The sequence below is a fragment of the Hyla sarda genome, chromosome 5, assembly GCF_029499605.1.
Source record: "Hyla sarda isolate aHylSar1 chromosome 5, aHylSar1.hap1, whole genome shotgun sequence".
Lineage (NCBI taxonomy): Eukaryota > Metazoa > Chordata > Amphibia > Anura > Hylidae > Hyla > Hyla sarda.
Genome location: NC_079193.1, coordinates 360,411,676 through 360,483,764, shown reverse-complemented (window position 1 = coordinate 360,483,764; position 72,089 = coordinate 360,411,676). Strand labels below are relative to the sequence as shown.

The following is a 72,089-nucleotide window of genomic DNA, read 5'->3' as shown; positions in this document are numbered from 1 at the left end:
CCGGTATTTTCGTTCAGATTCCGGGCTGTGCCGGTAAGTTTGGATGAAAAATACCGGCCATGCAATGGCCGGTATTTTTCATTCACTGTCATCACACACTAACCTTAAAAAGCGGCGCCGCTGAGCGGGGGTGCGGGCCGCACGCCCGCACCATGCCGCTCAGCACAGTACCCTGTCTGACTCTCTCTGAGGCTGTCCCAGTCTAAAACCTTACCTGGCACTGTGCAATGCTGTGCGGCCAGATCTGCGGAGGGACGTTGCGGAAGTGACGTCACGCCGCAGACCCGCGCAGGACGTCACGTCACTCGCCGGCCCAAGACTGAGAGGAGACTGGAGAGGTGCTGCGGTAGGTAAGTGTGTCTGTGTGTGTCTGTTACTATGTGTGTGTCAGTAAGTCAGTGTTTGTATGTCTGTCGGCCAGTGTGTGTGTATCTCTGAATTACACCCCACCCACCCCAATTCCCCTGTGGCAATCCCCCCCCCCCCCCCCAATTCCATGGGGAAGAGGGGGGGAGGGGGGTAACTTACTATACCTTTGGGGAAGAGAGAGGGGGGGGGGGGGTAACTGCCTATACCTATGGGGAAGAGAGGGGGGGGGTAACTGCCTATACCTATGGGGAAGAGAGAAGGGGGGTAACTGCCTATACCTATGGGAAAGAGAGGGAGGGGGGTAACCGACAATACCTATGGGGAAGAGAGGGTAGGTAACTGCCTATACCTATGGGAAAGAGAGGGAGGGGGGTAACCGACAATACCTATGGGGAAGAGAGGGTAGGTAACTGCCTATACCTATGGGAAAGAGAGGGAGGGGGGTAACCGACAATACCTATGGGGAAGAGAGGGGAGGTAACTGCCTATACCTATGGGGAAGAGAGGGGGGGGGTAACTGCCTATACCTATGGGGAAGAGGGGGGGGGGGTAACTGCCTATATCTATGGGGAAGAGAGGGGGGGGGTAACTGCCTATATCTATGGGGAAGAGAGGGGGGGGTAACTGTCTATATCTATGGGGAAGAGAGAGGGGGGGGTAACTGCCTATATCTATGGGGAAGAGAGAGGGGGGGTAACTGCCTATACCTATGGGGAAGAGAGAGGGGGGGGGGTAACTGCCTATACCTATGGGGAAGAGAGAGGGGGGGTAACTGCCTATATCTATGGGGAAGAGAGGGGGGGGGTAACTGCCTATATCTATGGGGAAGAGAGAGGGGGGGGTAACTGCCTATACCTATGGGGAAGAGGGGGGGGGGGTAACTGCCTATACCTATGTGGAAGAGAGGGGAGGTAACTGCCTATACCTATGGGGAAGAGGGGGGGGGGGGGTAACTGCCTATACCTATGGGGAAGAGGGGGGGGGTAACTGCCTATACCTATGGGGAAGAGAGAGGGGGGGTAATTGCCTATACCTATGGGGAAGAGAGGGGGTGACTCTGCCTATACCTATGGGGAAGAGAGGGGGTGACTCTGCCTATAGGGAACGGGGGGGGGTGTAACTACCTATACTTATTGGGGGGGCTACCTAACTAATACCAGGATGCCGAACTACTTACCTACATACCAGGCTATCTAACTATGTAACTGGCCTTCATACATGGCTGCCTAACTACCTAGCTAGCCCCCTACCTACCTGGCTTGTCATCTACCTACATATCCGGCTTCCTGATCTACCTACCTGGTTACCTATTTACCTGGCTACCTACCTACCTTCCCTTTTACTGTGCAGGACACCAAGGAGGGCTTTATTACAGTTTTTGGGCCTATAGATGGGAAGATTGTGTAGAGGAGGGCACTGAATATATGCAGAGTCTGACATGTTTTTCCTGCAGATGTGAAGAGATCCACATGGCGGTCTTATCCGAACGGAGAAGAAAAGGGAAGAGGACGCCGCTGATCAGAAAAGACGTAATTGTGAGTCCCAAAATGTAACTGCAATCACTTATATGGTATATACATCCTGTGTACAGCTGATATCTACCACCATATGGTCCTGTATATAATCACTTATATGGTATACAGATCCTGTGTACAGCTGTTATCTACCGCCATATGGTCCTGTATATAATCACTTATATGGTATACAGATCCTGTGTACAGCTGTTATCTACCGCCATATGGTCCTGTATATAATCACTTATATGGTATATACATCCTGTGTACAGCTGATATCTACTGCCATATGGTCCTGTATATAATCACTTATATGGTATATACATCCTGTGTACAGCTGATATCTACCGCCATATGGTCCTGTATATAATCACTTATATTGTGTACAGATCCTTTATAGTATACTGGTCTGTGTATAGTGGTATTATTCAGAACAACATTTTCAGTTTACCCCTTAAATTCATTGCCTGTTAAATAAATGTTATTTACAATTGTAAGTTTTATTCTCTAAATGTAATTTTTTTGTGCGATATAGGAAAGTTCCCCCCGCATAAATATTGTTTCCATCCCATCCCCCATGCCATTTTTTTACCCCCCTCCCATCCCCCATGCCATTTCTCTACCCCCCTCCCATCCCCCATGCCATTTCTTTACCCCCTCCCATCCCCCATGCCATTTCTTAAACCCCTGATCCCTCGTCCTCTGTGCAATCGGGCCCCTCCCCTTTTTAAGCTCCACCCCCACATAGCCACACCCACGACCGGTATTTTTCTGAGGGAAAGGTGGCAACCGTAGCTCCCGCAATATAACACGGGGTCACGCGGTGACCCCGAGTCATATCGGGTCGGTCCCGGCATGTATCTGATGCCGGGACCCGGGGCTAATAGCGCGCGTCAGCGATCGCGGTGCCGCGCGCTATTAACCCTTTAGACGCGGCGTTCAAAGTTTAACGCTGCGTCTAAACCGAAAGTGAAAGCTGCCCGGCTGCTCAGCGGGGCTGATTGGGACCACCGCAGTGAAAATGCGGTGTCCCGATCAGCTGGGACACGAGCGGAGGTTCTCTTAGCTGCCTCCGGCGTGTCCCCTCGGCGATTGATTGCTCCAAGCCTGAGATTCAGACTTGAGCAATCGACCGCCGATAACGCTGATCATTGCAAAGCTATGGCTTTGCAGTGAACAGTGCTGGCAATCAGTGTGTGCAGTGTTATAGGTCCCTATGGGAGCTATAACACTGCAAAAAAAAGTGTAAAAAAAAAGTTAACAAATGTGATTTAACCCTTTCCTTAATAAAAGTTCAAATCACCCCCCTTTTCCCCCCCAAAAAAACACCATGTAAATAAAAATAAATATAAACATATGTGGTATCGCCGCGTGCGTAAATGTCCGAACAATAAAAATATATCATTATTTAAACCACACGGTCAATGGCATACGCGCAAAAAAATTCCAAAGTCCAAAATAACGTATTTTTGGTCGCTTTTTATATCATGAAAAAATGAATGAAAAGCGATCAAAAAGTCCGATCAATACAAAAATGGTACCGCTAAAAACTTCAGATCATGGCGCAAAAAATGAGCCCTCATACCACCCCATACGCGGAAAAAAAAGTTATAGGGGTCAGAAGATGACAATTTTAAATGTATAAATTTTCCTGCATGTAGTTATGATTTTTTCCAGAAGTCCGACAAAATCAAACCTATATAAGTAGGGGATCATTTTAACCGTATGGACCTACAGAATAAAGATCAGGTGTCATTTTTACCGATAAATGTACTGCGTAGAAACGGAAGCCCTCAAAAGTTACAAAATGGCATTTTTTCTTCAATTTCGTTGCAAAATTATTATTTTTTCCGTTTTGCCGTAGATTTTTGGGTAAAATGACTGATGTCATTGCAAAGTAGAATTGGTGGTGCAAAAAATAAGCCATAATATGGATTTTTAGGTGCAAAATTGAAAGGGTCATGATTTTTTAAAGGTGAGGAGGAAAAAACGAAAGTGGAAAAACCTGTGGTCCTTAAGGGGTTAAAGACCAGGCGTTTTTCGTTTTTTGCACTTTCGTATTTTCCTCCGTTCCTTTAAAAAATCATAAATACATGCAGGAAAATTTATACGTTTAAAATTGTAATTTTCTGAGCCCTATAACTTTTTTATTTTTCCATGTTTAGGGCGCTTTGAGGGCTCATTTTTTGCGCCGTGATCTGAAGTTTTTGTCGGTACCATTTTTGCACTGATCGGACTTTTGATCGCTTTTTATTCATCTTTTCATTATATAAAAAGTGACCAAAAATACGCAATTTTGGAATCTTTTTGCGCGTACGCCATTGAACGTGCGGTTTACAACGCGGTATATTTTTATAAATTGGACATTTCCACACACAGCGATACCACATATGTTTATTTTAATTTACACAGTTTTTTTTTATTGTTGGAAATGCCGGGTGATTCAAACTTTTATTAGGGGAAGGGATCATTGAAAGGCTTAATGATTTTTTTACACTTTTCTTATGCAATATTATAGTCCCTAGGGGGGCTATAACATTGCATTTACTGATCTTTACCACTGATTGATGCATCTCCATAGGAATGCATCAATCAGTGTTTTCGGCGATTGAATGTTCAAGCCTGGATGTCAGGCTTAAAGCATTCATTTGGCGATCGGACTGCAGGAAGGAAGGTAAGAAAAACTCCTACTGTGCTACAGCTGTTCGGGATGACGCGATTATACCGCGGCGATCCCGAACAGCTCCTTGAGCTAACCGGCACATTTTACTTTAACTTTTAGCCGCGCGGCTCAGCTTTGAGCGCTCTGCTAAAGGGTTAATAGGAGCGGCACCGCGATCAGTGCCGTGCGCTATTAGCGGCGGGTCCCGGCTTCACTATGACGCCGTGCCCGCCGTGATATGATGCGGGATTACCGTGTAACCCCGCGTTATATCACGGGAGCGAGACTAGGGGCATAAGTTCACGCCCTTGGTCCTTAACAGGTTAAAGGGGTATTCCAGAAAAAACTTTTTTTTTTTTTTTTTTTTATATCAACTTGCTCCAGAAAACTAAACAGATTTGTAAATTACTTCTATTAAAAAAATCTTAATCCTTTCAATAATTATCAGCTGCTGAAGTTGAGTTGTTCTTTTCTGTCTGGCAACAGTGCTCTCTGCTGACATCTCTGCTTGTCTCGGGAACTGCACAGAGTAGAAGAGGTTTGCTATGGGGATTTGCTTCTACTCTGGACAGTTCCCGAGACACGTGTCATCAGAGAGCATTTAGACAGAAAAGAACAACTCAACTTCAGCAGCTCATAAGTACTGAAAGGATTAAGATTTTTTATTAGAAGTAATTTACAAATCTGTTTAACTTTCTGAAGCCAGTTGAAATATAAAAAAAAAAAATTTTTTCCTGAATAACCCCTTTAAGGAATGACTGATCTGCTGTCATAAGAAGTGTCTTCATTCTGTGTTCTGAGGATTAGGGGTACCCCAGCTTTTATAAACATATTCCTTATCTACAGGATAGGGGATCAGTGTTTCATAGTGGAGGGAACGACTTCTGGGACCCCCCCTCCTGATCTCCAGAATAAGGCCCGACTCTTCCTGCCGGGAGCTGGGACCCACCGCAAACTCCGGAATGGGAACCCAACTCTGGATTCCTTTCAATGCGAGCGCCAATGATGCCCGAGTGCTGTTCTTTTCGACACTCCCGCAGAAATGACGGGGGTCCCGCAATCAGCTACTTATCACCTATCCTGTGGACAGGGGATAAGTTAGTATCAGTATTTGCTGAAGTTCTTCTTTACTGTGTTGAGATCTAATAGTTTGAGTTAAAGGGGTTCTCTGCCAACAGACATCTTATCCCCTCTCCAAAGGATTGGGGATAAGATATCTGATCGTTAGGGTCCCACCACGTGTCAGGAACTGTCCAGAGCAGGAGAGGTTTGCTATGGGGACTTGCTCCTACTCTGGACAGTTCCTGACATGGACAGAGGTGTCAGCAGAGAGCGCCCTCGCACCACGCCTATCCGACCGTCAGTGGTAAAAATATTGCTATACACACCACCTGCACATAGTACAAAGGCCGTGTGCAGGTTATTGCACCCAGATTTCATGACAGTTGCGCTTTAAATCTTAATCAAATCCGACTTTACATTCTATACCAGTGATGGTGAACATTTTTTCCCCTCAAAGCGCCAGCACAGCAATTAAATCAGAATACTGAGGTTTAAGTTTAGAAAAAACAACTCATACAGTCGCCAGAACTAATTAACATCTTTTGTTTTAAAAGAAGAACACAACAACAGAGTTCAATGATCCAAACTTGTTTTTTTTTTTTTTTTAATTGATAGTTTAGAGTTCCCCCACATTAGGTTGTAGTTCCCCCACATTAGGTTGTAGTTCCCCCCACATTAGGCGCAGTATAGTTCCCCCACATTAGGTGCAGTATAGTTCCCCACATTAGGTGCAGTATAGTTCCCCCACATTAGGTGCAGTATAGTTTCCCCACATTATGTGCAGTACAGTTCCCCCACATTAGGCACAGTATACCTCCCCACATTAGGTGCAGTACAGTTCCCCCACATTAGGTGCAGTACAGTTCCCCCACATTAGGTTGTAGTTCCCCCACATTAGGTGCAGTATAGCTCCCCACATTAGGTGCAGTATAGCTCCCCACATAAGGTGCAGTATAGTTCCCCCACATTAGGTGCAGTATAGTTCCCCCACATTAGGTGCAGTATAGTTCCTCCACATTAGGTGCAGTATAGTTCCCCCACATTAGGTGCAGTATAGTTCCCCACATTAAGCGCAGTATAGTTCCCCCACATTAGGCTGGCAGTATAAGTTCACCCCACATTAGGTTGTAATTCCCCCCACATTAGGTGCAGTATAGTTCCCCCACATTAGGCGCAGTATAGCTCCCCCACATTAGGTGCAGTACAGTTCCCCCACATTAGGTTATAGTTCCCCCACATTAGGTGCAGTATAGCTCCCCACATTAGGTGCAGTATAGTTCCCCCACATTAGGTTCAGTATAGTTCCCCCACATTAGGTGCAGTATAGTTCCCCCACATCAGGTGCAGTATAGTTCCCCACATTAGGTGCAGTATAGTTCCCCACATTAAGCGCAGTATAGTTCCCCACATTAGGTGCAGTATAGTTCCCCCACATTAGGTGCAGTATAGTTCCCCCACATTAGGTGCAGTATAGTTCCCCCACATCAGGTGCAGTATAGTTCCCCACATTAGGTGCAGTATAGTTCCCCACATTAGGTGCAGTACAGTTCCCCCACAGACATACAGCTTTCAGCCATACACAATGTATGGCTGTGGGCTGTATGTCTGTGTACTGCCCCACTTCAGTGTTCTGAACACCGGTCCGGGGTAACAATCTACTGCTATGGCCTACAGGCCATAGCACTAGGCCCCGAGACCGGAAGAGTGGTAGTCGGAACACTGAAGATGACGTACAACATACAGGTAACTTACCATGCGCGCGCGTCCTCCTCCTCGCTGCTCCGCTGTTATGGACGCACGCACATCCCTGCGTGCACTATATTTCGGCGGTCCCTGCGTTTTTAAAGTTAATGCGGGGCCGCAGAAAGGTAACCGGGGCATCCTTGTGATGGCGAACTATGGCTGTGTGCCCACAGAGGGGGCTCGGCTTGCCAAAGGTTCGCCATCAGTGTTCTATAGAATCGGACAAAAACTTATTTTAGAAAATGTTCTCATCCACACCCCCTAGGTGTGCCCCCTGACTTTGCTGTCCTTTACCTACACCACAAGCTCGGAGGTGTGCTAGACCTTCGTAGCTCGGGTTGGACCTTTAAAGGGGTATTCCATCCCAAGACAAGTTGTGGTGACCCACAGGTGTAGGTGGTGGGGCCAGATGGTATTAACCCCTGGGGCAAGATGTTGTTAACCCCTAGTGTTCGTGACGCCAGAGTGGTTTTTGGTACTGGAACCACACGAACGGTATCTCCGCTATTCCAATAGCTAGTTAAGGAAAGGAGAGTCCACAACCAGTTATTGTTTAACAGAGGCTTTACTGAGTTTAAGACATGTGACAGACTTACAGGTCCTTGAGACAACCTCTCACAGGTCCTCTGTTCTGTCTATACATTAAAGCAATATACACAACATTCTGGAAACAACAGGGGGGGACCCTGCAGGAGAGCCCCCAGGTCACTGAGGGTCTCAACCTGACAGGGATTAAGAGTAGTACAGGACCATGTCCTGTACTGGGATATTACAATCGTATCCCCTATACAGGGGGAATCCCGCAATCTCTGTGCAGCACCTGGCGTTCATTTAGGACGGCGGGGGTCGTGACATCACGTCCATGCCCCTCATGAAGTCACGCCACGCCCCCTCAATGCAAGTCTATGGGAAGGGGCGTGGCGACCGCCACGCCCCTTCCCATAGACTTGCATTGCGGGAGCGTGGCCGTGACTTCACGACCCCCCGCCGCCTGCTCCAAGTATTCGGAACAAAATGTTCCGAACACTGGGGCAGCAGAGTACCCCTTAAAGCTCCCAGCTCATAGCAGTTGTCAGGATCTGGACTGGTAAGCAGCGAGGACACTTGTGGTGGACCCTCTGTGTCAGTGAGGGATTGGCGTGGACCGTACCAGAGGACCGGTTCTAAGTTGCTACTGGTTTTCACCAGAGCCCGCCGCAAAGCAGGATGGTCTTGCTGCGGCGGTAGCAACCAAGTCGTGTCCACCGGTAGCGGCTAAACCTCACTGACTGCTGAGACTGGCGAGGTACAGGAGGACTAGACAGAGGCGAGGTCAGACGTAGCAGAAGGTCAGGGCAGGCGGCAATGGTTCGTAGTCAAGGGCAACGGCAGAAGGTCTGGAAACACTGGTAATGGCACACACAAAAACGCTTTCACTAGGCACAAGGCAACAAGATCCGGCAAGGACAGGAAAGGGAAGGTGGTTTATATTCACATGGAGGCAGGGAAAGCTAATTGACACTGATTGGGCCAGGCACCAATTAGTGGTGCACTGGCCCTTTAAATCTCAGAGAGCCGGCGCGAGCGCGCCCCCTAGAGAGCGGGGCCACGCGCGCCGGGACGAGACAGACGGGGAACGGGACAGGTGAGTAGAATGGGATGCGACCAGCGGGCGGGCGCATCCCGCTACACGGATCGCATCCCCGCCGGCAGTGACAGTGCAGCGCTCCCGGTCAGTGGGTCTGACCAGGGCACTGCAGAGAGGAGAACGCCGCGAGTGCTCCGGGGAGGAGCAGGGACCCGGAGCGCTCGGCGTAACAGTAGTGGCTACGCCTTTTACCTGGTAATTTTTCATAGTCATTTTTTACCAGTCCCCTCCTGGGGAGACTCTTCGGCTAGTCCTGGAATTGCTGAGCGTAGAAAGGGGAACAACTACAACCGTGTAACATATAACCCTGATTTGATTGGTTAGACATTAACATTAAGACTCTTTTCTGTTTTTTCACTCTTCACTGAGACACAATCGTTGCTGCATTTTATTGCCAGGTTTTTATTTTGGCCGCAGAACCCAACATGGGGGGTGGGAAGGGGCGCTGTGTAAATCTTTTAAATTAACTTCTTTGAGACTTGCGTGTCACATACTGTGCTTTTATATTTGATTTTGCAGATTAAAGTCAGATTATTTTTAGCATGTGATTCTTGCAAGGAACAATTCGTCTCTCCAGGCTTTACTAATATATAGCGGAAGATTAAGATTTTTAAATAGAAGTCATTTACAAATCTGTTTACATTTCTGGCACCAGTTCCTTTTTTTTACACCGGAGTACCTCTTTAAGGACATACAGCATCATGGGATGTTTCAGAGCTATTACACTATATAATAGTTAGGTATTATTCACACTTTCATTTTGGCTTCCATTCATAACTGAAGCAATGTAACGGTCCGGACTGTTGGCAGGTGGTGGATCCACTGGACCAGAGGAGTGATGGCGTGGGCCGTACCGGGGGAACGGAGTCTAAGGAGCTACTGGTCTTCACCAGAGCCCGCCGCAAAGCGGAATGGTCTTGCTGCGGCATGTAGCCCCCAGGTCGTTCCACCCGGTAGCAACTCAACTCCTCTGGTTGCTGAGATAGACACGGTACAGGAGGAATAGGCAGAAGCGTGGTCAGACGTAGCAATGGTCAGGGCAGGCGGCACAGGTTCAGAGGCGATAGTGACAGGCAACAGGTCAAGGCAGGCAGCACGGGTTCAGAGGCGATGGTCACAGGCAATGGGTCGGCAACAGGCAGGGAAACACTATAACAATAAGGAACGCTTTCTCTCGGCACGAGGCACAAAGATCCGGCAAGGGCAGGAAGGGGCAGGGAACATTTATAGGACACTTTGGGCCAGGCACCAATTAATGGTGCGCTGGCCCTTTAAATTTCATGAAGCCGGCGCGTGCGTGCCCTAGAGAGCGGGGACACGCGTGCCGGGGAACAAAGAAGAGACGTGGAGCCACAGGAGGTAGGGGACAGCATCGGGATGCGGCGTGTGTGAGGGGCCTCCCACCACGCTAACCGCATCCCCGCCGGGGATAACTCTGCGCTCCCGGTCAGTGTCTCTGACCGGGACACGCAGGGACACTGCGGTCCGGGACAGAGGCAGTGAGCGAGCGGAAACCGGAGCGCTCACTGTAACAAGCAATGATAATCTGTTACTATGTTAACACCTTTGCCTGACTGTCCCCATTAATTTACAATGGAGTTCAACTTTGTTCTGCAGTGTCCCACAACGTGTAACATTTTGTTATTGTTCATCGGTTGCAGGAAAACTTCCAATTCAGGAAGAGAAAGGGTCCAGCAATCCAGGATATATTAAAAAGCATTTTACTACTTTATTGATGATCCATTAAAATGTCAGGTGGATTACAAAACATATTAAAACCAGAATTGTTAAAACCAAATTGTTAAAACCAAAATGTTCATTGGTTGTCGGATGCTTTTAACTTTTAAAGGGGTACTCCGGTGGAAAACTTTTTTTATTTTTAAATGAACTGGTGCCAGAAAGTTAAACAAATTTGTAAATGACTTCTATTAAAAAAATCTTTATCCTTCCAGTACTTATTAGCAGCTGTATGCTACAGAGGAAGTTTTTTGCTTTTTGAATATTTTTCTTGTTTTCTCCACAGTGCTCTCTGCTGACACCTTTGCCTGTGTCAGGAACTGTCCAGAGCAGCATAGGTTTGCAATGAGGATTTTCTTCTGCTCTGGACAGTTCCTGATCCAGGCATCAGGTGTCAGCAGAGAGCACTGTGGACAAGATAAAAACTAAATTCAAACAGAAAATAATTTCCTCTGTAGCATACAGCTGCTAAAAACTACTGGAAGGATAAAGATTTTTTAATAGAAGTAACTTACAAATCTGTTTAACTTTCTGGCACCAGTTGATTTAAGAAAAAAAAATTCCCCTGGAGTACCCCTTTAGGATACAATCTACCATGATTGCACTGCAATGTATTCTATGTATTGAGCAAATCAGCATAATGGGACCCCAATGCTTCACAACAAATGTAAATAGGAATATGCTGCTAGCTGGCAGCAAGCAGAGATTTTACATTGGTTAGAAATTAGTGATACATTTGGTGTATCTTCCTAATGCTTCTTGATTGGCAAATTGTACAGCAATATTTTGCACCAAAATAATGGCGCACTCCATCAATAAATCTGGGGTATTTCGAGGCAGCAAGTAATGACTCTTCAAAACTATCTAGTGAGTAGTGATGAGCAGCAGGGGCCATATATTCGAATTCAAGATATTTTGTGAATATAACGACGATTATTCGCCCTATGTTCGCGAAATTCGCATATTCGATATGTTTATTCACTTTTCTTCCATGCGAAAATTTTGCATTGTAAATTTTCTTAAAATGTGCATAAAAATTAGCATGTGAAAAAAAAAAGAAAATTTGCATGGAAAATTCGCACAAAATTTGCATAAAAATTTGCATTTGAAAAAATAAACCACTACGAATATTGGTCATTATGAATATATATCACTATATTCTAAATATTTGCGAAATCGTGAATTGCCGATATTCGCGATAAAAATTTGCATGACGAATATTCGTGCTCAACACTACTAGTGAGGAGGAAGATCGGCATGACATTTGGCTGTTGTACACCACTTTTTGGTGCAATTTGAGCGGGAATCCTGGCACTTTTGACTCAGTAAATCCCCCCAGTATATAACTAATGTGACAATGACTAATACTAATCTGTAGGCATTATGGAGATCATTTGCTCATCTTCAAATTGCCCCGTGTAGCCAGTTTACAATCTGGAACCAAACCAGAAATCCTACTGAGAAATGCCAATGTGCAGCCGAAAGAGTTGAGGGGTATCATGTGTTCTCCTGGAATGAGCTTCATATTGTTCTGGGTGTATAATCCCTCAGGCCTGGTTTATATGAAGCGTCACCAAATGTAAGAATCAGAGCGGCACAGATGCACAGAACTGGAACCATCCTCTCTGCATGTACAAAGCCAAGGCTCCGGGACAGGCAATCTGCTGACCTGGGGACGACTCCAAATACTGATCTGAAACATGGCCAGAGCTTTGTCTGAGAGAAATGGCTTGTATTGTGGAATAAACACAGTTATTCCACTTTATAACAGAACAGGGGTGTGTGTATATATATATATATATATATATATAGTGAAAAGATAACTGTCGCACCCAGACACTGGTGTTTGAGTGGGCTCCAAAATGGAGTTAAAGGAGTAGTCCAGTTCTGAAAAACTTATCCTCTATCCTAAGGACAGGGGATAAGTTTCAGATTGCGGGGGGTCTGACCGCTGGGACCGCAATCTCACGTACGGGGCCTTCTGCAATCTCCGGCTCTGCCATAGAGTTGTACTGAGGGGGCGTGTCAGCTGCCACTTTATGCGGTGGTCAACATGCCCCCTTCCTGCGGGCTGCTGGGGCCCCGTACGTGAGATTGGGGGGTGTCAGCGGACCCTCTGTGATCTGAAATGTATTCTCTATCCTTAGAATAGGGGATACGTTTTTCAGGACTGGACTCCTGACCTACCGCCATCTTGCCACATCCTGCCAGTCTCCTTCTGTGCCACGTCAACTCCCAGCTACCTGTGTGGACGAGTCATGCCAGGGGTAGCGACCTGGGTGCCGCCTGCCCAGCAAGACAATCCCGCTTTGTGGCGGGCTCTGGTTAAAACCAGCGGCACCTTAGACTCTGCTCCCTGGCACGGCTCACTTCATCATCCACACAAGCCCAGAAGATCAGCAGGTAAGCCCACATCATACCTGGTGGGTCCAGGTTCCTATCGGCAACCAGGACCCATAGCTAGTGCCGAACATCGCCGATGGGGCTGATGTCCAGCATTAACCCTTTAGACTCTGTGATCAAAGTTGATTGCAGAGTCTAATAGCAGTTAATCCCGTTCCCAGCTAACTCAGGGGGCTGATCGGGACTGCCGCAATGAAACCGCGGCATCCCGATCAGCTGAGAGGATGGGGGGGCAGGTGTCTTACCTTTCTCTCTGACGTCAGATCAGTGCTCCAGGCTTGCGTTCAGTTATGCTAGGCTGTAGCAATGGAGCACCGATAACACTGATCACTGCTCTCCTATGGAGAAACATTGATCAGTGTATGCAATCTAAAGATTGCATGTTATAGTTCCCTAGTTAATATGCATTAACCCCTTCCCTAATAAAAGTTTAAATCACCCCCCTTTTCCATTTTTCTAATTAAAAATAAATAAATAAATAAAACCTAAAAATGTGTGGTATTGCCGAATGTGTAAATGTCCAATCTATTAAAATATAATGTTAATTAAACCGCACGGCCAAAGGTGCAAGTGTAAAAAAAAAAAAATCCGAAGCCCAGAAATGCTTTTTGGTCACTTCATATACTGAATAAAACGCGATCAAAAGGTGTCATCAAAATAAAAATGGTCCTGATAAACAAATGTCACATCATGGCACAAAAAATTTGCCCTCATAAATCCCTGTATATGAAAAAAATATATAGTTATAGGGGTCAGAAAAATACAATTTTAAACATACTAATTTTGGTGCATGTAGTTATAATTTTTTTAAGTAGTAAAATTAAATAAAAAAAACTATATAAATTAGGTATCCTTTTAACGGTATTGTCCTGAAAAGTGTATTGTGTAGAATTGGAAGCCTCCAAAATTTCCAAAATGGCGTTACTTTTTTCACTTTTGCCCCACAAATATTTTTCTGGTTTCGCTGTAGATTTTGTGATGAAATGATTGATGTCAGTACAAATTAAAATTGGTGGCACAAAAAAACCCTCATATGGGTCTGTAGGTGGAAAATTGAAAGTGTTGTGATTTTTAGAAGGTGAGGAGGAAAAAACAAAAGTGCAAAAATGAAATATGGCCAGAAAGGGAAGGGGTTAATTTGATTCATATTGACCTTAAAGGGGTACTCCGCTGCTATGCATCTTATCCCCTATCCAAAGGATAGGGGATAAGATGTCTGATTGCAGGGTCCCACCGCTGAGACCCCCACAATCTCCATGCAGCATCTTATCCCCTTTCCAAAGGACCGGGTTCCAACGGCAGTGGACGCGACTTCACGCCACGCCTCCTCCATTCATGTCTTTGGGAAGGGGCGTGGCGGCCATCACACCACCACCAATAGACATGAATGTTGGGGGCAATAGACATGAATGTTGGAAACACATGTGGCTGCCCAAAGATGTCTTTGGAGGGGGAAGGGAGGCGAGGAGAAGGAATAGAAAGAAATGAAGGCAAAGAGAATGCTCTAGAAAGGGTTATATCTCACCGCAGTGCTGAACTCACAGCTTACACTGCTCATTGCTGTTCTATAATGTCCCACATGCTGATGTAGCCTACATAGAAATAAGGAGGCCTCAAAGCAAATATCAATATTGGTCTGCTATTGTCCTATTGGGGAATCTGATTCCACCCCTCTCCCCACCCCCAGGCCAGAAAGGTCTTATGTTTATTTTAACTTTCTTTCCATTCGTTGACAATCGGGTTCCCTAGAGAGAAGTGTTCTACGGTGGTGACCAACCAGGACAGGGCCCCCTCTCTCCAATGGCCCCATAACTGCTGCATGATCTGTCACTATGGTACGTGTGCCCTTGCTATAGTGATATAGGGGAGCAGGATTCCTCTGTGTGGGCAATGTATAAGAAACATCATAGCAGCTAGTCTACACCCACTAGCTTACGGAGGACCGGAAATTAGAGAAGAAATCTTCAGAAGGAAAAACTGGGGAAAAATAGATCATATTATAGGATACAAAGTTAGACCACCTCAGCTTTTAGGGTAGTCCCTCCTTTCCTTAAACTGTAAATAAATACATTGGCATTCAGCAGGTGGCCAAACGCCTAGCGCCGATTACGGAATGAGGTCATGTTTGTCCATTGAACATATGCTTGTATGTGGGCCAGATAGACAGCGTTGTCTGGTGGGATGTGAAGTAATGAAGCATTGGCAGGCTCGACTATAATCAAAATCATTACGCCGTTCTAATGCCCAAAACTATTTGGCGGACATGGATGTTTCTCCGTAGTGATCATGATCGAGCTTGTTTGGAATCCATTAGTCAAATGTGTAAACTTGTGATGTGTTTAATGCGAATAGAATTAGCCTTTACTTTACGCAAGTCATAGAAACATAAACTTTATGATGGCAAAGCTGCCAGGTATCCGAAATTTTAGGGCTTGTTCACATAGTAAATCAAAGCTCCGTAAAAGCTCCAAATTCAATGCCCGGTACTGTGAGTGGCCTACACAGGTTGACTTGCTGTGGTACAGATGCTTATTCTTTTAATCACAGGTGTTTTGGCACGATACCCTATATGTGGGTACACTAAAGAATTGCTGTTACATGTTGAGCCCCACAGCACAAACTCCCACTGTAGGCCCCCAAAGAGATTAGTGTACGCAGAGGGGCCCTTGTTAAGCTTTCTCCTCCTCTGGCTATTAAATACTCCTTCTTAGAATGTATGGAATATAGGTCTTAGAATAGGTTGTGATAGCCAAGATATCTTTAGGAAAGTAAAACAAATCACAAAAAGCGAAGGCAGCGTTCATCCAAATGAAAAAATAACTTGCAGAAGAAAGAAGTGGTTCAGACGCACCTGGTGTGAGTGAAGGGTCACCTGGATTTCTCCCGGTACCACTCCACTAACACCCCAGAGCCAAAATCGCGTATCCAATATAAGGTAAATCTACTCCAAACATCTACTTCATTCAAAGATAGAAAGACCCCAGATCCTCTCCTCAGTACATCCAGCAAATAATGTACCGTATTTTTCGCCCTATAGGGGTATAAGAAGCACCCAATTTATAGGTGCAAAATCTAAAAAAATAAAGATTTTGAACCCAATAGTGGTCTTCAACCTGCGGACCTCCAGATGTTGCAAAACTACAACTCCCAGCATGCCCGGACAGCCGTTGGCTGTCCTGGCATGCTGGGAGTTGTAGTTTTGCAACATCTGGAGGTCCGCAGGTTGAAGACCACTGCATAGGAGGTAATACTCACGTGTCCCCGCCGCTCCGGACCCATCACCGCTGCCCTGGATGTCGCTCCATCGCTGTCGCCGTGTCCCCGTCGCTCCGGAACGTCTCTGCTGCCGGCCGGGTATCCTCGCTCTCCGTCGCCGCCATCACGTTGTTACGCACGCCGACGCACGTACGCGACGACGTGATGACTAGGAAGGAGAGCGCCGGCCATACAGGGGATCCCTGAACGGAGAAGACACCGAGGAGGCAGGTAAGGTCCCTCCCGGTGTCCTGTAAGCACTAACCCGGCTATTCAGTCGGGCTGTTCGGGACCACCGCGGTGAAATCGCGGCGGTCCCGAACAGCCCGACTGAACAGCCGGGTTAGTGTCACTTTCCCTTCAGACGCGGCGGTCAGCTTTGATCGCCGCGTCTGAAGGGTTAATACAGGGCATCACCTCGATCGGTGATGTCCTGTATTATCCGCGGGTCCCGGCCGTTGATGGCCGCAGGGACCGCCGCGATAGGTGTGTATTCGCTGTATAAGACGCACCGACTTTTCCCCCCCAGTTTTGGGGAAGAAAAAGTGCGTCTTATACGGTGAAAAATACGGTAATATACAAAAAAAGCAATAAAAGGACCAACGCTCAGAGAGCAATTTAGACAATAAATAAATGTGGCACATAAAAGAGAGTATAACTCCCTCTACAGTGGGGGGTCTATAGTATACACTCTAGTACCCCCCTCCAGGTAGGCGTTCACACAATCACTCCGGTGACTTCCAGCTTTTTCATATATATGAGTCCAGTTCCAGTAGGTATAGAAAAAGGATTTATTCTACTTTATAAAAATAATAAAAATGCCTATAGCAACGCGTTTCCTGGGAAATGGCACAGTCCCCCTTCCTTAGGCTCAGGTAAATATTACAAGACAGCATATAAATACAGTGATCCTTACAATGGCCTCAACATACAATAGTTTCAACATACAATGGTCTTTTCTGGACCATTGTAACTTGAAACCAGACTCAACATACAATGCTATGGAATCTGAGAAACGAGTCAATGGCCGGAAGAACTGACCAATCAGATGGACATTTCACTGATAAAACCCCTGTATTCCTAAAGTGCATGCACTGACTGGTGTCTGGTAGCGCCCCCTACAGTACAGGGAGGTATTACATGTTCTGTACTCTTTACCTGTACCAGAGTTAGCAGCCCATTTGGACACCAGGTGAAGGCGGCTCCATTTTCCATTTTTTTAGGACATTGGGGGAGATTTATCAAAACCTGTCCAGAGGAAAAGTTGCCCAGTTGCCCATAGCAACCAATAAGCTTTCTTCTTTCATTTTTAACAAGGCCTCTGCAAAATGAAAGAAGCAATTTGATTGGTTGCCATGGGCCACTGGGCAACTTTTCCTTTGCACAGGTTTTGATAAATCTCCCCCATTGGGGGAGATTTATCAAAACCTGTGCAGAGGAAGAGTGGTGCAGTTGCCCATAGCAACCAATCAGATTGCTTCTTTCAATTTCCACAGGCCTCTAAAGAGGCCTGTGGAAAATGAAAGAAGCAATCTGATTGGTTGCTATGGGCAACTGTACCACTCTTCCTCTGCACAGGTTTTGATAAATCTCCCCCATTGTGTGTACTGTACAGGGCCCTGAAGAAGCACCTTTCCTCTACATAGACCAGTGTTTCCCAAAGAGGGTGCCTCCAGCTGTTGCAAAACTACAACTCCCAGCATGCCCGGAAGTTACTATCGGAAGTTATAATCTACATGGTGCTCGATAGATGGGCGGAGCGAAGAGGTTTTGTAAGTCTAGCTATATGCTGTATTGTAATATTTACCTGAGCCTGAGGAAGGGGGACTGTGCCCTATCCCCGGGAAACATAGTTACATAGTTACATAGTTAGTACGGTCGAAAAAAGACATATGTCCATCAAGTTCAACCAGGGAATTAAGGGGTAGGGGTGTGAAACGCGTTGCTATTGACATTTTTTATTGTTTTTATCAAGTGGAATAAATCCTGTTTCTGTACTTACTGGAACTGGACTCATACACAGTGATTCCTCAACTTACAATGGCCTCAACATACAATAGTTTCAACATACAATGGTCTTTTCTGGACCATTGTAACTTGAAACCAGACTCAACATACAATACTACAGACAGTCCAGATCTGTGAAACGTGTCAATGGCCGGAAGAACCGACCAATTAGAATGGGCATTCACTGGTAAAACCCCTGTATTACTGAAGTGCATGCACTGACTGGTGTCTGGTAGCGCCCCCTACAGTACAGGGAGGTATTACATGTTCTGTACTCTTTACCTGTATTACTGAAGTGCATGCACTGACTGGTGTCTGGTAGCGCCCCCTACAGTACAGGGAGGTATTACATGTTCTATAATCTTTACCTGTACCAGGGTTAGCTGCTCCTTTGGACACCAGGTGAGGGCGACTCCATTACTTTTTTAGGACACTGTGTTCTGTACAGGACCCTGAAGAAGCTCCAGTCCTCTACATAGATCAGTGTTTCCCAACCAGGGTGCCTCCAGCTGTTGCAAAACTACAACTCCCAGCATGCCCGGACAGCCTTTGGCTGTCCGGGCATGCTGGGAGTTGTAGTTTTGCAACAGCTGGAGGCACCATAGTTGGGAAACACCGACATAGACAGTGATTACAGCTCCCAGCAGATCTTTATTACTTTTATATGTAAGGATTTGCTTTATCTATATTAGTTATCTACTTATTTTTCTTTCATCCTGACTTTTTCCTATTTTCGGATGACATTTTGGTGGCTTCAGAACCAATTACCAGGTTTCCATAGAGTTCTGGTCTCAACATACAATGGTTTTAACATACAATGGTCGTCCTGGAACCAATTAATATTGTAACTTGAGGGACCACTGTATATGAAAAAGCTGGAAGTCACCGGAGTGATTGTGTGAACGCCTACCTGGAGGGGGGTACTAGAGTGTATACTATAGACCCCCCCACTGTAGAGGGAGTTATACTCTCTTTTATGTGCCACATTTATTTTTTGTTTAAATTGCTCTTTGAGCGCTGGTCCTTTTATTGCTTTTTTTGTATATACAATATCTTTAGGTCCAGCCTGAAGCCAAAAGGTACTCAGACACCTTCCCCTCAAAGTCTCTGAAAATCCTCTTCTTCTTGGAAAGATCAACTTCAACTCATTTAATATTCCCTTAGGTTGGACTAGAAGCAATCTGGGATTTTAAGTTCTTCGCAGGAATCTTGTAATAACCTGAAATGGACCCAGGTATTCAGGCCTAGACATTGGAAGGAGAGGAGACAAGGCATTCCACTCACCTCCTCACTAACTGGTCTAGACAGGATTTTCTTCCATTTGGCAGGCGTGTCTAGGGAGGCTCTGCCAACACACCGAAATGATCAATAATGTAATGCTACTTAGTGTATCTTCGGTATAGGGACCTCACGCAAGAGTTTATAAAGATTTGCCACCTTTCACAGTATCTGCATATAAGAAATGTAATAGCAATGGCACATGGTAATAACACTACAGTTATCCAACAACCATCTAATTCCATGAAGCAGGATCTGTACTGGGATACTGCACAAAGGTTCTCTAATGGTAGTTGGCCCCCCAGGGTTGCAGACATTCCAGGAGGGATTTCCCACTCCTCTTTTCAGATCCTCTCCAAGTCATTGAGGTTTAGGGGCTGACATTTGGAAACTCGAACCTTTAGTTCCCCCAGAGGCGTTGTTAGGGGGGCTAATGGGGCTATAGCCCCGGGTCAGGGGTGGACTGACTGGCCTGTCTGATCGGACGTGGTCCGATGGCCCGGCCAGGTAAAGGGCTCGCCGATACATGCACATGCAGCAGAAAGCGTCCCCTCTGTGTGAGCTGCATCTGCGGTCCACACAGAGAGGAGACATGATCTCTGCCCCCCACGCAGCACAGGCACCAATGACGTCACTCATCGGCACCTGTACTGTGGAGGAAGGAAGACGCAGGCCCCTGCTACACTCCGGAGGACAAGATTGATGCATGGGACATCAGGTGAGCATAATTTTTTTTACAATCTGGGGAGGGGGGAAAACTCTGCTCCCTACACCTACTGGGGGGAGGGGGGGGAAACTCTGTTGCCTACACCTACTGAGGGGGGAGGGGAACTCTGCTGCCTACATCTACTGGGGGAGAGGGGGAAACTCTGCTGCCTACACCTACTGGGGGGGGGGGAGCTCTGCTGCCTCCCCCTACTGGGGAGGAGGGGAGGAAAACTCTGCTGCCTACACCTACTGTGGGGGGGGGACTCTGCTGCCTACACCTACTGGGGGAGGAGTGGGAAAACTCTGCTGCCTATACCTACTGTGGAGGACCCTGCTGCCTACACTTACTGTGGGGGAACCCTACTGCCTACACCTACTGTGGGGGAACTCTGCTGCTTACACCTACTGTGAGGGAACTCTGCTGCCTACACCTACTGTGGGGGGACTCTGCTGACTATACCTACTGTAGGGGAACCCTGCTGCCTACACCTACTGTGGGGGGACTCTGCTGCCTACACCTACTTAGGGGAGACCCTGCTGCCTACACCTACTGTGGGGGACTCTGCTGCCTACACCTACTGTGGGGGGACCCTGCTTCCTACACCTAATGTGGGGGGGGGCCCTGCTGCCTACACCCACTGGCTACCTACTTGACTAACTACCTGGCTACCTAACTTTATACCTGAAAGCCTAACTACTTACCTACATACCTGGCTATCTAAAAACCTACATACCTGGCTCACTAACTACCTACCTACATATCTTGCTACCTACCTACATACCTGACTACCTAACTATTTACATACCTGGCCTTCAAGGGGTACTCTGGCCCTAAGACATCTTATCCCCTATCCAAAGGATAGGGGATAAGATGTCTGACCGCGGGACCCCCGCAATCTAGCATTCGGCACCCACCTCTTTGAGCTGCACACCGCGCTGCCAGCTCACAAGCTGCCGGGTGCCGACCACGGGGCCGGAGTATCGTGACGTCACAACTCCGCCCCCGTGTGACATCACGCCCCGCCCCCGCTATGCAAGTCTATGGGAGGGGGGGTGACGGCCGTCACACCCCCTCCCATAGGCTTGCATAGCTGGGGAAGAGAGCGTGATGTCACACGGGGCGGAGTCGTGACCTTACAATACTCCGACCCCGCACCCGGCAGTTTGTGAGCTGGCAGTGCGGCGTGCAGCTCAAAGAGGTGGGTGCTGAATGCAAGATTGTGGGGGTCCCCAGGGGCGGGACCCCCACCGTCAGACATCTTATCCCCTATACTTTGGATAGGGGATAAGAGTTCTTAGGGCCGGAGTACCCCTTTAACGCCACTGGGTGCCAGATAAACGCACATTGACTGTATTTTGAATATACATATGGGATCCTCTTAAATTAATCTAAACTTTTCCCCAAATTCTGACCCACACCTTTCTTTTTCGTCTGCGGGAGTCCACTTTACTCTTGATTTAGCGTTTCCGTCTCTGGGCCAAGATAAATATTTTCTTGTGAATTTATCAGGATTATAAAACTTCTCGCTGACAGCCCATCACCCGATGACTGCGCCAGGAGCCATCCTTCACCTGTATAAGAAATGAGATGTATACACAGGGAGTCGGGAAGGTTTTTTTTGTTGCCCTGTGACGCTATCTGCTGCATAGTCTGATATCAGAATTGATGGCGTGCCGTGGAGAAAACCCATTACAAAGTGCTATTTGTATCAGACACTTATTATTTCGAGGGAATGAAAAATAGCTGCAAGAATCCTCTCAAGGAAAGAAGTTAATCAGATTAAATCAGAACTTTAATACAGAGTTTAAAAACCATTCTGATAAAAAAAATACATTATGCTTAGCCCTGCAAAACGTTATCGGGAACACCTGTCAAAGAGCGCCAACCGGAGATTTGTATAAAGAGCTCGCCGCTGTACCGGGGACTTAGTCATATCATTAACCCCTTACCTTGTGGTCTCAATTTATCTTGAAGGGTTTGCAGAGGGTAGAAAAACAGCGCCCCAGCTGTTCACAGATTATAAATCAATAGATAGATATGAGATAGATAGATAGATATGAGATAGATAGATAGATAATAGATAGATAGATATGAGATAGATAGATAGATAGATAATAGATAGATAGATATGAGATAGATAGATAGATAGATAGATAGATATGAGATAGATAGATCGATAATAGATAGATAGATAGATAGATATGAGATAGATAGATATATAAAGATAGATATGGAGCTTGAAAAAGACCAGGGAGCTGGTTGAAACATTGTTCTGGACACCCTCATTGTGATGGAATAAAACTTTTTTTGGATTTTACTATTCAGTGTGCTGCGGATATTTCCAATTTTTTTTTTTTTTTTTTAGATAGATAGATAGATCGATAATAGATAGATATGAGATAGATAGATAGAAAGATATGAGATAGATAGATAGATAGATAGATATGAGATAGATATGAGATAGATAAATAGATAGATATGAGATAGATAGATATGAGATAGATAGATAAATATGAGATAGATATGAGATAGATAGATATGAGATAGATAGATAGATAGATATGAGATAGATAGATAGATAGATAGATAGATATGAGATAGATAGATAGATAGATAGATAGATAGATATGAGATAGATAGATAGATAGATAGATAGATAGGAGATAGATAGATAGATATGAGATAGATAGGTAGATATGAGATAGATATGAGATAGATAGATATGAGATAGATAGATATGAGATAGATATGAGATAGATATGAGATAGATAGATAGATAGATATGAGATAGATAGATAGATAGATATGAGATAGATAGATAGATAAGAGATAGATAGATAGATAGATAGATAGATAGATAGATAAATAGATATGAGATAGATAGATAGATAGATAGATAGATATGAGATAGATATGAGATAGATAGATAGATAGATAGATAGATATGAGATAGATAGATAAGAGATAGATAGATATGAGATAGATAGATAGATATCCATTGGAAAGGATCGCAGCACACAAAGAGAATTTTCAATAAAATGAGTTTTATTCCATCCTCAGAAACACGCATGATGCTTGATAAAGGTGGTGTTAGGCTGCAGAAACGTCGCACTTGTGTTTCTGACGATGGAATAAAACTCTGCACTTTATTGAACATTCTCTTTGTGTGCTGCGATCCTTTCCAATGGATTGATTTTGGATTCCCTGACCAGGAACCATACGATGGCGTGCACCTTATCATCTTAAATTCCTGGGCGGATGTGCTGTTCTTTGGACATTTAGATAGATAGGTAGGTAGGTAGATAATAGATGATAGATAGATAGATAGATAGATAGATAGAGAGATGACAGGGCTATGGCATCACGAGCTCCCAGCACTGGCTATAAGCATTCGTAACATTTTGTTCCAAACGCTGAGCAGCGGAGTACTCCTTTAATGTTAATATTAGTGGCGTGGAAACATCACTCACCAGGACCGATATCTTTGAATCCCCCCGATTACATTATACATATTCATAATAGACTCCGGGGGCCTCAACAGTAATTAATTTTAGCAAATATTACAAAGCGGCCGAAATTCTCTAAATCAGCATTTCCCAACCGGGTTGCAAAACTATAACTCCCAGCATGCCCGGACAGCCGTTGGCTGTCCGGGCATGCTGAGAGTTGTAGTTTTGCCACAGCCGGAGGCACACTGGTTGGAAACACTAGCCTACAGCATAATAGTATGGCGTGATGCAGCAAGTACCTGTTACCCATATTGAACTATTATTATGCTGTGGTTACTATTGATCATTACTTCTAATGGGATTACATTTCCCGGATCTCATCTGTATGTTATTGCTGGAGGCACGGGCACAGCTCCTAAACCTACAGCCTTATAGTACAGCAGGAAGTAGTCATTCCTAATATGATGCTATTATGGTGCAGTGCAGGAATGGGTTAATACCTGGTGACATCCAGAGGCATTATGCCACATCTTGTACAATAAAGTGACAGCACCAATTTAGTCATCAGAATGTGTCACGGAAACTCAGTTTGCTCTGTCAGAAATTTCTATCCTTTTCTGTGGTTTCGGGGCCGTAGAGCCGATGATGTCTGTAAGAAATGGCTCCTGACTGGTGCATTATAACATTCTGTGATATTCACAAATGCACGGAAATTGATCCATGAATGTTCTGTCATCCTGAGTGATGCCTTTTATTGGGTATTAATCATGCAGATCTGCGGGCGAATGGAACGTCTCTGGATTACAATGTTACATTATTTATCACTGTTATGACTTCTGGAGAGACTCACAGATTGTACTTGAAGGGCTGTTCCAGGAGGTCGGCAAAGACTGCGGCTATCGATGCGGCATTTATCTGTGATGATCAAGATGTTTTATTCTAAAGGTTTCACTTTACCATTGATACCCGCTTCTCCTGTGCTGTGCCACAATTCTATGCAAATGTTCATAGAGTAATGCACACGTCATGATCACACCAGAGCTGATTAATTAAACATTTAATCTGATAAAAGGTATCACAGTGCTATGCATAAAAATAAACAAATGACATACAGTTACAAAAATGTATAAAAGAGTTTAGCAAGGCAAGTTCAGAAAAACAAAAGATGAAGTTCTTACAGCATGATGATAAAGCAGTCCATGAGAGAGAGTGGGTCCCAGCTGTTCTTAGGATGGTCTTGTCAGCTTCTTCCACAGCATTGAACACACACTTTTAGTCTAGCATTGTTTATATATGTATCTGCTTTCTTGGGAGGGAGACTCCATTCCCCCCTCCCTTCTGATCCTGATTTCCTCCAGACATGATGCTGCCCCCCCATGATCACTGTAGGGATGGTATTGGGCAGGTGATGGGCAGTGCCTGGTTTCCTCCAGACATGATGCTGCCCCCACCATGATCACTGTAGGGATGGTATTGGGCAGGTGATGGGCAGTGCTTGGTTTCCTCCAGACATGATGCTGCCCCCACCATGATCACTGTAGGGATGGTATTGGGCAGGTGATGGGCAGTGCCTGGTTTCCCCCAGACATGATGCTGTCCCCACAATGATCACTGTAGGGATGGTATTGGGCAGGTGATGGGCAGTGCCTGGTTTCCTCCAGACATGATGCCACCCCCACCATGATCACTGTAGGGATGGTATTGGGCAGGTGATAGGCAGTGCCTGGTTTCCTCCAGACATGATGCTGCCCCCCCCCCCCATGATCACTGTAGGGATGGTATTGGGCAGAAGATGGGCAGTGCCTGGTTTCCTCCAGACATGATGCTGCCCCCACCATGATCACTGTAGGGATGGTATTGGGCAGGTGATGGGCACTGCCAGGTTTCCTCCAGACATGATGCTGCCCCCACAATGATCACTGTAGGGATGGTATTGGGCAGGTGATGGGCAGTGCCTGGATTCCCCCAGACATGATGCTGCCCCCACCAGGATCACTGTTGGGATGGCATTGGGCAGGTGATGGGCATTGTCTGGTTTCCTGCAGACATGATGCTGCCCCCACCATGATCACTGTAGGGATGGTATTGGGAAGATGATGAGCAGTGCCTGGTTTCCTCCAGACATGATGCTGCCCCCACCTTAATCACTGTAGGGATGGTATTGGGCAGGTGATGGGCAGTACCTGGTTTCCCCCAGACAGGATGCCCCCACCATGATCACTGTAGGGATGGTATTGGGCAGGTGACGGGCAGTGTCTGGTTTCCTCAATACATGATGCTTCCCCCACCATGTTGCACTGTAGGGATGGTATTGGGCAGGAGATGGGCAGTGCCTGGTTTCCTACAGACATGATGCTGCCCCCACCATGATCACTGTAGTGATGGTATTGGGCAGGAGATGGGCATTGCCTGGTTTCCTACAGACATGATGCTGCCCCCACCATGATCACTGTAGGGATGGTATTGGGCAGAAGATGGGCAGTGCCTGGTTTCCTCCAGACATGATGCTGGCCCCACCATGATCACTGTAGGGATGGTATTGGGCAGGTGATGGACAGTGCCTGGTTTCCACCAGACATGATGCTGCCCCCACCTTGATCACTGTAGGGATGGTGTTGGGCTGGTGATGGACAGTGCCTGGTTTCCCCCAGACATGATGCTTCCCCCACCATGATCACTGTAGGGATGGTATTGGGCAGGTGATGGGCAGTGCCTGGTTTCCTCCAAACATGATGCTGCCCCCCACCATGATCACTGTAGGGATGGTATTGGGCAGGTGATGGGCATTGCCAGGTTTCCTCCAGACATGATGCTGCCCCCACAATGATCACTGTAGGCATGGTATTGGGCAGGTGATGGGCAGTGCCTGGTTTCCCCCAGACATGATGCTGCCCCCACCATGATCACTGTTGGGATGGCATTGGGCAGGTGATGGGCATTGTCTGGTTTCCTGCAGACATGATGCTGCCCCCACCATGATCACTGTAGGGATGGTATTGGGCAGATGATGGGCAGTGCCTGGTTTCCTCCAGACATGATGCTGCCCCCACCTTAATCACTGTAGGGATGGTATTGGGCAGGTGATGGGCAGTGCCTGGTTTCCTCCAGACATGATGCTGCCCCCACCATGATCACTGTAGGGATGGTATTGGGCAGGAGATGGGCAGTGCCTGGTTTCCTCCAGACATGATGCTGCCCCCACCATGATCACTGTAGGGATGGTATTGGGCAGGTGATGGGCAGTGCTTGGTTTCCTCCAGACATGATGCTGCCCCCACCATGATCACTGTAGGGATGGTATTGGGCAGGTGATGGGCAGTGCCTGGTTTCCCCCAGACATGATGCTGTCCCCACAATGATCACTGTAGGGATGGTATTGGGCAGGTGATGGGCAGTGCCTGGTTTCCTCCAGACATGATGCCACCCCCACCATGATCACTGTAGGGATGGTATTGGGCAGGTGATAGGCAGTGCCTGGTTTCCTCCAGACATGATGCTGCCCCCCCCCCCCCCCCATGATCACTGTAGGGATGGTATTGGGCAGAAGATGGGCAGTGCCTGGTTTCCTCCAGACATGATGCTGCCCCCACCATGATCACTGTAGGGATGGTATTGGGCAGGTGATGGGCACTGCCAGGTTTCCTCCAGACATGATGCTGCCCCCACAATGATCACTGTAGGGATGGTATTGGGCAGGTGATGGGCAGTGCCTGGATTCCCCCAGACATGATGCTGCCCCCACCAGGATCACTGTTGGGATGGCATTGGGCAGGTGATGGGCATTGTCTGGTTTCCTGCAGACATGATGCTGCCCCCACCATGATCACTGTAGGGATGGTATTGGGAAGATGATGAGCAGTGCCTGGTTTCCTCCAGACATGATGCTGCCCCCACCTTAATCACTGTAGGGATGGTATTGGGCAGGTGATGGGCAGTACCTGGTTTCCCCCAGACAGGATGCCCCCACCATGATCACTGTAGGGATGGTATTGGGCAGGTGACGGGCAGTGTCTGGTTTCCTCAATACATGATGCTTCCCCCACCATGTTGCACTGTAGGGATGGTATTGGGCAGGAGATGGGCAGTGCCTGGTTTCCTACAGACATGATGCTGCCCCCACCATGATCACTGTAGTGATGGTATTGGGCAGGAGATGGGCATTGCCTGGTTTCCTACAGACATGATGCTGCCCCCACCATGATCACTGTAGGGATGGTATTGGGCAGAAGATGGGCAGTGCCTGGTTTCCTCCAGACATGATGCTGGCCCCACCATGATCACTGTAGGGATGGTATTGGGCAGGTGATGGACAGTGCCTGGTTTCCACCAGACATGATGCTGCCCCCACCTTGATCACTGTAGGGATGGTGTTGGGCTGGTGATGGACAGTGCCTGGTTTCCCCCAGACATGATGCTTCCCCCACCATGATCACTGTAGGGATGGTATTGGGCAGGTGATGGGCAGTGCCTGGTTTCCTCCAAACATGATGCTGCCCCCCACCATGATCACTGTAGGGATGGTATTGGGCAGGTGATGGGCATTGCCAGGTTTCCTCCAGACATGATGCTGCCCCCACAATGATCACTGTAGGCATGGTATTGGGCAGGTGATGGGCAGTGCCTGGTTTCCCCCAGACATGATGCTGCCCCCACCATGATCACTGTTGGGATGGCATTGGGCAGGTGATGGGCATTGTCTGGTTTCCTGCAGACATGATGCTGCCCCCACCATGATCACTGTAGGGATGGTATTGGGCAGATGATGGGCAGTGCCTGGTTTCCTCCAGACATGATGCTGCCCCCACCTTAATCACTGTAGGGATGGTATTGGGCAGGTGATGGGCAGTACCTGGTTTCCCCCAGACATGATCACTGTAGGGATGGTATTGGGCAGAAGATGGGCAGTGCCTGGTTTCCTCCAGACATGATGCTGCCCCCACCATGATCACTGTTTTGATGGTATTGGGCAGGTGATGGGCAGTGCCAGGTTTCCTCCAGACATGATGCTGCCCCCACAATGATCACTGTAGGGATGGTATTGGGCAGGAGATGGGCATTGCCTGGTTTCCTACAGACATGATGCTGCCCCCACCATGATCACTGTAGGGATGGTATTGGGCAGGAGATGGGCATTGCCTGGTTTCCTCCAGACATGATGCTGGCCCCACCATGATCACTGTAGGGATGGTATTGGGCAGGTGATGGACAGTGCCTGGTTTCCACCAGACATGATGCTGCCCCCACCTTGATCACTGTAGGGATGGTGTTGGGCTGGTGATGGACAGTGCCTGGTTTCCCCCAGACATGATGCTTCCCCCACCATGATCACTGTAGGGATGGTATTGGGCAGGAGATGGGCATTGCCTGATTTCCTACAGACATGATGCTGTCCCCACCATGATCACTGTAGGGATGGTATTGGGCAGAAGATGGGCAGTGCCTGGTTTCCTCCAGACATGATGCTGGCCCCACCATGATCACTGTAGGGATGGTATTGGGCAGGTCATGGACAGTGCCTGGTTTCCACCAGACATGATGCTGCCCCCACCTTGATCACTGTAGGGATGGTGTTGGGCTGGTGATGGACAGTGCCTGGTTTCCCCCAGACATGATGCTTCCCCCACCATGATCACTGTAGGGATGGTATTGGGCAGGTGATGGGTAGTGCCTGGTTTTCTCCAGATTTGATGCTGCCCCCACCATGATCACTGTAGGGATGGTATTGGGCAGGTGATGGGCAGTGCCTGGTTTCCTCCAAACATGATGCTGCCCCCCACCATGATCACTGTAGGGATGGTATTGGGCAGGTGATGGGCATTGCCAGGTTTCCTCCAGACATGATGCTGCCCCCACAATGATCACTGTAGGCATGGTATTGGGCAGGTGATGGGCAGTGCCTGGTTTCCCCCAGACATGATGCTGCCCCCACCATGATCACTGTTGGGATGGCATTGGGCAGGTGATGGGCATTGTCTGGTTTCCTGCAGACATGATGCTGCCCCCACCATGATCACTGTAGGGATGGTATTGGGCAGATGATGGGCAGTGCCTGGTTTCCTCCAGACATGATGCTGCCCCCACCTTAATCACTGTAGGGATGGTATTGGGCAGGTGATGGGCAGTACCTGGTTTCCCCCAGACATGATCACTGTAGGGATGGTATTGGGCAGAAGATGGGCAGTGCCTGGTTTCCTCCAGACATGATGCTGCCCCCACCATGATCACTGTTTTGATGGTATTGGGCAGAAGATGGGCAGTGCCTGGTTTCCTCCAGACATGATGCTGCCCCCACAATGATCACTGTAGGGATGGTATTGGGAGGGTGATTGGCAGTGCCTGGTTTCCCCCAGACATGATGCTGCCCCCACCATGATCACTGTAGGGATGGTATTGGGCAGGTGATAGGCAGTGCCTGGTTTCCCCCAGACATGATGCTGCCCCCACCAGGATCACTGTTGGGATGGCATTGGGCAGGTGATGGGCATTGTCTGGTTTCCTGCAGACATGATGCTGCCCCCACCATGATCACTGTAGGGATGGTATTGGGCAGATGATGAGCAGTGCCTGGTTTCCTCCAGACATAATGCTGCCCCCACCTTAATCACTGTAGGGATGGTATTGGGCAGGTGATGGGCAGTACCTGGTTTCCCCCAGACAGGATGCCCCCACCATGATCACTGTAGGGATGGTATTGGGCAGGTGACGGGCAGTGTCTGGTTTCCTCAATACATGATGCTTCCCCCACCATGTTTCACTGTAGGGATGGTATTGGGCAGGAAATGGGCATTGCCTGGTTTCCTACAGACATAATGCTGCCCCCACCATGATCACTGTAGGGATGGTATTGGGCAGGTGATGGGCAGTGCCTGGTTTCCCCCAGACATGATGCTGCCCCCCCCCCCTCCATGATCACTGTAGGGATGGTATTGGGCAGAAGATGGGCAGTGCCTGGTTTCCTCCAGACATGATGCTGCCCCCACCATGATCACTGTAGGGATGGTATTGGGCAGAAGATGGGCAGTGCCTGGTTTCCTCCAGACATGATGCTGCCCCCACCATGATCACTGTAGGGATGGTATTGGGCAGGTGAGGAGTAGTGCCTGGTTTCCTCCAAACATGTTGCTTAGAATTGAGGCCAGAAATTTCAATCCTGGTTTCCTCGGAGCAGAGAATCTTATTTCTCATTTCACATGCGGCTTTCATGTGTTATTACTGAGGAGAGGTTACTCTGCCATCAAGCCCCCATTGTGAAGGCTGCTGTGGTGGTTTCTCCCATCTGTGCACAGGATCTTTGGAGCTCGGCCAGAGTGACCATTGGGTTCTTGTACATCTCTTACCAAGACTCTTACCCCAATTTACTTAGTGTGGTGGAGAAGAAGCTCTAGGAAGAGTCTTGGTTGTGTCCAAACATTTATACATATAACAGTAAGATAATTAATTTAGAAAAAATATATTGTTTGTGGAAGAAAGTATGAACATAATGAATATAACAGTAAATCCTTTAGTGGGCCCAACACTGTGTGCTGCCAAGCTGTCCGAGACAGTCCAAAACCACAGGACAGCCACTGGTGCTGGGACACCACAACGGCATCCTTTTACATCAGTTTGCATCCCTTTGTTAGTGTGGTGTCCTGGTACCATATTGCATATTGTACATTGTATGGCGGTCCCCAAAGTCAGAGTTACTATGTTCAGGTAGGGTCCCCCAGGTGGGACAGCCCCTAGCCGCCTCTTCCTTATGTAATTTTATAATGTTTAAATGTGTATATTTAATATAATGTATATTAGTTACGCTTACCTTGCTTGCATCGCAGAACCTTCGGTCATGTGACTATGTTAATTCCTCTATGGTATGCTGGAGGACCTTTGGAGGTCCTTGGGTCACATGATTACCCATAACTCTATGTAAAGATGATTGACAGAAGTATTGGACCAATCAGCTTAAGGCCAGCCCCTGCCCATATAAGGGGACTGCAGCCAATGATCGATCTCTTGGGTTGCTGCTCTCGTGGATGCCGAACTATCAGGACGGATCTGCACAACTTACAAAGACAAGCTAGGCCTGAAACCTGCCGGCCTCAGCGTGAACTCAAAGCGTGAGTCTTAAACTGAATCCCCGCTAAAGCTAACGTGACTACTGGACCTCAACTAAATCCCCTAAATCCAGCGGAACAGCGCACATCAGTCTACGGACTCTAAAACGTTTAAGGTCCCAACCACTGTCAATCTCTTGCATAAAATCTTCAGTAAAAGTTCCGACAAGTTTCAGCAAACTCTCCAGTTATGGACATTCACTTATTTCATACCTCCCTATCGCTCTTGGGAAGTGTGGCGGTAGTACAAGTATTACAGAGGAGCACTCACCCTGGCGTCACAAATAGAAAGGGTTAACCATACACCCTTTAGTTACTGCACAGCTACACCCCATATACCCTACACCCCCAAGCTACCACATTAGTATGGTCCGTTTAGCAGCCGGGCAGGGACCGGACCAGGATGCCTGCTGAAATCATTGAGCAGGCATCTCGTGCCAATGCCCAGGGGGGTCCTGAATTCACACCAGCGATTTGCGGCGATTCCGGGTCATACGGGTCTCCGGTGACCCGGAAAATAAGGGGGATCGGGGTTGTCCAAGACACCCCCGATTCCCCTGAAGGGATAGGAGTGAGGTAGCAGGGGTGCCACCCCTCTTATCCCTGCTATTGGTCGGTCAGAAGCAACCGACCAATAACAGATCGGGGGCGGGGGGGGGGGGTTAAAGTTCAGTTCTCCGTTCTGCCCACACACAGTAGGTTGGGCAGAACGGGGAAACTGACGGGGACCAGCGCCGAAGTCCAGTTACCCATTGGCGGCGGCAGCTGGTGGCAGAGGACGGCGATGCGGCTCCCTGGTTCGGCGATCCTACGGAAGCCAGTGAGTTGTTGCCTAGCAACATCTGGAGGGCTACAGTTTGGAGACCACTATACAGTGGTCTCTAAACTGTAGCCCTCCAGATGTTGCAAAACTACAACTCCCAGCATGCCCAGACAGCAAACAGCTATCTCGGCATGCTGGAAGTTGTAGTTGCGTACCTCCAGCTGTTGCATAACTACATCTCCCAGCATTCCCTTTGGCGATCAGTACATGCTGGGAGTTGTAGTTTTGCAACAGCTGGAGGCACACTGGTTGGAAAATACTGGGTTAGGTAACAGAGCCTAACTAAAGGTTTTCCAACCAGTGGGACTCCAGCTGTTGCAAAAGTACAACTCCCAGCATGCACGGTCTGTCAGTGTATGCTGGGAGTTGTAGTTTTGAAACAGCTGGAGGTTTCCCCCCGCACCCCCCCATGTGAATGTAAAGGGTACATTCACATGGGCGGGTTTACAGTAAGTTTCCTGCTTGAAGTTTGAGCTGCAGCAAATTGTCCGCCGCAGCGCAAAATCCTAGCGGGAAACTCATCGTAAACCCCCACCTGGGGGACTGTACTCTAAAAACACTACACTACACCAACACATAATAAAGGGTAAAAGACTTCTCCTTTTACCCCTTAAGAAATGGAAAAGTTGGGGTCTACATGAGCCTGTTAGTGTAAAAAACTAACATGCTGGTGTTGCCCTATACTTTTTATTTTCACAAGAGGTAAAAGGGAAAAAAAATGTAACGCAATTTCTCCTGAGTACGGAAATACCCCGTATGTGGGCGTAAAATGCTCTGCGGGCGCACAACAAGGCTCAGGATTGAGAGCGCACCATGTACATTTGAGGCCTAAATTGGTGATTTGCACAGGGGTGGCTGATTTTACAGCAGTTCTGACATAAACGCAAAAAAATAAATAACCATGTGTGACCCCATTTTGGAAACTACACCCCTCAAGGAACGTAACAAGAGCTATAGTGAGCCTTAAAACCCCACAGGTGTTTGATGAATTTTTGTTAAAGTTGGATGGGAAAATGTAAAAAAAAATTCTTTTAACTAAAATGCTGGCGTTACCCCAAATTTTTCATTTTCACAAGGGAAAATAGGAAAAAAGTCCCCCAAAATTTGTAACCCCATTTCTTCTGAGTAAGAACATACCCCATATGTGGATGTAAAGTGTTCTGAGGGTGCACTACAATGTTCAGAAGAGAAGGAGCGCCATTGGGCTTTTGGAGAGAAATTTTGTCCGTAATCAAAGGCCACGTGTGTTTACAAAGCCCCCATAGTGCCAGAACAATGGACCCCCCCCCCCACATGTGACCCCATTTTGGAAACTACACCACTCACAGAATTTAATAAGGGGTACAGTGAGCATTTACACCCCACTGGTGTTTGACAGATCTTTGGACTTGGGACTTTGGGCATTCTATTTCAACCAAATTGTCTCTCCAAAAGCCCAATGGTGCTCCTTCTCTTCTGAGCATTGTAGTGCGCCAGCAGAGCACTTGACGTCCACACATGGGGTATTTCCATGGGGTTACAAATTCTGGGGGGCATTTTCTCCAATTACCCCTTGTAAAAATGTAAAATTTGGGGAAAAACCAGCATTTTAGTGAAAAAACAATTTTTTTCATTTACACATCCGACTTTAACAAAAAGTCGTCAAACACCTGTGGGGTGTTAAGGCTCACTGTACTTGTTATGTTCCTTGAGGGGTATCGTTTCCAAAATAGTATGCCATGTGTGTTTTATTTATTTATTTATTTTTTGCTGTTCTGGCACCATGGTGGCTTCCTAAATGCGACATGCCCCCCAAAAACCATTTCGGCAAAATTTGTTTTCCAAAAGCCAAATGTGACTCCTTCTCTTCTGAGCATTGTAGTGCACCCACAGAGCATTTTATGTCCTAAGATGGGGTATTTCCATAATCAGAAGAGATGGGGTTACAAATTTTGGGGGGCATTTTCTCTCATTACCCTTTGTAAAAATGGTCAATTTGGGAAAAAAACTGCACTTTAGTGAAAACCTAAAGGGTTAATAAAATATTTTTGAATGTCATTTTGAATACTTTGAGGGGTGCAGTTTTTATAATGGGGTCATTTATTATGTATTTCTAATAAGAAGGCCCTTCAAATCCACTTCAAAACTGAACTGGTCCCTGAAAATTTCCGATTTAGAAAATTTCGTGAAAAATTTGGAAATTGCTGCTGAACTTTGAAGCCCTCTGATGTCTTCCAAAAGTCAAAACATGTCAACTTTATGATGCAAATATAAAGTAGACATATTGTATATGGGAATCAATATATAATTTATTTGTTATGTATATTTTCCTTATAAGCAGAGAGCTTCAAAGTAAAAAAAAATGCTACATTTTCCAATTTTTCATCAAATTTTGGAATTTTTAACCAAGAAATGATGCAAGTATCGACAAAAATTTACCACTAACATAAAGTAGAATATGTCACGAAAAAATATTCTCAAAATCAGAATGAAAAGTAAAAGCATCCCAGAGTTATTAATGCTTAAAGTGACAGTGGTCAGATGTGCAAAAAAAAAAATGCCCAGGTCCTTAAGGTGAAAATGGTCTGGGTCCTTAAGGGTTTAAAAAACTTTACCCTTCCAGTACTTTTTAGCAGCTGTATACTACAGAGGAAGTCCTTTTCTTTTTGAATTTCCTTTCTGTCTGACCACAGTGCTCTCTGCCGATACCTCTGTCCATTTTAGGAACTGTTCAGAGCAGGAGCAAATCCCCATAGAAAACCTCTCCTGCTCCGGACAGTTCCTAAAATGGACAGAGGTGTCAGCAGAGAGCACTGTGGTCAGGCAGAAAGGAAATTCAAAAAGAAAATAACTTCCTGTGGAGCATACAGCAGCTGATAAGTACTAAAAGGATTAAGATGTTTTAATAGAACCAATTTACAAATCTGTTTAATTTTCTGGCACCATTTGATTTTGAAAAAATATATATTTTCCAGCGGAGTACCCCTTTAAGGACCAAAAACTAAAATCTTGAAAATGGTGAAGAATTAAAGGACAAAAGATTCAAAGAAGTTGTAGATTATTTTTAGTAAACTGAGATTACCGTAAAATGTATTTGTGTAGCCAAATGCCTGTGGGGTCCATTAGTGGTCTCCAAAATTGTGACCTCCAGCTGTTGCAAAACTACAACCCCCAGCATGCCCGGACAGCCAACGGCTGTCCGGGCATTCTGGGAGTTGTAGTTTTGCAACAGCTGGAGGTCTGCAGTTTGGAGACCAATACTCCACACCAATATAGTCCCTATAGAATACTATCATGATACGAATAGGATATATATATATAGATAGATACATAGATATAGATAGATAGATAGATAGATAGATAGATAGATAGATAGATAGATATAGAGATAGATAGGTATAGAGATAGATATAGAGATAGATAGATAGATAGATAGAAATAGATAGATATAGATAGATAGATAGATAGATATAGATAGATAGAGATAGATAGATAGATAGATATAGATAGATAGAGATAGATAGAGATAGATAGCTATAGATAGATATAGATAGATAGATATAGAGATAGATAGATATAGAGATAGATAGATATAGAGATAGATATAGAGATAGATAGATCGATAGATAGCAGCAACAGGAGAATACAGCAGCACACTGCTAGCACAAAGATATAGATGAAACATGAGTATATAGATAAAACATGAGTATATAGATAAAACATGAGTATATAGATAAAACATGAGTATATAGATAGAACATGAAAAGCTATACAGCTGTAATGCAATAAATGAAGATATGAAACTATGAAAATATGAGGTACTTAGCTTGCAAATTTGGCGCCAAATAGTATGGACCGTCCCACCACGGTAAGGTGACCTGCTGTACTGTTCACACAGAGGCATATTCAGAGTATAGGGTCCGTCCCAGAATGAGGTCACCTTACCGTGGTGGGACGGTCCACGCTATTTGGCGCCAAATTTGCAAGCTAAGTACCTCATATTTTCATAGTTTCATATTTTCATTTATTGCATTACAGCTGTATAGCTTTTCATGTTCTATCTATATACTCATGTTTTATCTATATACTCATGTTTCATCTATATCTTTGTGCTAGCAGTGTGCTGCTGTATTCTCCTGTTGCTGTATATTTAGCCCAGCAGCCTGCACCTGTAAGCCAGGTCTTTACAATAGTTTGGATCAATAGTGCTGGCCAATTTATGCTTTGGTTGTAGATCGATAGATAGATATAGATAGATAGATAGATATAGATAGATAGATATATGTATGATGCCAAGTCTACGACATTCGCTCAGCCGCACTGATCGGAGACCTGACTGTCGTTGAACTGTAATGGAGCAGCCTCATTTTTCTCACAGCGAGGACCAATTCCGTTCTGTCACGCCGCGAGTCTTTTATTGCTATTGTCACATCAATGAATTGTTCTTAATGGATAGAGCGGTGTGCGCCTGTATTCTCTGCCTCCGACTGTCAGTCTTTATTACCGCGCCTGAGTCGTCTTAATGCGGAATATATCATTCTTCCATTATCCCTTTATCATTTGCAAATGTATATCTAACAGGATTTCTTCCTCCCGCCTTCTCATTGGCCGCTGGTCGGACCGGGCGGGATGGGGTAAGTGCCCACGAAGCCGGGCGGTGTAATTGGGACTCCCGAGCCTCCTGTTGACCTGGTGAAGACTAAAGACAACATAATTGATGGTGAATGCGCCTCATACGGCTTCAATACATTTGTTGTAAATTACCTTCCAGCCAAAGCTGGGAAAAAAGTGAGATCCCCTGCTGGAAGCCCCGTCAGACGTCCATAGTGCTGCTCCGAATAGAGGCAAGACGCTATTGGTGTAGTTAAAGAAGTACTCTGGGTTTTTTTTAAGCCCTCCGGCTCTATTTTTATACCGCTGCTTCTGCTATCTCTATGGGATCAGGACATATAGTAGTTATATACCTCCCCTCCAACTCTATCTGTATACTGCTGCTGCTGTGTCAATGAATTCAGGATATATAGTAGTTATACACTTCCCCTCCAGCTCTATCTGTATACTGCTGCTATCTCTATGGGATCAGGATTTATAGTAGTTATACACCTCCCCTCCAGTTATATCTGTATACTGCTGCTGCTATCTCTATGGGATCAGGATATATAGTAGTTATAGACCTCCCCTCCAGCTCTATCTGTATACTGCTGCTGTCTCTATGGATCAGGATTTATAGCAGTTATACACCTCCCCTCCAGTTATATATATCTGTATACTGCTGCTGCTATCTCTATGGGATCAGGATATATAGTAGTTATACACCTCCCCTCCAGCTCTATCTGTATACTGCTGCTGTCTATATGGGATCAGGACATATACAGTGGGTGACATAAGTATTAAACCTGTCACCATTTTTCTCACTTAAATATATTTTTAGGTGCTATTGACAGAAAAAACACACACAAAAAAAAAACGCCCTATCGACCCTGTGTTTTTATCATGACAAGTCATGTGATTCTTTCATCATGTGACTGACGGATTTCTATTGAAGAAATGGGGGGAGAGTGGCCAGGACAGACGCCAATGCTAAACCCACATGTCAATTTTTATGGCAATTCCTATGGGCTAGATACGCCAAGATTTTGTTAATAAAAATAAATAAATAAACTTTTCAAAAACTTTGCCTGAGCCCAAAACCGCTGAAAAACACAAAAAAAAGAGTGAAAAAACGCCAAAAGGAAAAAAAAAAAGACGCCAAGTGGGCATGGTGTTTTATATATCCTATTGACTTCTAGCTAACATCTGGCAGTAAAGTTTTTTTCACCAGTAAAACAGATATTTTTTGGCTTTTTTTTGGGGGGGGGGGGGGGGGCGTTTTTTCTACAACAACAAAAAAAAGTGAAAATTTTGCTTTATGGCTATTAAAAGGCGAGGAGGAAAAAACCAAAAACACAAAATGAAAATTTGCTGCATGATCAAGGGGTTAAAGGGGTATTCCAGGAAAAACATTTTTTTATATATAAAAACTGGCTCCAGAAAGTTAAACAGATTTGTAAATTACTTCTAATAAAAAATCTTAATCCTTCCAGTACTTATTAGCTGCTGAATACTAGCAGAGGAAATTCTTTCTTTTTGAATCTCTCTGATGACATCACGAGCACAGTGCTCTTGCTGACATCATGTCATAATAGGATAGATATGCTCTGTAAGGGCAGATGGTGGCCTTAGTGGTGATGTGAACCTAAGGCCCCAGCGCTGCAGCGCTGGGGCCTTAGGTTCAAATCCCACTAAGGACAACAATAAATAAAGAGATATTATTATTATAATGATGTCAGCAAAGAGAACTGTGCTCGTGATGTCATCAGAGAGAATTCAAAAAAGAAAAGAATTTCCTCTGTAGTATTCAGCAGCTAATAAGTACTGGAAGGATTAAGATTTTTTATTAGAAGTAATTTACAAATCTGTTTAACTTTCTGGCACCAGTTGATTTAAAAGAAAAAAGGTTTTCACCGGAGTACCCCTTTAACCCCTTAACGACGCAGGACGTATATTTACGTCCTGCGCCGGCTCCCGCAATTTGAAGCGGGATCGCGCCGCGATCCCGCATCATATCGCGTTGGTCCCGGCGCTAATCAACGGCCGGGACCCGCGGCTAATACCACACATCGCCGATCGCGGCGATGTGCGGTATTAACCCTTTAGAAGCGGCGGTCAAAGCTGACCGCCGCTTCGAAAGTGAAAGTGACCCGGCTGCTCAGTCGGGCTGTGGCAGTCGGTGAAATCGTGGCGTCCCGAACAGCTGACAGGACACCGGGAGGGCCCTTACCTGCCTCCTCGGTGTCCGATCGGCGAATGACTGCTCCGTGCCTGAGATCCAGGCAGGAGCAGTCAAGCGCCGATAACACTCATCACAGGCGTGTTAATACACGCCAGTGATCAGCATAGGAGATCAGTGTGTGCAGTGTTATAGGTCTCTATGGGATAACAATGATCAGTATAAGAGATCAGTGTGTGCAGTGTTATAGGTCACTATGGGATAACAATGATCAGTATAAGAGATCAGTGTGTGCAGTGTTATAGGTCACTATGGGATAACAATGATCAGTATAAGAGATCAGTGTGTGCAGTGTTATAGGTCACTATGGGATAACAATGATCAGTATAAGAGATCAGTGTGTGCAGTGTTATAGGTCACTATGGGACCTATAACACTGCAAAAAAAATGTAAAAAAAAAAAGTGTTAATAAAGGTCATTTAACCCCTTCCCTAATAAAAGTTTGAATCTTTTCCCATAAAAAAAATAAAACAGTGTAAAAAAAATAAATAAACATATGTGGTATCGCCGCGTGCGTAAATGTCCGAACTATAAAAATATATCATTAATTAAACCGCACGGTCAATGGCGTACGCGCAAAAAAATTCCAAAGTCCAAAAAAGCGTATTTTGGTCACTTTTTCTACCATTAAAAAATGAATAAAAGTGATCAAAAAGTCCGATCAAAACAAAAATCATACCGATAAAAACTTCAGATCACGGCGCAAAAAATGAGTCCTCATACCGCCCTGTACCTGGAAAAATAAAAAAGTTATAGGGGTCAGAAGATGACATTTTTAAACGTATAAATTTTCCTGCATGTAGTTATGATTTTTTCCAGAAGTGCGACAAAATCAAACCTATATAAGTAGGGGATCATTTTAACCGTATGGACCTACAGAATAAAGATAAGGTGTCATTTTTACCGAAATATGCACTGCGTAGAAACGGAAGCCCCAAAAATTAACAAAATGGCGTTTTTTCTTCGATTTTGTCGCACAATGATTTTTTTTTTCGTTTTGCCGTGCATTTTTGGGTAAAATGACTAATGTCACTGCAAAGTAGAATTGGCAACGCAAAAAATAAGCCATAATATGGATTTTTAGGTGGAAATTTGAAAGGGTTATGATTTTTAAAAGGTAAGGAGGAAAAAAGAAAGTGCAAAAACGGAAAAACCCTGAGTCCTTAAGGGGTTAAGGTTGTTCTTTTCTGTCTAAGTGCTCTCTGATGACACGTGTCTCGGGAACCGCCCAGTTTAGAAGAGGTTTGCTATGGAGATTTGCTTCTAAACTGGGCGTTTCCCGAGACATGTCATCAGAGAGCACTTAGACAGAAAAGAACAACCTTAACTTCAGAAGCTCATAAGTACTGAAAGGATTAAGATTTTTTTAATAGAAGTCATTTACAAATCTGTTTAACTTTCTGGAGCCAGTTGATTATATAAAAAAAAAGTTTTTTCCTGAATAACCCCTTAAGCCAAGTCGCCAACGGCTGTCCGGGCATAGTGGGAATTGTAGTTTTGCAACAGCTGGAGGCACCCTGGTTGGGAAACACTTGGTCCAGGAGTCCTTATTCACACCGATGCCTATATAAGTAAAGCTGCAGGGGCAATCGCTTCCCAGTTGCAGGACCAAGTATATTTCTTTCCATCCAAATTTTTTTTTGCCAGCCGTAAATTCCGCCCATTTAACCCGCTGTCGCTGGCAGCCGAGCTGTGACAATGCCCCTGCCTTGGCACTTGATTAAACATCTACAGATGTTACCCGTCTATGGCACTTCACGGCGCATCAGCTTATTTTGGAGTAGTAAAATTTAATTGTCTTAGCGGGATATTACCTTTTGCATATTTAATGCGACATCTTAGCATCTGCCTTAATTGAATTCCTGTGACTATGCGCAAATCATCTGCAAATGAAAATTTAAGTCGCTGTTTTTATTTAAAAAAAATTTTATTTCATTTTATTTATTTATTTATTTTAATTTTTTTTATTTTACGCGCACATCATTTACTGTAGCCGAAAAACTAAGGCTCAGTATCTGAATAATACAGCGGCGAGGGGGAAAAACGACGAGAATTTATTAGAACAGACCATGAAGTGCTCTGGCGCCCTCTAGTGGTGAGATGTGTGAATTGCGATGTAGGTAAATCGGCCTTTTACAGCTGGAAGACAAAGCTGCTGCTCAGTATATGTAATGAATTTTTGCAGACATTTGTCTAAGAGAGTGTTTCTCAACCAGTGTGCCTCCAGCTGTTGCAAAACTACAACTCCCAGAATGCCCTGAAAGGAAAGTGCCCTATGTGCTGCACCCAATGCTTTTCATAAAGAACAAGGAAAGGGTGAAGAAAATAACAGGGAAGAATATCTGTGATCATCATCATCTATATCAGTGGTCTCCAACCTGCGGACCTCCAGATGTTGCAAAACTACAACTCCCAGCATGCCCGGATAGCCAACGTATGGAACCGTATACATGTGCGTTTCCCATTGACGTCCATGTAAAAAAAAAAAAAGTATGCGGTTGCAGTACGGTTTTTAAACCGGAGACAAAAACCTGACTCCAGTTTAAAAACCGTACTGCAACCGCATACGTTTTTTTTTTTTAACAAGCATGGAAGTGAATGGGAAACACACATGTATACGGTTCCATACAGGAAACCGTATACGGTTTTTACTTTGCACATGCGCATTTGCATCCTAAAGTCCCCACCCAAAACCCCTCCCATTAAAAATGAACAAAATTTTCTAAAACGTATGTTTTTTTTTTTCTATAAAAACTGACGGAACTGTATGCACTTTTAAAAACAGTATACTGTTTAAAAACGCATACGGTTTACTTTTTCCCACACTGTTCCATCGTTTTTTTTGTCATACGGTTTTCTTTAGAAAAACGGATTGAAAACAGTATGGCAAAAACGTGATGTGAACCAAGTCTAATGTGGGGAACTGCCACCTACCAAATGTGGGGGAACTTCCGGCTACCTTATGTAGGGGAACTGCCGGCTACCTTATGTGGGGGAACTGCCGGCTACCTTATGTGGGGGAACTGCCGCCTACCTTATGTGGGGGAACTGCCACCTACCTTATGTGGGAGAACTGCCGGCTACCTTATGTAGGGGAACTGCCGGCTACCTTATGTGGGGGAACTGCCGCCTACCTTATGTGGGGGAACTGCCGCCTACCTTATGTGGGAGAACTGCCGGCTACCTTATGTAGGGGAACTGCCGCCTACCTTATGTGGGGGAACTGCCGCCTACCTTATGTGGGGGAACTGCCGCCTACCTTATGTGGGGGAACTGCCGCCTACCTACCTGGGGGACTATCTAATATGTTCTTCCCAGCTAATATGGGGACTAACTACCAAGCCAATAGTGCAGCTACCTACTATCTACATAAGTTTTATATGGGTTTTCATACAGTGGATGGCTATCTGATGAATTTACCTATAGGGGCAACTCTCTCCGGAGGGACCCTACCTACTCAGGTCACCTATTATTACGGTTTGGGGCATGATAGATCTTAGAAGAATGCCTAAAATGTTTTATTTCTGACAGGTTCTGCTGAGAGGAGTCGTAGCTGGAAGAAATCATCATGACGGTCTAGGCCGGATGGAGAAGAAAAAGGAAAGTGATCGATTCCAATCAGAGAAGAAGTCACCTGATATAACTATGTAATCTCTTCTATGGTCTGTAGTAGTAATGATGGGGGTTGTTGTCAGTCTGTCACCTGTATAGGATGTCCTCCTAAACTTAGATGATAGACTGACAATGTTATTGCTGTCAAAGAAGTATTCCCATTCTGCATGTTCTGGAATAATGGGGCGTGGCTAGGGTGTGGCTGAGGGTGTGGTTAGTGGGTGTGACTTGTCCCTCTTTGCTCTCAGCAAAAGTTGGGAGGTATGAAATTCCGCTGTGTGAACCAGCCTTATTGTTCCTGCTGTGACCCTTGATCTGGTGTCTGGGAAGGAGGGAGGTTATCAAGACCAGGCTGACTTATGTAATTCCAAGGAGGGTGATTTTGGAGACACTAATGGTTGGTTTTATATTAAAGGGGTACTCTACTGCTCAGTGTTTGGGACAAACTGTTCTAAACGCTGGAGCAGGGAGCTTGTGACATCATAGCCCCGCCCCCTCATGACATCACGCCCTGCCCCCTCAATGCAAGTCTATGGGAGGGGGCGTGATGGCTGGCACGCCCCCTCCCATAGACTTGCATTAAGGGGGCGGTGTGTGACATCACGAGGGGGTGGGGCTATGACGTCATGAGCTCCAGCGTTCGGAACAGCTTGTCCCAAACGCTGAGCAGCAGAGTACCCCTTTAAGGAGGAAGACTTGATACCTCTAATAACCCTGAAGATAGAAAGAAATGGGTTGAAAACCTCTGTGAGTAAACCATCCCCTTTGCTCTGGTGGCCAATCTTTGACCCTGACCTTGGTTTTCCTCATCCAACTTGTTTTATTCCTGTTTGCCTTGCCTGAGTTTTGACCTCTCCGGCTTGCTTTTTGACTTTTCTACTGCCTGCTGTACTGTGCCATGTAGTCCATTTGGTCTGCCCTTGCCTGCTTTTGACTACTCCTTCTGCCTAAATGTTGTACCTCGCTGCTTTCTTGATTTTGACCTGGCCTGTCTGACATCTCTTGTCTATCTGTTCTTTACATGTCAATCTGTTGAACCCATTGTGTCCTGACCTTTTTTGTTTGTTTGTTTCTTTGACTTTACTACACCTGTAACTTCAGTGGCATAGGGACCTGAACTGTAGTTGGGGCCTCCCTATAAAAGAGGTGGTTACCCTGAAAGGCAGGGACAGAGGGTGTGAGTTAGCTCAGGGCTGTATGTATCCATTACCGACATGGCATGGAGGGAGAGTATGGGGAAAACGTTGAACTGTGTATAGACTGTTTTTATTTGGTATCAATATGGTGATAATATGTAGTCATGGTTTGTTTTTGTTTTTAATGCCCACCTTGGAAAAATCCTGCATATGCTGGGCAATAGAACCAATCATTCAACAGCTGACCAAGCCTGATTTCTGCATTTGGGGTCATGAGGCGGCCTCAGAAATCTATTCCATCTGAGTTTTTCTACACAAGCTCGGAGATGGCATCGATTTCTAAGGCTGCTTCAACTGTTTGCCGGCATAAATTGTGATAAAATGTAATCATGCCCCTTCTGTTTTAACCCTTGTCATGCATGGTGCAGATTGGCAAAATGTCACCATATTTTTATTGGTGGTTTGCAGTTGCACGTGAATTTTTGACTTTTTGCATCAGACGCAGATTTAATAAACCTCCCCCCTTTTGTGTCCAGTTTAGAGAATCCTAGGTGATCTAAAGAAAAGCCTGACCTTGGGTCCCTATGCCAAATCTGTAACACCCCTCCACCACCACCACCACTTTGTGCCATTTATGTGGTATGGGGGTCTGTTAGGGCCCCTCAGGCACTTGGTCCTGGGTCTATCTACCGGTTGCATACCTGGGGGGGCCACAGGGGCAGTTCACTTTCTGAGGAAAACTGTCTCATAAAATCTTTCTCTAAGGGTGCATTCCCACCTGGCGTATACGCAGCGTATTTCATGCTGTGCAAAATTTGCGGCAGCAGCGGGAAATACGCTGCGTATTCCTCGCTCACTATACACACGAGGCTTTCCGGCGGCAGCTCTATGTGTGCAGTGAGTTTTGGAGGCGGAGCCGCGCGTCACAGTCACGGCGGTACATGGCCCCGCCTCTAAAACTCACTGCACACATAGAGCTGCCGCCGGAAAGCCTCGTGTGTATAGTGAGCGAGGAATACGCAGCGTATTTCCCACTGCTGCCGCAAATTTTGTGCAGCGTTGAATTCGCTGCGTATACGCCAGGTGGGAACGCACCCTCAAGGAAATAAGAAATGTGGATTTTGCTCATGCTGTAAGTTTAATGCATCTTCTGCGGTTTGTATATTAGGAGGCAATGAACATGGTCACTTGTAGAAGTACATGTGTAGTACATTTTATCGAATGCAGTTGCGGCAGATTCAATGTCGGAAAGACAAAACGTCAATTGTGTACAAGATTCCGCAGGAGCATCTCTATTCTGTAAAACTGGTGGGGGTTCCCCAAGATTTATAGCACATATGCGCGAGCATCATAATGGGACCATTGATAACCTGGTGGCCTCAAAAGAGTTAACACACCTAGCGGAGATGGTGATCGGGACCGCGCACTCCTGCGCTCTGAAGCTCCTCCTGGATACGTCAACTTCAAGCTCAAGGTCCCATAGGACTTAATGACAGGTTGGACTTATCCCCATTTTTGTCATTCGTAACTTTTGTTCTGTATTTTATACTATTTGAGATTATACTGTAGGTATTGATTTTGGTTTGTTTTTCCCTTTTTTGCATATTTTACCTGATCACGTGGAGGCAGCAAGAGTCCCATAAATATACGGGTTGCAGTGACGTAAGAGGAGCCCGGAAGAAGTGCAGTCTTGCACGAAACTACCGGTTGTTGCCTCTGAGCCCCTGTGCAAGCCCCGTTACCTCCATGATGCCTCTCCTGCAGCAGCGGTGGATCGTGGTGAGTGCAGGACTTCCTTTCTTGTTAAATTTATCATAAAATAATATATTGCATTTTACCATGCCTTACGGGTGGGGTGAGGTTTTGGTGAGGTTTTGGTGAGGTGTTGGTGTGCAGTGTTATCTTTTTCCTCCAAGCTTAAAGGGGTGCTCCACTGCTCAGCGTTTGGAACAAACATTTCCGAACGCTGAAGCTGGCGCCGGGAGCTTTTAATGTCATAGCCCCGCCCCCTCATGGTGTCACGCCCCGCCCCCTCAATGCAAGTCTATGGGAGGGGCCGTGACGGCTGTCACGCCCCCTCCCATAGATTTTGCATTGAGGGGGCGGGGCATGACATCATGATGTGGCGTGGCTATGACATCACAAACTCCTGGCACTGGCTCCAGCATTCGGGACAGTTTGTTCCAAACGCTGAGCAGCGGAATACCCCTTTAACATTGTACATTTGTGATTTAAAAAAAAAGTTAGAATTTCCACAATACTTTATAGAACATTTCCCAAGGAGCACTGCAGAACACACAGATGGTCTCTGAGATTGGCCACAGTGTATTTTTTGGCAAGCAGCAGCTTGCTTTGGGGTGTCTTTCCTTGACCACTTGATCCCAAAATGGCGGCCGCAAGTTTATAGGGTTTTATCAATCTCTTAAACCCACCTATATGCTGCTTCCTGACTGAGCTATGTGCAATATAATGCAAGCAATGATTGGTCATGTGATCTTACTGCTAGCTGCATGGTATGCTGGGCTACCCTGCCGTCATCTCTGTGTTACTTCCTCATCCTATAAAGCATTCAGCCACCAAAACACTATCGCCCTGATTAACTAAGAGTGTTCTGTAGGTTTCTTTGTGGGTTTTAATTCCCTACAATTTATTTTCCAAGGGCATGGGCATGGTCTAATGCAGTGGTCTCCAAACTGTGGACCTCCAGCTCTTGCAAAACCACAACTCCCAGCATGCCAAGTCATCCAGTAAATTCCTAGGAATGACAACTATGTAACAATCCTTTTATTTACCCTCCACATCCCAATAAGCAAACAAATGTATACAGGTCCCGTCCGTAGTTTATCTACCATGAATTTTACAGGAACTGAATGAATGAGGCGCCTATGTCGTACATGAAGGAAACATTGTTTACACTGACACAAAACCCTCTATGACTCTACCAGGGGGAACAATACCCCGGACTGTGAGCCAGCTTCATATTCAGAATAGCAACAAATTCCTGGAACTAAATAGTAACAAATACCAGATACATTGGGTCCCATAACTTTAAAAAAAAGTTTAAAAAGTTACAAAAATTAAAAGTGAACACCAATTACTTTTTAGGATTTGCAGGTTTTCCAGGACCATAAGATTCTATTTAAATTTAGTAAATGTATTAATGAAATGTCTGTGGCCGCACAGGCTCCTGTCCATGCTGTCAAACAACCCATTCAGATGTATCCCTAATATCTTTAGCAGTGTTTACAAATCAGGCTTTCTCCAGCTGTTGGCTGTCCAGGCAAGTTGGAAGTTGTAGTTTTGCAACAGCTGGAGGCACTCTGGTTCGGAAACACTGACTTATAGCCTATCTGTAGTATAGGCATGTGGTGGCGGGGTGTGAGGTGCAGGGCAGATGTTGTTACCCTAGGGGCAGATGGCATTAACCCCTTGTATTCGAGACGCCAGGGCGGGGTTTAGCCTATAACCCCCCGAAGGTATACCGCTGGATCCTGGGCTAGGCACGGGGGCAATAAAGACTCCGACACCAAATTACTGACAATGGTATCTTTACTGAGGGTAGACAGATGGTAAAGTCTATACAGTTCAGCCAGGACCCAAGGAGGTGACCAGTGACACAGAGACCTTAAGGGCTTGCTGGGACTTGTAATAGGACTAGACAATTTAGTACAGGCCACGTTGCTTGACAATTTGACAGAGACTGGCTTGACTTGACTGATTACGGACAATGTTGCAGGTTATCTTACTTTGACTTTGACTGTGGCTACAGGACTGGACTTTGAGGTCTCCAATACTCTGGACACACACACTAGGCGACTGCACTGGATCTCAGCAACAAGAGCTCTGAGCTCAAAGAGAACGAGGCTAGCTCCAGCCAGGACTTATATGGGGGAGACTAGCAGGGAACCCATAAGTCACTCTTGGGATCACCTGGTCACTGGTACCTCCTGGGTAACAAGCACATGGTATATCACATGGTATAACTCTTAAAGTGATAACACATTTTATTCAGTACAACATATTTACAATGGGGAAACTAATGCAGGGGGCCCTGGGGACACTGATGGAGGCTGCCTGACAGGGCAGCAGGAGTACGGGGTAACACCTCCCGTACTGGGCCACCACAAACTCCCCCTCTTAAATATAGTCGCCTTCGACACCCAGTCCTGGAGGGCAGAGGGCTGAACTTGCCACTGGGGCCTGGTGACAGTTCCTGGGGCATCTAAGCAAAATGTCCTTCACATGTCTGTTAACTTGGTAGCAACAAAGGATGAGTCCATGTAGTATTTGCAAATGTCCATACAGGCTCCGATGTGGTAGCAAACATGTGAGGATAATGGACCTTGTAACTGCTTTAACAACACGCTCTTAAGACAATATTATATACAAGTTGCGGATTGGGTTGCCTGAGGCTATCTGCCCAATGCCTTGGCTGCTGGGGGCCCTCAGTATTAAAACTCTTCTCCCCAGAACTCTACAAATTTTTACACCATACAGCAGTGTTACCTTTACTTTTAGCAATCCTGTCACTCTACGTGCATTATCTAGGCTTCAGGAGAACCCTCTGGCCAGTAGAGTACCCTGTGCACGTGGGCAGGAGAGAAAACATTAGACACATTTCTGTATATATATTTAGAACTAGTGGACTGGGACTACAAGTAATGTTACAGTCCTATCTTAGATATTTACATGTGTGAACCACTTTTGCTATATGTGAATGAACTATGTGTGGTAAATAACTTTTATATGTTTTAGTGTGAATTAATCTTTGTACCTCGCTGGGAGTTGTCATGGTGGTGAGGTAATGGCTACGCTTTTCCTGACTGGGTATAGATACCTCCCATATAAAGTAGATTGTCATGAATAAAAACACTGCACTCTTTTGCCATTTCTAAACAAAAATATTATACACATTCTATTACACCACACCACACCAACATAAGTATTTACTCGTGCACAAATTATGGGCAAAAAATATTGTACTCTGATTATATATACAGATTTTCATTGTACCGCTCTACAGTTCAGGTACATTTAGAGTCCTCAGTAAAGAGTCACGGCTAAAAGCCGGGCAGGAACACTTACGCATGTGGTTACAAGTAAACTTCTTGACAAGTTCATCAGGCACTTCTTCTTGAACGTTGCAGGAACCTATAAACAACAACAATGCTTTCGCATGAAACACATTCTCATGACTCAATAGTAATAATATTCAAATACTGTGGCCTGGCAACTTTCCATCACAACCGCGAAGGTCACCTTGCTTTCTAGGCTGGGACATGTACCTAGGACCATGAGGCTATGCCCCCTCCATGGGGCTGACATGAGTATGTATCCCACAACACATGGGACAAACTTGAATCAGTGATGATCGGGCTTAGGCTGGGTTCACACCACGTTTTCTTAAATACGGTTCCCGTATACGGTTGGGAGGAGGGGGCGTGGCTTAATCGCGGCGGCCGCACTCAGCCGTATTCGGGAACCGTATTTAATGCAAGTCTATGAGCCGACCGGAGTGAACCGCAGCCTCCGGTCGGCTTCGTTTTTGGCCGTATGCGGTTTCCCGACCGCAGGCAAAAACGTGGTCGACCACGTTTTTGCCTGCGGTCGGGAAACCGCATACGGCCTAAAACGAAGCCGACCGGAGGCTGCGGTTCACTCCGGTCGGCTCATAGACTTGCATTAAATACGGTTCCCGAATACGGCCGCGATTAAGCCACGCCCCCCTCCTCCCAACCGTATACGGGAACCGTATTTAAGAAAACGTGGTGTGAACCCAGCCTTACTGTGACCACCTCTTGTACAGCAGCAGCTTGTGCCACTGGGGGGTCAAGTGTAGGTGACTGTTGGCCCGGCCAAACCTCCTCCCCTGCAGGAGTAGGCCGAGGCAGTTTGGTTGGTGCCGCTGGCTAGGCCAAACCTCCTCGACCACAGGAGTAGGCCTGGGCACATTTGTCAACAACTCTTGATGCAGATATTTGGGGTCCATGACAGGTGACTCAGGATACCATTCTTCTTGGACGACTTTCCCCTTGACGCTTGGTGGCAGGAGACCAAATTGATCTTGTAGTAGGATTAGGCAATTTAGTACAGGCCACGTTGCTTGACAATTTGTCAGAGACTGACTTGACTTCACTGATGACGGACAATGCTGCAGGTTTAGCTTCCTTGCACTTGATGGCGGCTGCAGGACTGGACTTTGAAGTCTCCAACACTCTGGACACACACACTATGCGACTGCACTGGACCTCAGCAACAAAAGCTCTAAGCTCCAAGAGAACGAGGCTAGCTCTACCCAGGGCTTATATGGAGGAGACTCACAGGGAGCCCATAGGTCACCCCAGGGATCACCTGGTCACTGGTACCTCCTGGGTAACAAGCAAAGTGCATGGTATATCACATGGTATAACTCTTAAAGTGATAACACATTTTATACAGTACAACATATTTACAATGGGGAAACTAAATGCAGGGGGCCCTGGGGACACTGAAGAAGGCTGCCTGACAGGGCTGCAGGAGCACGGGGTAACACCTCCCATACTGAGCCACCACAGACATTTAATATGTAAATGGTAGAGGTCCTTGCAAAACTACAACTTCCAGCATGCCTGGACAGCCTTTTATTACCAGGATGCAATGCGTTTCGCTGTGCATGCACAGCTTCTTCAGGCATAACAAGGTGGAAACAGCAGCACACTTATAAAGGTAAAAAATTTACCCCTTAAGTAGCAGAATAAAATAAGGGGATTAAACCTTTGCATGATTACTAAGATGCATGCAGTGAATCCACCGCAAGAGGGTGCTGATCCACTGCATGCATGTAGCAAAAGAATTAAAGACAGATAGCAATATATCCCTAGTAGAAATTACTTCAAATATAATACATATATAGTGTAAAATGTATACAAAATATAACTTAAATATATCAAAAAAAGGGAAAAACATAAAAATCCAGCAATAAAATCTTTGATCAACATACCTGTAACATCACATAGAAAAATATACCAAAAAAAACATACAGGAAAACCATACAGTACGCAATTTTAGCGGACACTCTCTATTGTCTCATTAAGTCCCTGCGGCACCAACGTAGGCTAATTTAAAGATCCAATAAGATTCACGGTTAATCAATTCCTACAGTTACGAGTATTTTCCGGGATGGTCTCAAGGATGATTAATCGCAGGTCATTAATATTACTACCATGTACTGTAGAAAAATGGCGAGAAATACTGTGTAATATAATGTTATTTTTAATATTGGATCTATGCTTGCACATGCGCGACCGCACTGTTTGAATGGTGCAGCCAACGTACTGCATGCGACAACTACAATACAACAGGTATATTGCAAAATGACCATATGAGCAACAGGGAATGTTTTATTTGTTTGGAAAGAATTACCGTATATACTCGAGTATAAGCCGAGTTTTTCAGCACGATTTTTCGTGCTGAAAACGCCCCCCTCGGCTTATACTCGAGTGAACTCTCCGCCTGTCAATCCCTTCTCAGTGGTCTTCAACCTGTGGACCTCCAGATGTTGCAAAACTACAACTCCCAGCATGCCATGGGTGTTGTAGTTTTGAAACCACTGAAGGTCCGCAGGACCACTGCGGCCTTCGTCATCATCCAGCCCCCCCCCCCCCTTTTGTTTTGTACTCACTTCCCCTCGGAGTGAAGTTAGGGTGAGCTGGTTCGGGCCATCTATGCTGCAGGAACCATCCGGTGGGGATGGTTAGTCGTTCCGGGCTTTCCATTTTCACCGGGAGGCCCTCTTCTCCGCTTCGGGCCCGGCCCCGGACTAGTGACGTTGCCCTGACAATGACGCATAGGGACATTGCGCATGAACGTCTCTAGTCCGGGGCAGGCCGAAGCACGGAGAAGAGGCCCCCCGGTGAAAATGGACAGCCCGGAACGACTAACCATCCCCACCGGACGGTCCCTGCAGCTGGATGATGATTAAGGCCACAGTGGTCTTCGACCTGCGGACCTCCAGAGGTTTCAAAACTACAACTCCCAGCATGCCCGGACAGCCGATGGCTGTCCGGGCATGCTGGGAGTTGTAGTTTTGCAACATCTGGAGGTTCGCAGGTTGAAGACCACTGATGAAGGGATTGACAGGCGGTGATGATAAAGGGGGGGGGGTGATGATGTCGGGGGTCTGGATGATGACATGGGGGGATGATGTATTTCCCACCCTAGGCTTATAGTCGAGTCAATAACTTTTCCTGGGTTTTTGGGGTGAAATTAGGGGCCTCGGCTTATATTCTGGTCGGCTTATACTCGAGTATATACGGCAAATGTTGTGGTAGGTGTTTCAATCATAGAGCAACAAAGGCAACGAATCTTGCTGCAAGGATAGCAACCTGTTACTGTCAAAGCAGATGTTTGAGCATTCTTATTGGTGCATTTTAATCTATTAGGAACCACCAAACTTTGCAAATTTCTAGACCACCTAAACGTCACTCCCAGGGTATCAGGTATAATATCCCTAAGGATGGGGTCGCTACAAATGATGGGCCAATTTCGCTTCTTAATTTTACTTATTTCATTTGCCCCACAATTATAGTTAGTTATAAAGTTATATTTGAACTTTTTAGAATTTTTGTTATTTTTGCATACACTGTCTATTCATTCTTTCATTTTTAGTTTTGGGAACAATAAAATCAGTTTGTTTAATATTTATGCTTTCTTAAGGAGGATCAGGATACCCCTTGGCCGAGAAGCGTCCCCCAAGAATGGCAGCTGGCTAAGCTGTTGACTATTGTTGACTATTGTGGGGTACCTGAATGAGGAGACTCTCTGGACCAGTGATTCCCCGTTGAGGACTGCCAGGGGTTCCGCGGGCTCCAGTAGGTAATTTATTTATTTTTTTAATCTCCCGCCCCGGCCTGCGCACCTGTGAATCACGGTGGCGCAGAGGAGAAGGAAAGCCTGCGTGTGCATTGCGTGTACGTGCGTCCCCCCCTGCGGCACTGTGAGTGAGTCACAGGTGCGCAGGCCAGGAAGGGGATAAATGCAGGGGACGGTGCGCAGGCCCCTGGATTATGTCTCTGCTGCCCTCCCCCTGGACTATTATACCACCGCCCCCCCCCCCCACCCCCAGACTATCTTCCCGCCAGCCTCCCGAACTATCTTCCCCGACGGCCCTCCGGACTATGTTCCCGCCGACCCCCGGACTATGTTTACGCCGCCCCCACGAACTATGTTCCCGCCCCCCCTCCCCCGGATTATCTTCCTGCCCCGCCTAATTCTTCTCGGCCCACCGATTCTTTCTGGTGCCCTGCAGAAGGACGGCTCAGCTAATCTTAATTAAGGTAATTGTGGTGGCCCAGTGCAGGATGGCGTTTCCCAGTACCCTGTCAGGCAGAGTCCCTTTATGTCCCCAGGGCCCCCTGCAGTGTTATCCCCTATGTACATATGTTATATGTTAAAAGTGTAATGTTTCTTTAATTACTGTGACCATGTGCTTGTTACCCAGGAGGCCCTAGTGACCAGGTGACCCCTTAAGTGACCTACAGGCTCTTTGCACAGCCCCCCTATAAAACCAGGTGTGGAGCTACAATCTCTCTCTTCCAGCATTCTTGCTCCTGCTGAGGTCCAGTGCAGTTGCCTCAGTGTGTGTGTCCAGAGCATTGGAGGCCTCAAGCCTAAAGTCTGCAGCCACAAAGTCAGCTCAAGTAAGATCAGAGTCATCTTCATGTCAATTGTCAAGTCAGTCAAGTCAAGTCTTCTATATAGTCACCGTGGCCTGCACTAAAGTTTCTCTACATACTGCAAGTCCCAGCAAGCCTGCGAGGTCCCCCTGTGTCACTGGTCACCTGCTTGGGATATTGGCTGTACTGCACAGACTGTATCACCTGTCTACCCTCAGTAAAGCTACCGTTGTCCGTAACTTGGCATCACTGTATTCATTGCCTCCGTGCCTAGCCCAGGATCAGTGGTATTACCTTCGGGTGGTTAAGGCTAAACCACGCCCTGGCATCACGTCTAGAAGGGGTTAATAACATCTGCCCCCAGGGTTACAACATCTGCCCTACATTGCACCCCCGCACACCACATAATGCACCCTCTCCCCTCTGTCACCCCTTTCACCCTTTTCCATTTTCCTGTCATCCATGTCCACCTTGTCCGCCCCTGTCACCCATATTAACCACCCCTCTGACCACCCCCCAATCTACCCCCCTATCACCAATGTCCAACCGTCACTATTTACCCCTCTTTCCCTTTGTCAACCCTGTCCACCCCTCTGTTACCACCTTGTCACTCCTGTCAACCCCACTTTCACCACCTACGCCCCCCTGTCACCCATGTACACTCTTCTACACCCCTCGTCACCCATGTACACCCCCAACACCCCTCGTCACCCATGTACATCCCGCTGACACCCATGTACACTCCTCTACACCCCCAACACCCTTCTGTTACCCATGTACACCCCTCTGTCAACCATGTACACCCCTCTGTCAACCATGTACACCCCTCTGTCAACCATGTACACCCCTCGGTCAACCATGCACACCCCTTGGTTACCCATGTACACTCCTCTACACCCCCAACACCCCTGTCACCCATGTACACCCATCTGTCACACATGTACACCCATCTGTCACGCATGTACACCCTTCTGTCACCCATGTACACCCATCTGTCACCCATATACACCCCTCTGTCACCCATGTACACCCCTCTAAACCCTTCTGTTACCCATGTACACCCCTCTACACACCTTTCACCCATGTACACCTTTCAGCACCCCTCTGTTACCCCTTTACACCGATATGCCCCTATATTCCCCCTCACTTGTAAAAGGGGAATCTGGAGTCTGATGCTGGTAAAGTGCGGAGCCTAATAGGTTTGTTTTGCAGGTTATACAGAGAAGTATTGTGGCTGGGAGAAATCTTTATGATGGCCGGACCAGATGGAGAAGAGACGGGAATGACGCAGATTTTAGAAGACATCATTGAGTTGCTGGATAAAGCAGCACTGTAATCTACATACCCACAGAAAATAGATATTGTGCATTGCGGACATTTCCTTTTATTTATTTATTTATTTTTTGCTCGTCAACTTCAGTAGGGGTTCCCCGCGAAAACATTTCTTACGAGGGGTTTCCCGAGCCCAAAAAGGGTTGGGAAACTCTGCTATGAACTTTAACCCATAATTTAGCCAAAACTTTGAAGGGATTATATAATGTATTTTACTGATGGTCAGGAGAGACCGACAATATTAGATAAGCAAGGAGCCGACTCCTTCAGCAGCAATATGAAGAGGGACGGGACGCTCATATTTTGCAAACACTGTACCATGTATAGCGATGATGTGAGAGTAACCCCTTAATGATCACCCATATGGGTTTTTAGGAACGTCACTTATAGAATTTGGGTCACCCATGGCATGCGTTGGCAGTTTGTCCCCTTACATGCCGCGGTCACATCATGACCACGGCATGTAAGGGATCTGCAGGACTATGTACATAATAATAATGATAATATAATGATTACAATAATAATAGTTATCAATAAGCTATAAAAGCCAATATGATGCCATTAAAAAGTACAATTTGTCCCACAAAAAACGAACCCTCATGCTGCTAGGTTGATAGAAAAAAATATATATTGGAATGAGACAATGAAAAAATAAAATAAAAACTATTGGCGGTTAACATTTCCAGTACTGTAGATTTTACTGATGCTGTGTCGGAAAGTGTTTTTTAAAGGGTCCATTGTTAAAGGAGTTCTGCAGCTTAGGGGATTAGAGTTTAAGCATGGGGGGGGGGGGTGCGAATGCTGGGACTCCCCGTGATCTCCTGTACGGGGCTCTGCTGCGGCTCTCCTGTGCAAGAGGCGTTTCGGCCGCAGCATGGCACCGTGGCCGACACGCTCCCTCCATGTATCTCTATGGGAGAGGCGGAGATGCAGCGTTCGTGCATTCCCGCCTCTCCCATAGGGCAGTTTGAAGGAGGCGTGTCATCGACCTCAGGGAGGTTGACGACACGCGCATTAGCCACGCAGAGCCACAATAATGCCGGATCCCCGTGCGGGAGATCGCGCGGGGGTTGTCCTGCGGATAGGGGATAAGTGTCTAAGACTGCAGAACTCCTTTAACTCTTTGCTACCTCTATGACCCGCTCCCGTGTATTTCCTGGTTGGTTAAAGGGGTACTCCGCCCCTAGACATCTTATCCCCTATCCAAAAGGGAAGTGCTGCAGGAGTGATCACAGGGGTCCCCAGCAGCCAGACCCCCCGTGATCAGACATCTTATCCCCTATCCTTTGGATAGGGGATAAGATGTCTGGGGGCGGAGTACCCCTTTAATAACAGGAGGTTCAGTTCGCCTGTCTTTTGGCACCGTGTACATAAACACTCAGAAATGTTCTGTACCGTGAGCCTCACATGAGAGCATTAAGGCCTCCATTATGTTATTTCAGATATTAACGTCTGTGACTAACTCTTGCGCCTTTGGCATCTCGTAATAAAAAAATGAATAAAAATGCGGGATGACTCGTTCTCCTTTCTCCGGTCTCGTGATCAGAGATTTTTTTTTTAATCTTCAGAATAGAAGAACGTTCTCCTCTGTATGACCATGTGCAATGGCGTGGAGCATGCACCGTTCTATGGAACGCATTCCTTACAGTTAGTGTAATGTTGTAGAATGCAGAACCATGCAATAGGGTTGCCATAGGGAAGTGTTTCCAAAACAAGGTGCCCCCGGCTGTTGGAAAACTACAATACCCAGCATGCCCGGACAGCCTTTGGCTGTCCGGGCATGCTGGGAGTTGTAGTTTTCCAACAGCTGGAGGCACACTGGTTGGGAAACACTGCCATAGGGGGTGCAGCTGGCTAAGGTTTGGGCCAAGCCCTGGTGCCTGGCTTTAGGAAAACCTTTTCACTAGACTTGTTGGGGCATATGGACATTATAGAGCAATTTTTCCTAACCAGCTGTTGCAAAACTACAACTCCCAGCATGTCCAGACAGCCATATGGGATTCTACTGCACTGTGCACACAGCGGAATTTCTGCGGCAGGTGTTTCTGGCCCGAAAATGCAAATTTCAGTGTCCGCAGAAAGAATGAACACGTCCATTCTTTCTGCGGACTCTGCACGGAATGCATAGCTTACTATGAGATGGCACATTCCTGTGCGGTCCTAGCACCGGCATATTATTCCGGCGCCCGCAGTCCGAGGTGTGAACATAGGCTAACAATGCAAGTATTACTGCAGATGTACAACAGATCTGAAGTTGGCCAAGGACTATGCCCAAATAAATTAGGACTATAAAGGTAGGATAGTGCCCCGGTTAGGTGGACACTCACTTGAGGCGGCATGCTGCAAAGTGGCGGCAAAACTTCTTGTAACTACCAAGCTGTGGTATTAGTATGGCTCCAAGGGAACAGCTGTATTTGGTATACAGGGGGTATATAGATGGCCCCTCTGGTGGTTCCTGTTACAGATTTTGCATTGGTGCCCCAGAAGTTTTCCCATCTCGTTAAATGGGCACTGTCATTAAAACTAATTTTTTTCTATTGAAAAAAAATCTTTCTATTGTACTTTGTTTTAACCCCTTCATGACCCAGCCCATTTTCACCTTCATGACCTGGGCATTTTTTGAAAATCTGACCACTGTCACTTTAAACATTAATAACTTTGGAATGCTTTTACTTATCATTCTGATTCCGAGATTGTTTTTTCGTGACATATTCTACTTTATTTTATCGGTAAAATTTCACTGATATTTGTATCCTTTCTTGGTAAAAAATCTAAAAATTTCATGAAAATTTAGAAAATGTTGCATTTTTCTAACTTTGAAAGTCTCTGCTTGAAAGGAAAATGGATATTCCAAATAAATTACATATTGATTCACATATACAATATGTCTACTTTGTGTTTGCATTAAAAAATTGACAAGTTTTTACTTTTGGAAGACACCAGAGGGCTTCAAAGTTCCGCAGCAATTTTCCAATTTTTCTCAAGATTTTCAAAATCTTAATTTTTCAGGGCCCAGTTCAGGTTGGAAGTGGATTTTAAGGATCTTCATATTAGAAATACCCCATAAATGACCCCATTATAAAAACTGCACCCCCCAAAGTATTCAAAATGACATTCAGTAAGTGTTTTAACCCTTTAGGTGTTTCACAGGAATAGCAGCAAAGTGAAGGAGAAAATTCTAAATCTTCATTTTTTACACTCGCATTTTCTTGTAGACCAAATTTTTAAATTTTTACAAGGGGTAAAAGGAGAGAAATCACCCTAAAATTTGTAACCCAATTTCTCTCGAGTAAGGAAATACCTCATATGCGTATGTAAAGTGTTCGGTGGGCGCAGTAGAGGGCTCAGAAGGGAAGGAGCGACAATGGGATTTTGGAGAGTGAGTTTTTCTGAAAGGGTTTTTGGGGGGCATGTCCCATTTAGGAAGCCCCTATGGTGCCAGAACAGTGGACCCCCCACATGTGACCCCATTTTGGAAACTATACCCCTCATGGAATGTAATAAGGGGTGCAGTGAGCATTTACACCCCACTGGCGTTTGACAGATATTTGAAACGGTGGACTGTGCAAATCAAAAATTTTATTTTTCATTTTCACAGACCACTGTTCCAAAAATCTGTCATACACCAGTGGGGTGTAAATGCTCACTGCACCCCTTATTACATTCCGTGAGGGGTGTAGTTTCCAAAATGGGGTCACATATGGATATTTATTGTTTTGCGTTTGTCAGAACTGCTGTAACAATCAGCCACCCCTGTGCAAATCGCCTCAAATGTACATGGTGCACTCTCCCTTCTGGGCCTTGTTGTGCGCCCCCAGAGCACTTTGCGCCCACATATGGGGTATCTCCGTAGTCGGGAGAAATTGCGTTACAAATTTAGAGGGTCTTTTTTCCCTTTTACCTCTTGTGAAAATGAAAAGTATAGGGCAACACCAGCATGTCAGTGTAAAAAATTAATTTTTTTACACTAACATGCTGGTGTAGACCCCAACTTCACCTTTTCATAAGGGGTTAAAGAAGAAAAAGCCCCCCAAAATTTGTAAGGCAATTTCTCCCGAGTACGGCGATACCCCATATGTGTCCCAAAACTGTTGCCCTGAAATACGACAGGGCTCCAAAGTGAGAGAGCGCCATGCGCATTTGAGGCCTGAATTAGGGATTTGCATAGGGGTGGACATAGGGGTATTCTACGCCAGTGATTCCCAAACAGGGTGCCTCCAGCTGTTGCAAAACTCCCAGCATGCCTGGACAGTCAATGGCTGTCCGGCAATACTGGGAGTTATTATTTTGCAACAGCTGGAGGCTCCGTTTTGGAAACAGTAGCGTACCAGACGTTTTTCATTTTTTGGGGGGAGGGGGGCTGTGTAGGGGTATGTGTATATGTAGTGTTTTTTACTTTTTATTTTAGGTTAGTGTCAGTGTAGTGTAGTGTTTTTAGGGTACAGTCACATGGGCAGAGGTTCACAGCAAGTTTGCCGCTGGAAGTTTGAGCTGCAGCGCAAAATTTGCGCCATCTCAAACTTGCAGCACTCACTGTAAACCTCCGCCCATGTGAGTGTACCCTGTACATTCACATTGGGGGGAGGGGGCAAACATCCAGCTGTTGCAAACTCCGAGCATGCCCTTTGGCTGTCCGTGCATGCTGGGAGTTGTAGTTTTGCAACAGCTGGAGGAACACTGGTTTGGAAACACTAAGTTAAGTAATAAACTTTCAAGTGTTTTGCAACCAAACTTAGTGTTTCCAAACCAGTGTGCCTCCAGCTGTTGCAAAACTACAACTCCCAGCATGCATGGTCTGTCAGTGCATGCTGGGAGTTATAGTTTTGCAACAATTGCAACAGCTGGAGGCACTGAGGTAGGAAACGGACAATGTTTCCCAACTAGTGTGCCTCCAGATGTTGCAAAACTACAACTCCCAGCATGCCCAGACTGCCAAGGCATGCTGGAAGTTGTAGTTCGGCAATATCTGAAGGATCAGATGTTGCTGAACTACAACTTCCAGCATGCCTGGGCAGTCTGGGCATGCTGGGAGTTGTAGTTTTGCAACATCTGGAGGTCCACAGTTTGGAGACCACTGTATAATGGTCTCCAATCTGTGCTCTTCCAGATGTTAGAGAACTACAACTCCCAGCATGCCTGGACAGACTGAGCATGCTGAGATTTGTAGTTTTGCAACATCTTTAAGAGCACAGATTGGAGACCATTATACAGTGGTCTCCAAACTGTGGACCTCCAGATGTTGCAAAACTACAACTTCCAGCATGCCCAGAAAGCCAAAGGCTGTCTGGGCATGCTGGGAGTTGCAGTTTTGAAACTCTCAGAGGCAGCAGTGAGATCGCTTTACGGCGATCTCACTGCTGCCAATGAAGATGCTGCACTGCTGCCGGAAACTCACCTCCGGGACGCAGCGCAGCCAGGACGCCGGGACCGCATGGAGGACGCCGGGACCGCTCGGGACACCGCTCCGACGGGTAAGTGACGCCGGGGGACGGGACAGGGACACTTAGCAGAGCGGTGTGTGTCCCGATCCCCGTGATCGGGACTCACACACCGCGCTGCTAAGTATTTTCATAGCGAAACGCTGCTATCAGCTAGTCAGATTTGACCAGCTGATAGCAGCGATCGCTGGGGGGGGGGGGGGACGAAACCCCCCGTGGTCGCACGGTAAGATGGCTGGCTATCAGTGATAGCCACCATCTTTCCGGGCGCTGCGGGATGCCGCGAGTAGCGGCAGTAATATCCATGACGTACCTGTATGTCATGGGTCGGGAACACCTTGCCACCCATGACGTACAGGTATGTCATAGGTCGGGAAGGGGTTAAAAAAAAATGAAGTTTTCTATGTTTAATTTGTGTTTAAAAAAAGCTGCCACTAGGTGTCTCCCTACTTGTCCAGAGCATATTTCCCCCAATCTCTTGCCCAGACTTTGGACTCTTGCTGTCCTGGCAGAAGTCCAAAATCAGGAAATGCAGTCTGGAGTAATGAGGGGGTTGTGTGCAGCCTTAGCCAATCAGAGCTCATCTTACACTGAACTACTCTGAGCAGTGTGTAGCAGAGTGAGGGAGGAAGTTCTCCCCTGTACGGCTTCAGATGATGTCACGCCTGCTGGGGAACGCCCCTTCCCAGCCTGTGAATCTGACTGAGACTGATCAGAAACTACAGAGCAATATCAAGGTGGAAAACTAAGAAATAATAAAAATAAAGGCAGGAGGTGGTTTATCATGATGGGGGCAGTGACCTGGGAGAGTTATAAATTTTAACAAGATCATAAGAGGAACTCCTTAAAGAGATATTCCGCCCATAGACATCTTATGCACTATCCAAAGGATAGGGGATAAGATGTTTGATCGTGGGGGTCCCCCTTTAAGTTATCCCTAATTCACATGATAGGGGGTTAACACTCAGTTCGGTGGGGGTCCGACCGCAGGGGGTCTGACTGCCAATCCCGAGAATGGAGACAGGAATAGTGACTGCGCTACCACTGTCAAACATTTCCAAGTGTTGAGCGCAGAAATGTTCAGCGCCCGACTAAAAAAAAAATGAAGCTGTGACCGCACATTTATGTTCCTGTTTTCAGGATGGGAAGGGGTCCCAGCGTTTGAACCCCCCCACCGATCCACAGATAAGGGTATTATTTAATGAGATGGGAAATCCTTTGCATTACGCCCCTGTCCACATCCCCGTCACACGTCATACCATGTATATACACTTGTAGAATAACCTATTGCAGTGCCCCAGTACCTGTGTTCCAGCTAACATCCATAAGAAGTTGTGTTGCTATGAGAGAACCTTTTGCTAATTGAATAAACCTGCATGTGGGGGTACTGTGAGATCATTTGTTTTATACTTTGTATTGCATAAATAGCATACAGTTAGGTATAACAAAAGTGTAAGGCTTACAGATGAGATGAATGATGCCTTGGTCACATGATTCATCCTAGAAACTTCTAGATGGCTGTGGGAAAAGGTCCTAGTCCAGCCTTCTTTTCCAGAGAGGGGTGGACCCAAAACCAATTTAGGTCCGGCTTCTGCCAAAGTAACATCTCCCGGCTCTGTTACTTTTAGGTTTATTCCAGTCCAAGGTAACGTCTGCTACAAGCATGTCTCTGTTCTGTTCTTATCCACACTGTGAAGGCAAAGTGCCCAAGTCTTCAGCTTCATTAAGGAAATTTGTCTTCACCAGAGGAGAATAAAGCTGAACAGCCATAACCAAATGTACGTCACTGTGCCCGGACCACCATGACCACATTACTCAGCTGATGGACAGGAGTGTCGGAAGTTGGAATCTCACCAATTAGACATTGTGGATGACCAAGGATAGACCATTTATAGTCCGAGAAAATCTATATCTACACTGTATGGATAACATGGCAAGTGATGACATCACCAAAGTGTCTGTCCCTATCACTATTGTCATAATGCTGTGATATACAGATGAATGTCATGTTAGACAGTGCCTTCCTTTGTGTCCACACACATTATTTGTCCCCCTTATTGCCTTCCCCACAGTAGTAAATACCTTCTTACAGCCCCTACACAGTAATAGTATCCCCTAGTGGTCTCCTCTCAATAACAGTGCCTCCTTACTGGCCATACACAGTAATAGTGCCCCACTAGTGGTCTTCTCATAGTAATAGTGCCTCCGTACAGCCATACACAGTAATAGTGCCCCTAGCGCTCTCCTCACAATAATAGTGCCTCCTTACTGGTCATATATAGTAATAGTACCCCCTAGTAGTTTCCTCACAGTAATAGTGCCTCTTTCCAGGTAATAGACAGTAATAGTGCCCCCTAGTGGTCTTCTCACAGTAATAGTTCCTCCATACAGCCATACACAGTAATAGTGCCACTAGTGATCTCACAATAATAGTGCCTCCTTACTGGCCATATAAAGTAATAGTACCACCTAGTCGTCTTCTCACAGTAATAGTGCATCTTTCCAGGTCATACACAGTAATAGTATCCCCTAGTGCAATAATAGTGCCCCACTAGTGGCCTTCCCACAGTAATAGTGCCTTCTTACAGCCATACACAGTAATAGTACCCCCTAGTGGGTCTCCTCATAGTAATATTGCCTCCTTTCTTCCCATACTCAGTAATAGTGCCTCCTTACAGCCATACACAGTAATAGTGCCCCCTAGTGGGTCTCCTCATAGTAATATTGCCTCCTTTCTGGCCATACACAGTAATAGTGCCCCCAGTGTTATCCTCACAGTAATAATGATTCCTTACTGTCCCTACACAGTAGTTGTGCCCCTAAGTGCCTTTATTAAAAAACAATAGTGCCCCCTTAGTTTCCTTCTAAAAGTAAGAAAAAGTTCATTCCCCCACCCTTGTGTCCTTTTCACATTGGTTTAGACCTACGGAATGGGCTGTAGGTGGAACTGTAAAGGTAAGCTCAATCACATCAACTCTGAAGAGCCTGCAGCTTATGAGAGTGTATGATGGGGCAGGGAGCTGATGGATCCTTGTCCCTTTATAGTATTCAACTGCATCTGCATCCTGAGGACACATAAGTTGTAGAAATTTAAACATGGGGGGCAGTTTTTACCATAACACCCCCCCCTTGTGGACAATGAATTGGATCCACCATCTAATGCATTGATGCACCTCTAGCACTACGCTCCCGAGCACACTCTTATTCTTTCAAGCACGTTTGCCAAATGCCCAATCTTTGCTATAGAAAACATAAATCTACATAATCTTCCTTTTACTGCCGTTGAGTTTCGTGCTTATCACGCAGTCATAACAATTCTTATTGAGTGAGTCATTACGATAGGGAGAGAAATCGGCGCTGACAAGACCGGTATATAATTGATACACCCACTGAATACACAAGACTATCGTGTTTGATGTTAGCTTCCTGTATTCAGATATATATTTTTTTTTATTAAAAAAACTAAACAGATAAAAAATTAATTGAATAAATAAATAAATAAATAAATGCTTAGCGTCCTGGTGCAAAATTTGCAAAAGTATAGTATGCAATGATAGATGTAAAAGCTGTGTATATAACACTAACAATAAATAAATAAGAATATTTAATAAGTAAATAATTGTTTTTGCTTGCATGCATTAAATTTATCAACCCGCTTGCGATATTATGATAAATATGTTTCATGTAAACAAAACCACAGCAAAAATGAAGGACTTCTAAACGAACTTACTAAAGACAACGGGAGGTATTTACGAGTAATGGCTGTGGTATGTGTTTTTTTTACTAATTTTTTTCATTGGTGGCTTTTTGACTCACTGCAACAAATTTACAAAAAGGCACAAGTCGGGCTATAAATTTGGTGCAATTTCAGAAATGATTTTCTCCAAACCCCAGGGCCGTAGCCCGGGGTGCAAAACACCTCTATTAATTTCCCCCCTAAAAAAAGTGTATTCAAATATAACTTTTAATATATTTGTTTAAAATCAAATAAACCCAGTAGGTGACATTAAAATATTAGTGCCAGGTGGGATTGTAACGGTATGTACTGAGCAATTAGCTCTTTATATCTGGGGTTCTGCAGACACCCAATATCCCAACCGAGGCACTATATTAAAAACACTAGATTGTCGCCTCTACATGTTTCGCCGTCTCCACTGCGTTCTCAAGAGGCAATGTGTCAGAAATGACTGTCATAAGTGTGAATTTACCCACCTTTCAGGTGATAGTCCCAGGAAGGTCTTTCAGAGGTGATTCCTTGTGTGTTACTACAGGCAGTTTAGTAGCTTCATTGTGAATGTCCTTTATTTTACATTTAATTTTACATCTTTTCATTAGCTCACAGGGTTATAAATCCAATGAGGGGAAGGGGGCGTGTCCCTCCTTGTGGTGGTGGGAGGGGGCGTGTCCCTCTTTGTGGTGGTGGGACGGGGCGTGTCCCTCCTTGTGGTGGTGGGATGTGATTGATGCATCTGCTCATGCAGCCTTGTCAATGAGTCATCTCTTGTCCATGACTCATGGACTAGCCTAAGGCTGCTGCATGACTGGTTAGTGTCCCAGTAGATATGGGGACCCCTAGTGGTGGGATTCTGATGAGCCGTAAAAAAAAATAAAAAAAAAGTCCAAAAATGCACCTTTTTTGTCACATTTTACTCCAAAAAAAAAAAAAAAAGATCAAAAAGTTTTATATATGCAAATGTGGTATCGATAAAAAGTACAGATGACGGTGCAAAAAATGAGCCCTCATACCGCCCTATATACGGAAAAATTTTAAAGTTATAGTTGGTCAAAATAGGGTGATTTTAGATTACCGATTTTGTACAAAAAGTTTTAGATTTTATTTAAGCGGTACAAAAATATAAAAGTATCTAGCCATGGGTATCATTTTTATCGTATTGACCCACAGAATAAAAAACACATGTCATTTTTACTGTAAAGTGTACAGTGTGAAAACGAAACCCTCCAAAATGTGCAAAATTGTGGTTTTCATTAAAATTTCCTCCCTAAAAGATAATTATTTTGCGTTCGCCGTACATTATACGGTAAAATGAGAGGTTTCATTACAAAGTACAATTGGTCACGCAAAAAAAACAAGCCCTTATATGGGTCTATAGATGGATTTTAGAAGGAGAGGTGGAAAAAACGAAAATGCAAAAATAAAATTGGCCTGGTCCTTAAGGTTAAAATGGGCTTGGTCCTTAAGGGGTTAATGAGTAATTTTAACTACTTTTTGTAATGTGTGTGTTTTTTTATGCCACTTTTTTTATGGTGGTGATTTGTGTCATTTTAAAGGGGTTGCGTCAAATTCTGCACCTTTTCATAAATTCCTGACCGCTACAAAAACACAATTCAAATCACGCATACCACCGCACAGGAATGCGCATATATGAATACAAATAACAAACTGCGCCAAAACATTGAGACAATTTTACCCAAGAAAACAAGGGTTAAATGCTTTATAAATACCCCCCCCCCCCCCCCCCCATCATTGATGAATGTCCCCCATCATAAAATAGTGTGAAAAAAGCTTTGGAGACTGGACAATCATTTATGGTCTTCTGTCTGTATTGTGGAAACAGTAACATCTGTCTATGTGATGGAGAACGCTTCCGCTGCTTTCAGGGCCTGTACCAACCACAACCCAAAATGCACGTGGTCGGCAGTGTAACCTGTTAAATATAACCCTGCCTGATTCAGTGCTGTGATCTGAGCGGAGAGACTCACACCTACACCCTCAGACAGTGATCTCACTCCGCCTGCCATGTGCTCCTGTGAATAATGTGGCTCCTGGAGATTCGCTCACGCCTTGTCATGAATGCCGGATGTTGTGTCGTCCTGGATATGACTTACATGTCATTTGTGGGCTTAAAATAACACATAAAATTATACAGTGTGCTGAGATGCAGCCAATAGGTAGAGTGAAGGCCTAGAGTTATCCGGCGCTATCTCCATTAAAATGAGTCACGAATCACATGTGCAGATTGTAAAATTTAGCCCACCCTGCAGTTGTGGTGGTAAAAATGGTAACCTTTAAAGGGGTACTCCGCCCCTAGACATCTTACCCCCAATAAGATGTCAGATCGCGGGGGACCCCCCGGGATCTCGGCTGCAGGACCCACCTGTTGCAGCTTCCGGAAACGCTGGAGGCTTCGGCTCCTGACCAAGGTGACGTGAGATCGTGACGTCACGACACCGCCCCCGTGTGACGTCACGCCCCGCCCCTCAATGCAAGTCTGTGGGAGGGGGCGTGACAGCGTCACGCCCCCTCCTACAGACTTGCATTGAGGGGGGCGGGGCGTGATGTCACACGGGGCGGAGTCGTGACGTCACGATCTCACGTCACTGTGGTCGGGAGGCGTTAGGATGAGAGCCTCCAGCTATGCCGGTAGCCGCAACAGATGGGTGCTGCAGCCGAGATCCCGGGGGGTCCCCCGCGATCTGACATCTTATCCCCTATCCTTTCGATAGGGGATAAGATGTCTAGGGGCGGAGTACCCCTTTAAGGAATGCTTACCCGCTGTTTACTGAACTAAGTCTGAGGCCATGTTGTGTCTCATGACATCCTCTGCCCGTCTATTATTATTCATACAGATTAGCTACTGTCTACTAGCACAGGCCAACCACAAGCTCATACGATTGCGGTCTACGCTCACCCTGTGATTACTTATCTTAACCTGAAAGCCATAATCTGCCTCATAGAAATGTTCTACCATGGATTATTATTAGTCTGTTGCTCTGCTCATTCAGACTGGCTACTGTCTGTAAATGTAATGTGGTGTCCCAGCACCGAAGCCTGTCCTGTGGGCTGAGGATCTCCTCTGCACATGTGTAGGGCCCACTGACAAAATATCAGTTATTCATAATACGTTCAAGCTCTCTATTGTATACTTTTATGTTTACCATATCCACTGTATAATGTTATTTATGTGTACTATGCCTTTAAGAGTGAGGAGCAGTGTAAATCAGGTGACCCTATATGCCCAGTGGGAACCCCTAAATTGTTAAATGGGCACTCTCATTAAAACTAATTTTTGCTATTGCACTCTATATGGTAAATAAAAAATTATTTCTAATTTACAATTTTTTTTTTTTTAAATGAAGTTTTCTTTGTTTTATTTGTGCTTAAAAAAGCTCAAGAGCACATCCCCCCCCCCCCCCCCCCATCTTATACACAGACTTTGGACCAAAGCAGCCTGGAGTGCTGAGGGGGTGTGTCCAGCCTCATCCAATCATAGCTCCTCTCATACTTAACTGCCATATGCTGTTGGTTGGACACCTCCCCCCCCCCCCCCCCCCCCTCAGCACTCCAGGCTGCACTTCCTGTGTTTGGGCTTCGGTCCAAAGTCTGTGTATGAGTTGGGGGAAATGTGCTCTTTAAAGAGCTTTTTAAAGCACAAATAAAACATAGAAAACTTCATTTTTTTTTAAACAAAGTTATATTAGAAATATTTTTGATTTACCATAAGGAGTGCAATAGCAAAAATTAGTTTTAATGAGAGTTACCCTTTAAGTATATGGTGTAGTGGGGAAGGAGTTGCCCTAGTCTAGTTCCAGACTTCAAGCTAAGTACAGTGTGGAAAGGAGGTGAAGTCATGTGTGGAGAAATCCTGAGGGAAGCCTCAGAAGAAATCTCTTCTCAAGTCTACCCCGCTAGTCTGCCCCGCTATTCCGTGCAGTGGAAAGTCAGGTCCTGGCAGTGAAGGTAATTGGACCTTGTCAAAACCCGAGCCGGCGTGGAGAATCTTCAGTCTCTAATCTCAAGTCAGTATTAATCAAGTGGGTGAAAAGTCCCAGCAAGGGAACAGGGCTCCCCTAAGGGTTACACTGCATCACTTCTACTCTGCTCCAGACTGTGTGTAATACCATCTACTACATCTTCTCAGTAAAGACAGTTATCTGTAACCCGACGTCGATGTCTAGCCCAGGAGAAGCTGTCTTCACCTCGGACCGTGTATAGGCTAACGATGCCCTGGCGTCATGAAGTGATTAGGAATTCCTTGCACCCTCGTGTCACCACAGTAAGACCACCAAAGGTTTGTGCTATTGTGGTTCTAAAACATTATGAATGCTTCCTGCTTATTACTAATCTACAGTATGTTTAAAGCCATGTCCTGCCTCATCCGATGCTTTGTCCACTGTTGTTCAGGCTGCAGTTCTGCTCGTTCAGATCAGCTACTGTATGTAAGCAGAGGCCAAGTACAGGCTCACGCATTTATGGTCTTATAAATGTTAACCTTTATGAAATGGTTACCTGCTGTTTACTAATCTATGGCTAAAAGCCATATAGAATTCCTCAGGCTCATAAAAAAGCCAGTCACAGTACAATGGTCCCTCACGTTACAATATGAATTGGCTCTGGGACGACCATTGTATGTTGAGACCATAACTCTATGGAAACCTGGTAATTGGTTTTTGAAGACCCAAAATATCATCCAAAAATAGGAAAAAGTGAGGATTAAAAAAAAAAATAAGTAGATAACTAATATAGATAAAGCAAGTCCTTAAATATAAAAGTAATAAAGATCTGCTGGGAGCTGGAATCACTGTCTATGTAGAGGACAGGAGCTTCTTCAGGGTCCTGTACAGAGCACACAATGTCCAAAAAAGTAACATGGAGCCGCCCTCACCTGGTGTCCAAAGGAGCAGCTGACCCTGGTACAGGTAAAGAGTACAGAACATGTAATACCTCCCTGTACTGTAGGGGGCGTTACCAGACACCAGTCAGTGCATGCACTTCAGTAATACAGGGGTTTTACCAGTGAATGCCCATTCTGATTGGTCAGATCTTCGAGCCATCACTGTATAGAAGTTCTACAGATGTAGCGACTGCCAAACAGATCAGCAGCACAAGACATAATTTCCAAGAATGTACACTACTTGTATAGCACGCCATGGAACCTACATACAGGAGCACCCTGTGTCTAATCCCGGGTCTGCCGTAAACATTCACTGCGCGGTGCAATACACTCCCAGACAATCAGATGTAGTGAGTAAGGGCTCATTCACAATGTTGACGTGTTACACTAAAGTGAGCTCCATTGGGAAGGACCGAAGATGAGCGGAGAAAAATATTCTGTATATGTCCGATCTTTTTCCTCTGCTCAACTCCTGTAAAATACTGCAACCAGATAGGCCCTATTAGAGTCAATGGGACCCATTGAGACACAGAGGTCAGTTGTGCCCCATCCCATTCAGGGTCTGTTTAGAACAAAAAACTGAAAGCTGGAATCTGTTTGATTGCTATGGGCAACTGCTTCACTGTTCCTTTGCACACGGCTTACTTTACAGCAGTCTCCCGGCTTGTTCTGAACACTCAGACCCCGACCGATCAAAACCTTTTACTTGTTTTAAAGGGGTACTCCACCCCTAGACATCTTATCCCCTATCCAAAGGATAGGGGATAAGATGTCTGATCGCGGGGGTCCTGTCGCTGGGGACCCCCGCAATATAGCACACAGCACCCACCTGTTACTGCTCCGGAAGCGCTGGAGGGTCAGGCTCCCGACCACGGGGATGGAAGATCGTGACGTCCCGACTCTGCCCCCGTGTGACGTCACGCCCGCCCCCTCAATGCAAGTCTATGGGAGGGGGCGCGATCAGACATCCTATCCCCTATCCTTTGGATAGGGGATAAGATGTCTAAGGGTGGAGTACCCCTGAAACTATTTTTATTTTATTTTTTAAAGTGACAGTGCCCATTTAGGTTATTGATTCCAAAACACACTTTGAAAAGTAAAAATAAAAATTATAATTATTAATAATATTAGTTTATTTTAAGTGTATGGAGAGTATTGTTAGATCTGTATTTTACATTTTCTTTATATGCAACGTCTTAAAGAACATTAAATATTACTCCGCAAAAGATTGTGTACTGCCTTTGTTGTACTGCCCAGGTTCAACCAGTAGATGTCACTGTATGATATGAGAAAAAAAATGACATTCCACTTGTTACAATGGCATCTACTCCAGGAGAATGTTTTAGTTGTCTATAATCTATTAAATGTATAAACTACTAGTATGAAAATACAGTAGATTGTGCTTTCCTGTAGAGTGGTCAGCTGCAAAAATAATGTGTACATGCAATAGACCTTCATTACCACTGGAGTCAATAGGCTACATAAGTTGCTGTTTGACTATTAAGTGGCATATATGAAAGGAATATACCTATATATCTGTATATATATGGTATATATCTAAAGGTAGAGCTTTGACATGATGTGAATAGAGCCTTATATGGCTTTTATTTTCCTATGCTTGTCTACTTGCACTAATGCTGATGTGAATAAAGTTGTTCAAGATGTTATTCCATATTCATTTGATAAAAGATTGCAAGCTTAATGGTGGGAATCTACCCATGGGATCCCCACCGAACACAAGGACAGGGCCAAATTTATCCTACAATAACACTGCTCCTATATACAAGAATATAGCTACTATAATACTGCCTCCTATATACAAGAATATAACTACTATAGTACTGCTCCTATATACAAGAATATAACTACTATAATACTGTGTCCTATATACAAGAATATAACTACTATAGTGACATACAAGGAGATTTACACCAGGCACTGCCTACTCGCTAGTTATTGCTGCTCCGGACTGTCGGAATGATGAACTGCTCTAGTGTGTACACCTCGCGGGGAGCGTCTACGTTTGACAGGCAAACAGTTCCATATGATATTCATCAAAGAGAAAAAGAATAGACGGACGACTCACCCAGGTGCAGTAAAAAATTCTTCTTTATTTTCATGAAGTGTTCATATATCCACGGCAGAGCAGTACAGGGGGGTTATCGGGGGGATGCAGGGTGCGGGTGTGCGACAATTGTATCGCTCGTTCGCTGAGCTTCTTCTGGCTTCCCACTGGTGGGAAGCCAGAAGAAGCTCAGCGAACGAGCGATACAATTGTCGCACACCCGCACCCTGCATCCCCCCGATAACCCCCCTGTACTGCTCTGCCGTGGATATATGAACACTTCATGAAAATAAAGAAGAATTTTTTACTGCACCTGGGTGAGTCGTCCGTCTATTCTTTTTCTCTTTGATGAATAACTACTATAGTACTGCCTCCTATATAGTGTTGAGCGGCATAGGCCATATTCGAATTCGCAAATATTTGCGAATATATGAATGAATATTCGTCATATCTTCGCGAATATTCTCATATTCGTGATATCCTCGTTTTATTTTCGCATATGCGAAAATTAAAAAATTTGCATATAGAAAAATTTGCATGAGCAAAAATTTGCATATGCGAAAAGTAGCATATGTAAATGTTCACATATACGAAAATTTGCACGCCAGTCTCACACAGTAGTATTAGAGCCTTCTTTACATCACACAAGCTGGAAGCAGAGAGGGGTGATCACTGTGATGT

At 45.6% G+C, this 72,089-nt stretch overlaps 1 long non-coding RNA gene across 4 annotated transcripts; it reads left to right on the top strand.

The window, feature by feature from the left end:
* Positions 1–17,940: 17,940 nt before the first annotated feature.
* LOC130272767 (uncharacterized) lies at positions 17,941–56,742 on the top strand. Of its 4 annotated transcripts, XR_008843731.1 has the most exons (6): positions 17,941–18,144; positions 43,071–43,186; positions 45,456–45,783; positions 45,913–46,066; positions 52,982–53,140; positions 55,153–56,742. It is a non-coding gene; the product is annotated as an uncharacterized LOC130272767 (long non-coding RNA). The 4 variants fall into 4 exon arrangements; XR_008843730.1 differs by having other exon boundaries at positions 45,456–46,066; positions 52,982–53,136; XR_008843728.1 differs by having other exon boundaries at positions 45,456–46,066.
* The last annotated feature ends 15,347 nt before the right edge of the window (positions 56,743–72,089 follow it).